We start from the raw sequence: 60,045 nt of genomic DNA on the forward strand, positions 1-60,045 counted from the left end.
TAAAATTGCTTACATAGTTTTTGCCTGTTGCCAAGAATTGCCCCACACATAAATCCCATGTCTGCGTACCAATACAGCGCAAGTCTCAGGGTAATCAACGATAGTTTGATCTAAATCGTCCCTTAAATCCTTCTCAAAAGGAGTGTTTTCTATGATCGGTATTACCAGCTCCTCGTCGTAACGATACGCTCTACCTTCTTTCTGATTCCATATGCCTGCGTAAGTCGAACAGTTTTATGTCGTTATCAATTTAAAATCATCTGTAAATGGACTTGAAGAGATGATTTAAATGTATATGCGTACCTTTTATCATCTCGAGATGAGTGAGCTTGACTTCTTTCCCAGGCCATAGCAGTGTTGCCATCACAGCGAACTTCGAATGGGTGTGAATCACAGCATCTGCGTGCCTTCTTAAATAGGCACACATAAATAGCGGAGTGCATTGCGACTTCTTCAGTTTCTTTTCTGGCGAAGGCAATTCCAAGTCTGTTCCATTGATATCTTGCACGAACATGTCGTTGGGCATCATACGCTCCTTTTGTACACCAGAAGGAGCTATGTAGATTTTATCTCTGTAGGACAGAAATTTTTGTGAATATCTATACTTTAATAACAGTTTTGCACATATGACAATCAAGCTTTCAAAACAAGTATTAGGGCCGTGACACATAGAAAAACCTAAGCAGTAAGGAAATCAACGGTATGGATTCGCTACTGTTTATATCCGTGCCTTAAGTTCTTGACTGTGATTAGCTGATTAATTTGCTTACTGCTCAAGTTTTCCTATGTGCCACCCTTACTGTAGATATTAACTCATGTTTTATGGAGATACCGCCACCAGTACCAGTCACCCATCCGAGATGATAAAACTGCCGACACAGTTCTGGAATAAGATTTCTTGGGTGTTCCTGTATAAAAATGATAGATATATTATGAAACCAAATCTATACACGCATAAAATTTAGAATTGAAATTTTGTAAGACTTGATTACACAACGTCCATTAATTACACGCATATGTAAACAGTGTGAAAATTTTAGAACAGGCTGCTATAAGAGAATCGCAATTAAACATATTCGTTGATTAAGCAAAGAAATTCCTTGAGTGTAAATCCCGACTCCAATATTTACAAATACTACTTATGCATAATACCTTGTCGTAGTCGGCATCGTAAGCTTCTGACATCTTGACTCCCGAAATGACCAGAGGAGAAGAGACCGGAGCAACGTATTATCTATCAAAATAAGGTCATTATCAGACGTGTCACGCGCAAGATAACAGGATGTGTTGATAACAGAAAATGTGCATATACTTACAATCACAATACTTTCAAATATCAATCCGTACTATATATAATGTTCATCACATACGATTTGCAAGTTGAATTACAAGTAAACTTCTGTGTCAGCGTATAAAAATTGTTATTGTTACTGCGTTTGTCGTTGTATCAAGAGCAATCAAGAGCTACTTTTATTAGTGGTAATTTGGACAGACGCACGTGTAAATTGACGATGGCAAGAGCCATCTACCGTGCAACCGTGCAAGTGCTATAGAACTGTCGCTGTTGTTTGTATACATAAAGCTTCTGTCCTGCTGATATGCAATTGCATTTATTTGCAATTGCATTTTTTCCATTTTATTCACACAATTTATATTTTTCCATTTAAGTAATACGTGTAAATATAACTTTTTCTGGTAAATCTGAAGGAGAGCTCCCTCCTCACCGATTTCGCTGAATTTAGGCTTAATCAACGCGTTTTTGCACAAAACGAACGAATCTGGCAGAAAAAAGCCCCGCTCTGCCCCGCGAAGCGAGATATTAACTGTTAAAGTTGACGACTATGAGACCTGTCATACCGACGCGATGTAGCGACTGGTAGCGATAAAATCAATTTAGATAATGACGCATGAAAGAGTGAATGATGTTCTAAAGACAATTTTTAAAATGCGTCTAAAAAATTATAAGATCTTTTATCAATATTTCTCACAATTTGAATTTTTGCGTCGCTGGGTTGAATGAAAAGAAACTATGGAGTGTAGAAATTTAGATAGTAGTTTATCACGAACCTAGTATTAGGATCTTTCTTCCATATTGGAACAAATACTAATATTTCAGTTTGAGTATTATTGTTTAATCCATTTAACGTGAAACAACTTGCTATTATATTTGTAATGTTCGTGCACGAGTGAAATGACGCTATATCTAAATTTCGTTATGACACTCGCAATAACTTCTAGCGTGAGAGGATCAACGAATATGAGAGACAGAGATTCAGGATTCGCTGGGTAGCAGAGTGATTCTTGCAGAAATGATTAAAAGCAGTAGAGACGTAGATAGGATGCACGTGCTACGACAAAAAGGAGAGGGCCCGCCGCTTTTATTTCGTCATTTTGCAGCGGCAATCGGCGGGCCCGTCCTGATCCGTCACTCACAATAATGATACGGTGTGTCGTGTGTCAGCAGGATTAGTGGGAACGTGTTTAGAGGGGACACTACACGGATATAAAGTACGTACTGGAATGAATATTAATGGCGCATACCTGTGAGCTCCTCCACGACAACTAGCAAAAGGACGAAATAAAAGGTCGATTAAGAATCCACCACGCTGAATTTTCACATTGATATCGTCAGTTTATATTTACACAATTCGATTATGACGGGGCAACCGCGGTGCCCCCTTTGCAGTCATAAATAACGGCCCGCTATAAATACGTTACGTCTGTTACGTAATTCGAGTTGCATAATGCATAATTTTAATCGCTAGTCGCTATAAAGGTGTACCTGAAGACACGGGACACTCTGCTTACATACATGAGGGAGGACACGTGTTTGGCTAACGTATGTATATATATATATATATATATATATATATATATGCTCGTTATATACAGTGTTTACAGTGTGGCATAACGCGTACGTCGGTGTACCTTTGGCGCTGAGAATAGGGTATAATCGCGGGATTAAGGGATGCGCAATTTCGCGGCAGCTGCATTGAGTCGCATACTCGATAGATTCTTGAATATTTTGTTAGTTAATTGCTTCCCTCTCCGATATCCTCGATTTATTTATTGCGTTGCGGAATATAGAAGTCGTGACCTAATTTCTATGGCAGCGATAGATTAAATTGCGATTTAATTATTGAATCAATTATTAATCTGATAAATCTTCCATTAAGGATTTTGTAAAAAGTATAAAATGTTTCCGAAAAGAAATAAAATATACAAACGTTTCCGTAACATCTTTCTTCGCTTTTCAATGTATGAATAACAAGCTTAAATTTTAAATACTCATTTTTATGACGAAGTATGGACAAACTTGTTCTCTTTTACGTATATATCCTTTTCTCAGCGCGGCAGATTGTCTGGCAATCTGATTGGACTATATAAAGACGAAAACAAGGTGTACAAGTAGATGATTAAATACAAGGAGGAAATGTTTCCGCGATCTGTACCATTTTTCTATAATTATGGATAATACGGCTGCAAGGCTTAGGCTCGTACTCCATCAGTCTTTTTCTCTTTTACCTTGCGAACGGTTTTCTGACACTGATTCAATTTGTTCGGTTATTCGCACGTTCAAGTGTCTCGCGCTCGACAGACCGGGCACAACGATAATTACTCGATTATTCCAGAGTCTATTGTACAATCAGATCTTTTTGTTCGATTACTCCTTTGCTCGCATTTCAGGGTCTGTGCGATCGAAATCGAGATCCATTAGGAATCATCTGAATCTCAGCGAAGCCTTGCCTCGGGAACAGAGTTGATCAATTAACCGCGTTAATCGGAAATTAAAGTCAGCCTTGCTCACGAGCAACGAAAGAGACGCAGGACACGCAGGACGCTTGATTTCGATGAAAATCGAAAGGAGAGCTCGCCTTGCTCCACGGTCTCGCAGAACGGTGAGTCATCGTGATAACGCAATCGTTATGTCTGTCCGCGCGACACGTGTATCTCGAAAATTTATAAATTTTCCCATAACGCGTGTCTCACGTACTTGTTCGACATTTTATTTATTTTCTGTATAGGCAGAGCGAGTCTAATAATGGTTGTTTTTTTTTTTTAGATTATACTTCTCGCATGGGTCATCTTTTCTCTTTTTCTTTCCAACGTGAAAGGAAAAAGAAGAAAGATGAACCGTGCAAGAAGTTAAGCTAAAAAAACAGGCCTAAAGAGCTTTTTCTGTTGTTTACATACGTTTGGAATTTTACTTCAGCTGCAATACAGAATGCGTGTGAAATCGTGGTACAAGCGATTAACGAGAATAAAGATTGTATTAAGATAGGTCGAAATTATAGAAAAATACTTTTTTTCGTACGAAATAATTTGTTTTTAAAATAAACGATTTTAAAAATTTATCGAGTACACACACATTTGTGTATGTCTCGATAACGGATCTTGTTGTAGACTACTATTTCTGTTCGTGTTTATTTTTGTGGACATCGGCAATGTCATGATTTATTTCCTGTCAGTTCTATTATCTCGAACACATGCATGTATCGATAAAATATTTATAAAAATTACTCCATTGAATAAACAGTTTTTTTTTCATTCCGCTCGATGTTACAGATGACCCTAAAACAAAATTATTACAGTGGAGAGCCGAGCGGAAAAAAAAGGAGACCCAGGTATCACAAAAGAAGCCTCCGTTCATAGTTGGGATTGTTCGGCATCATATAGGCGCCTCAGTCGCGCTGAAACAGTTGCTCAAGTGCACACCAATTACGTTATTAAAATAAAGGGAATTACGAAAGCCACCGAAAAGCGACTGCTAGCCAAAGCAGCAAAAGATGAATTGAAAAAAAAATCGCTTGCAATTTCGGTCTTCACAAAAAAATCTTCTGCAGTAAAAACTTCTTCAAACGATAAAGTCGAATCTGATCACAATAGACGGGACTCATTTGCTCCATCTAATCATAAATTTAATCCGCCTGCCGGATTGCCTAAGATATTACTTGGAGAAGAAAAAATAGTAGACGGCCCCTCAAATGAAAATAATATTTTCATACACGATAAATTAACGGAGACCACTGACCAAGAACCGTTTCGTTGTAATTCTAATTCTATAGAAGCGATTACGTTAAAAATGTCGTCAGATGAGCAGGAAACTTCAGAGTCCTCGCGAGAAAAGCAAGCAAATTTGATGGTAGAGACAATATCAAATGACAACAATGTTCATGAGACATTATTAACCGCAGTAGAAAAAGAAAATTGTTCAAAAGGTCTAACATCTTTTCCGAAATGTCCAAAAAATACTGAAGATAATATCAAGACAAATGAACAGGACAATTCTGATCTTTGCCAGGTTTCAGATCTGACTGATAAGCTTGCAATAAAAGGCGCTATAATGAAGAATCCCGATGTGCCAATGGAAAAGAAATATTATACTGTCGAATACTTTGAACGCGTGTGGAAGGAACAAAAACATAAGCTTCGGAAACTTTGCGAGGAATGGACGAAAATTCAATCGCAGGACGGCACAAAGGAAGATAGTCGATGTCAAATTAATCAAGCAGTAGGACAAACGACTATGTTATATATGTATATGTTGTGCCCATCCTCAGTCCTATTACTCGTGTCCGAGCGTGGTGACTTCTCTTCATATACATGTGTTGCGCACGTAGATTATACACATTGTACATGGAACCTACAGTTTAACGCCGATTTCGAACGGCAATTTTTTAGAGAAGTTTTCATGGCAAGACATACTCTCGGTGGTTTGCCATTGCCTGCCGAGAGGAGAACGAGCGAATAAAATTTTCTAGCTCTACCGGGAATCGAACCCGGGACCTTTGGGTCAGTAGACCAGTGCGCTGTCTACTAGGCCACGCTCGTCTCGATATGTCATATATAATATGTCATTGAGGTTGAGCGCTCAAGTACATCACGTGACCACGGGACATGCGCGCATGTGGTCGCGGAGCATGTCCGTAGTCGCTACATCGCGTCGGTATGACAGGTCTCATAACCTGATAGTCGTCAACTTTAACAGTTAATATCTCGTTTCGCGGGGCAGAGCGGGGCTTTTTTCTGCCAGATTCGTTCGTTTTGTGCAAAAACGCGTCGATTAAGCCTAAATTCAGCGAAATCGGTGAGGAGGGAGCTCTCCTTCAGATTTACCCTTTTTCTTGTGTCAAAGCTGTTGTTTTAAACTCTTCCAAAGATGTTTCGGCCGCTTTTCTCCAAGCCGGGTAAGGTTATGTTTTTCAATCTTATATTTATTCCGATTTTTTAAATCAAGCTGCTTCAACTTTTATACTGTGAATTATTGGGATACGTTAATGAATAACAATTATCTAATTGCCATTTCGGACGACAGGCAGTTTGCAATTCGAACTCAGTCTAACCTGTACGGTTTAATTTTTAAAAGATGCATGAAAGTCCCATTTGATTCGCAATTCAAAAGCTGTGAGATGTCAGTCACTAATCGAGTAACTTTATTAATTAGGAGATAGCATGTGGCAGGAGGATAAGCCGGATATTGATGCCCACTCGTCTACACAATTTGTTTACAATGCGCATCATTCACTCGCGCTCGACATGCAACGTCAACGACTGCCTATATTCAAAAACAAGGATCATATTATTTATTTGTTGGAGAAGTACCAGACTTTGGTTTTGGTTGGTGAAACAGGTTGTGGCAAAAGTACACAAGTTCCTCAGGTAAGATTTGAATGCATAGCACATTGGTCAAAGATAATGAGGAGCCTATAGAGCACTGGTATTACATTTTCATTACATCCACATAAATGTCTTAATTTCTATGACTATGGATATCAGTGACTACGCTTACACAGCGGCTTATAATCCGGTTTAATAATTACTGTATGCTATCCAATCCAAAATTTTTCTAGTTTTAATCATAATGATTATTTAAATAGGAGCTTCTTTTGATACTTTTGATACTAAACTACAACTTCTAGTATATTACATATATATATATATATATATATATATATGTATCAAAAGAAATTGATTTATCTCGTGATTTATATGCTTGGAGTATGAAATAGGCTTTTATTTAAAAATCATTATGATAAGAAAAAGAAAGGTTTTGGATTAGATAGTATACGGTAGTTATAAAACAAGATTATAATCCACTGTGTAACGTAGTCAATAATCGCCCGTGTCAATGTTTGATCACAACATGAGTTAATGTAAGTTAGAAGGCTTAATATCTTGTTACAAGAGATAGTGGCAAGAGATAATAATAATTTCTTTATTTATATTATAAAATTATTTTTCAGTTATCTGTATTTTCAAAAAATGTACAAAAAGATACTGAGAAACTCCAGTTGCTCAATAGCATGTCTCAAATACTGACACATCCTAGATACTCGACATTATAGTTATGTTCTGTATGCGTGCTAATTGCAATTAAATATAATGAGTATGCTAAAAATACTTAAGTCTAGACAGCACGTACTGTTGGAAATTATTTAACGACAGGACGATTTGCATCGAATACGTAATATGCAAGAATACGTAATATATTGAAGAGCGTACAACATCTATTGCATTGACTTTGAGCGCGGAAAAACCAGTTTTTATTCTCATGAATTATTCACGCGTCGTCAAATTAAAAATTCTTATTTTCTTCTCGGGGCTTGCATTCAGTTTCTTAATACGGCAAACATTGATACTAGCATTTTCCATTACATATTCGACCTTCACATCTGCTGACTAACGAAATTTAACACCGCGCAGGCAGATATAAATAGAATTCTGCGCAGGAGAGTACGGTCTGCTAGAATTTGACTATAAACGTGAGAAAGAGTTTCAACATTTAGCCGTAGGAAAATGCTCTTCAGGGAGTCGTAAGGAAGTAAGAAAGCGCGAGAGAAAAGACGCTTCTTCTCTCTCATTATTATCGTGTTTGTTTTATCGCCGGGCAATATATATGCCCGGCTTCCCTATGAGCATTACAGTCTAACGCGATCCGTGTCAACGTCCGGAAGGCGCGCGAGCTCCATCGGACTGGAGATAATCGCGGATCAAGCTCCGATATTGACCTATATTATTCAACGGAGTGAAATCTGTGATCGGTGAAGGTAAAACGCGACGGGCCACCTGTCTCCGCCGTTAGTGTGACCCGCGACTTCGTCGATCGGCGTTCGCGCGGGGAAAGAAAGACCGTCGGAAGCGGCGGGACACGTGTGCGTGTCCGGTCGTCTCGCTCCTATCGGAAATAGACCGAAAATAACATGGGGTCTTAATCTGATACAAGGAAGATAGGCGACGAGCCGATAATAGCCCAGTTTTGGCTTGAGATGCAACGTATTACAAAATATTTCAGAATACGCGCGTCAACGACACGGTAGAGCGGAGTGGGATTTGTCTCTGTATCCCCCGCGGCAGAAGTGTGTGTATCCAGTTTTGACGACAAATCAACGACGTAATTTGTGTTACAAGGCGTTACCAGTTATTACAAAAGTGCGCGGTCAGTACGATGAAAAAGGCAGTTTTCCTGAAGCTACTCTAACGTTTTGTCGCGTGGAAAGTTAGTAGCGGTTGAAGAAAATCGAATCGCATACTTTGGAGAAGAGAAAGGATGAAAAGGACCACTGAAAAGAATGTCATCTTAGTCATCATTGAGGTCGATCAACGAGGTTGATCAACGAGGCGACGCGACATAAAAACATATGCCTTGACAAAGTTTTTGTGACACGTAAACATGTGACGTACATTGAATTTGTAGCACACCGGTAACGCTTGACTAATACAAATAATAATAATCGACTCTCGCGACGGAGTGTGTAAGCTTTTTTTAATTAGATGAGAGATATTAGAAAATAATAAGACATTGGTTAAACAAATTATTATAACAACTGACTTAGACAAATAAACAAAAGTATTACAAAGGGAAAAACTAAACGATACGACGGACGTAGAGTGAAACGATTAGACTTTGGATCTTGGAAGATGTGCTCGTCGACGTTCATCAGTAAGACATGTCTGGCATTTTCATTCCTGCTGTACTTCGTCGGAATGGATTTGCTACTCTATTTCCGAGTGCAGGACTACGATGTGCGTCCGTCTACGAACGACTCGCAAGCTTCGCCGTATCATTCGCCAATTTTGTGCGACCTGAATCCGATTTGCACGGTGACGGTGAAGGCCATGACGTTGGACCACCCTAATCACTACATTCTGAGTCCCCTGGCGTCCCTGACGGATTATTTGCTGGGCATCAGTCGTTCCTGGACGTGGCTGACGCCGAATGCCATCAGTTTTTCTCACGTAGTTGTGGCTGTGATCGGCGCCCGGTACGTCACACGGAGTTCCCTGTTTCACAGACGAGTGGGCGTCGTCCTGTTCCAAGTCAGAGCCTGGCTGGACAATCTGGACGGCCACGTGGCCAGGACGAGGCTCAACGTCAAGGGCGAGAGATCGGACGTTGGCTCTATCGGTTACCTCGTGGATGGCGTCTGCGACGGTCTCGGCTGCATCGCTCTCACGGTCGCGGTATTCATTTTCCTGAAGCGCAACACTAATCACCGCGGTGGTTACGAGCGACTGCCCATTCGGACAATATCGTCGTCGTCACTGTCACCCCACAGTACCGTTTCTTCTACCTCGTTCTGGAGATCGCCCCTGTACAACATTCTAATGATGGGCCTCCACTTTTGCCTGACGAGCATCGCTTGGAACCGGTACATATCCGTGTACCAGGACCTCCTGGAGTCCGACGTCCCTTCGATGATCAGCCGAAAGGATCTCTACGATAGGCAGACCATCGTTTTCCGAAGTTCCTCTTTCTGGACTATCGCTCTCGCGTGGAAGATCTTCAACTTTCACGCGATGATGGACTATATGCTTCTGGCAATATTTTTGGATCGCATTTGGGAATACGTCAGATTCGCATGGTTGCAGCTACCTACAGTTTTGTTTCTGCTTATTCTTATCAGCGAGTTTCACTACACGTACACTTACGAGAAAATATTATCGGTGAACGATAGCCTGCGGTACTCCTCGTACACGCTTACTTATCCATAACAGTCGGTTTCTTCTTAACGTTATTCGTTTCCCATTAGCACATATTTTTGCATATATTATTGTGTAATAATGTATGGTCGGTAGAAGAACTTATTTTTTTTGGACGATTTTAAATATATATTTTTTTTAGATTTTTAGAAGATGATTATTATATTAATGATCATATATTATTACATGAATTTTAATTGAAAATAAAAATTAAAATGTAATACAGTAAATTAGAAACTATTTTAAAATGGCATATCGCAAATTATCATTTTTTATTTGAATTGTTCGATATGTAATAATGGACTTAAAAAGAGCAACACGTATATGTTATAAAAATATATTTTATATATATGTATATATAAATATATATTTTATATTTATAATTAAGATAAATTTTTTTTATGTATATTTGAACTTAAACTTTTTTATGTAAGTATATGTAATATATAGAAAATATTATATTATTACAAGTTGCTTGTATTCTTAAATCTTAAATAATAAAACTTTTAGATATATAATTTTGTCTTGACAAAATAGTACGAAAAATATTTTAAAGTCAAAATCCGTAAAATAGTTATACGCGACGCGTTTCAAATTTTTTTTTCCTTATCGCTGCGACACAAGACAACTTACGTTATATCTACGCGTCGAAGTGGGTCAGTTATTGACTGCAGTTAGACATTTTTATCTAATCCAGTCCCAAGAATGTTACTTAACTGCAACACGAACATAACGAACATATTACAAAAACCTATTATGTGCACGTAAGATGAAAAACCGTAAGCCTCCTAATCCTTTAGATAACATGCGATCAATGCCAATAGTTGCGTTCATCAAATTTTATATCGCCGTAGCCTTGTATTATTTTTATAACGAAAATGTGTAATAAAATATTTTTACGAAAATGATTTATTTCTGAGATACTTATTCACCTGTATCGCTTCACTCAAAAAAAAATAAATCCTACAGTGTAACAATATTTTTCAGAATTATACAAATGAATTTTTCCCGTACACGTTATCTAATAATAATAAATATTAATTTATTCACACACATGTTAATAGATAATATTAATTTATTAACAAATAAATATTCTTTTTTGCGCATGATGACTTGTCACTGAACTGAATTTTTTATATTGTAACAGGGAGTTCAGAATAAAATCTAATATGTCTTGAAGCGAATTAATATCGTATTATAAATCATATCTTTCATTTTTCAGTATCTTCTCGAAGCAGGATGGTGTGCGGATGGAAAAAAGATCGGTATAACGGAGCCTAGGAGAGTCGCCGCCACCTCGCTGGCGAATCGCGTGGCCGACGAACGCAATTGCATTCTAGGAACTACCGTGGGTTATTGTATACGCTTCGATGATTACACCGATGAAACGACTAAGATTAAGGTACGACACGACGTGAGCGCAAGACAAATGTAATAACAAACGCATTTTACGAAATAATTCCAATTTAACGGCATCATTATATATATATATATTGCACTTTTTTGTTATATCATGATAAATATTAGAAATATCAGCGTTTTTCTAATGCATTTTTTATAATAAAATATACTTATCTATATGTGCGTATTACTTCGTTACGAAGCTAATGTAAATTGCTTTTGCAGTATATGACAGAGGGTATTCTTCTACGGGAATTAATGAGCGATCCCTTATTAACAAGCTACTCGGTCATTATCCTGGACGAAGTGCACGAGAGAACGCTCTTGACTGATATCATAATGGGACTGCTAAAAAAAATAATCAGGGTAAATTCATTGATGTGTTTATCGGCAAACGTAGCTTTCCTCGCGCGGCACACGATAAATTGACATTATCTGACGAATGTTGCAGAAACGGAAGAGTCTGAGAATTATCGTATCGTCGGCGACGGTTGACGCAGAGGAGCTGCGAGATTTCTTTAACGTAAATACGACGAAGGACTCGAGTAAAGATAGCGCCGTTATCATGAGCGTCGAGGGGCGGTTGTATCCGGTGGATGTATTCTTTCTAAAAGGTATACACGCCACATCCGTGCACAGAGCCACATCCGTGACTGAAGTTATAATTTTTGATCGTTTAATTAAGGTTGTAACGCGTTGCAGAGCCGGTGGCGAATTATGTCAATGGCGTAGTAGACACCGTTCTAAAAATACATGAGACGGAAGAATCGGGTGATATCCTGGCGTTTCTCACAGGACTCGACGAAGTCGATCAAGCAGTCTCTCTCTTATCGGAACACGCGAAGCTTATAAAAGACGACAAACGTGAGTAAGACTTATTTTTTTCAATAATATGCATTTTAAATTAATTCTCTGTTGTTTCAATCGTTCCCATTGTTCATTATAAAGGCGATAAGGAATTTGAAAACTTAAAATTGATCCACATGATAATTGAGGAAGAAAACTTTAATACATTTAATATTTGGTAAAAAATTTAACACTTTATGAATATTTTATTTCTAGAGAAGCTGCTTCCATTGCCGATGTACGGGTCGCTTCCGAACACGGAGCAGCTTAAGGTGTTCTGGAGGGCTGCTAAAGACACTCGCAAAGTTATCGTAGCGACCAACATCGCGGAAACGTCTATTACTATTCCAAATATCGTTTACGGTACATTAGTCACGGTATATTAGTGCGCTTTTTATTCTTCTCACTTAACTCAACAACATTATATAACCGGTACCTTCTAATGTGCAGTAATCGATTGCGGTTTCGTCAAGATACCTTGGTTCGAAGCGGAAACGCAGACGAACAGCCTCGTTATCGTCCCCGTATCAAAAGCTTCCGCCAACCAACGAGCCGGCCGCGCAGGTCGCGTGCGTACCGGAAAAGCATTTAGGTAAACGAAGCAAGAAATTAATTATATGTTTCAATAATTTTAGAGATATAGGTAGCGATGTATTGTTTTCTATATTAATTCTGAATATAGAAATTATCGCGCGGACTGATAAAATATTTTGTAATCTTATAATAGACTGTACACAGAAGAGGCTTACGCTGAATTGTTCGAGGCTACCCCACCGGAAATGCAACGGTCAGATTTGGCGCCGGCGATACTGCAACTCAAGGCCCTTGGTATCGATAATGTGTTGCGATTCAATTTTCCATCCGCGCCGCCTAGCAAGAATCTAGTCACGGGATTGGAATTACTTTATGCGTTAGGTGCGATCGACAGTAATGGAGATTTAACGACACCGTTAGGTTTAACGATGGCGGAGATGCCTTTGGAGCCGGTGCTAGCGAAATCCTTAATCGCATCTGGTAATGAGGGCAGATAACGTTAATGATGCAAAATCATACACAGTTGTGGCAAAAAATTCATAAGTTTTTTTTATCGATAGGTGAGATGGGATGTTCCGAGGAAATCACCACAATACTCGCCATGCTACAAGTTCAGAACATTTTTGTGCAACCCGGTGGAGGGCAAGCGGCTTTAAAAGCGAGAATAGCACGTCGCAAATTCGAAGTGGAAGAGGGAGATCTTCTCACCTTGCTGAACGTCTACACAGCTTATGAACAGAATAAAGCGCCCGCCTGGTGCCAGAAGCATTTCCTTAATCAGAAAGCTTTGCGGAGAGCTACGGAAATTCGCGTGCAAATGCATAAAATGCTGAAGCGCTTAGACATTCCATTAGTATCCTGCAATGGTAAAAATCTTATCTAAAAATTGAATTAAAAATGTAATTATATTTTTTCTTAAATTCTAGTTTTAAAAAATGGATTTTTTTTATCTTTCAGGGAGTGTTCAACAAATTCTCAAGTGTTTGGCCGCTGGTCTCTTTCCTAAAGCGGCATATCTGCATTACACAGGCATGTATAGAACGGTTCGAGGCAACAAGGATTTGTACATTCATCCAAATAGTTGTTTATATACTCTACAGCAGCCGCAATGGTATGGCAGAAATTCTATTAAATTATTCTACTAAATATTTAGAAGTTTTATTTATTTCATATTGATTTCATATTTTTATATTACTTTATTTCAGGTTACTATTTTGCGAAATTTTGCAAACGAATAAAACTTACATGAAGGACCTGACTGTCATTCAGCCAGAAATGTTATTGGACGCGGCACCACATTTCTACGAGAGAACGTCTATTGAATCTGTTTAATATATGTATAGTTAAAAAATAAAACTTATTCTATTTTCTACCTCGTTTCTCATTATATATATTTTTTACTTTATAAGCTTTTAAGTTTTAATTTTTCGATACATGTAGCGCGTGCATATTAAAAATTCTAAAATTTTTGTCGAAGTTTAGAAATTGCATTCTCAAAAATCAACAGACTATCAGGAAAACAATCACGTAGAAAGTATGTATTACTAATCATGATCAAAATTCTAACAATTATAATTTTAAATAGTCTGGAAATTTAAGTCTAAAAGTACAAGCTGTAAAAATTTAAATTCTTAAAAACAGATAAGTAAAAACATATAATGTCAAGAGAATATAACCACATCTTTTATTTTCTATATACAAAAATATATATACAAAGAAATTGAACAAAAGTGTTTTATATTTTGAAATAATTTGTCGGTAATGTTAAAATTATATACATACCAGAGAGAAAGATGAGAGTGGTCATGCCCACGTTTTGGCTGTACCCGTATCCTGTCGGTATGTGCACGTTTTTGTGGTTCCTTCCGTGCTATGTCCACGATTTTTTTATTCTCTTTGGAAATAAAACTAAAAAATCGTGAATCTAACGGAAGAGAACCAAAAAATCGTGAACATAACATGAAAAAAACTCCAAAATCGTTGACATTTTACTACAAAATAGTGGACATAGCACGGAAGAGAACCACAAAAACGTGCACATACCGACAGGACACGGGTACAGCCAAAACGCGGGCATGACCACTCTCATCTTTCTCTCTGTACATACATACACCTACATTTGATGTGTAGTTGTTGCCACCAGAGGCGTTGTATTTTTTTCTCTTTACGTTAAATAGAGGTTAGGTCGCAAGTCGCAAGTCTTGCTGGAGTCTGGAGTGTCTGGACATAACAGTCGAATTTTCCGCAATTTGGAACGACTGTTATCGTGTATCACATTTTATACAGTATTAAGTCCACGCGTAAGCGATTATGGCGTACGTATTTTTTACAAAAATTTTGATAACATTACCAGTAAAATTGAGTATACAACAAAAGATGTCGATACGATAAAACCATATGTTTTGTCAGTTCGAGTACAATGTTCTACAATATTGATGCAAAATTTAATGTGTGTTACAGGACCAAAGTCACGTTCAAAATAACTCTCACGTCCGATCCCAATCTGCCATATAAAGTGTAAGTGGCTGCTTAAAATAAAAACGGTGTCTTAGTCGTAGAATAACAATGCAGGCCGCCAGCTCTGACATTTTTAAGACCATCGACGCGTTCCTCGCGCTGCTGCAGAGCCCAACTGTTAGCGAACAAATTACTGTAGAAAATGCGACGCAAGCTTTCAACTGTGCTCACTTCGTCGAGCTCACCGTTGCCAAGGTGCAGGCCGAGGACAAAAAGTTGCCTTTTGAGAACTGCTTACGTCGGAAGCTAGAGCGAAAGTTATCTCCGCAGAATCGGGACGTTACGTGCTCCGATCTGGAAAAAGCTTGCGACAAATTGTTAGAATGTTATTTGAAGGACAGTCTTATTTCCACAGAGATAGTAGACGAGTATCTAAAACTGTACACCCAACATCTTGGACAAGACAGATTAAATGCTTTCCTGAACGAAACGATAGGCAGCTCCATGGCCACAAACATAGTTATAGAATGTTTAGGAGAGTTAGGAGTACCGTTGTCTTGCATGGAAGACGAGGCGTTAATTATGACATGGCAAATGGCGATAGCTAATGGCGATGAGGATGAAGTAGCGGAATGCATAGATAAGATGTTCAATGACGGTCACGTTTCGAGATTGGTACACTTAACGGTTGAGTCGCACGATGACACAATTAAGAAATTAGTTGTACAAGCTTTCAGCACGAAACTAACTGACTACGATCCTGAGATATGCGTAGCTTTAGCAGATACCGAAAAGAAACCACTTTTGAAATTACTTCAGGACAGCACCCAGTTTTATGTAGATTTCCTTGACGCGATATTCTACTTTGGCCGAAACATGCATCTTGTAGATGGAAAGTGGTGCTCAAATTTTAAATTCGAGTACAAACATCTCTGTCAGATAGTGAAAATTTTATTTAACGGTCCTCGCATGATTCGCGAGCAAGCATACAATAGAATGTCCACTGTTAAAACTCAACCAGGCAGTGAGATATGGAGTAACGTTGAAGCGGATATCTTGAATTGATTTTCCAGATTTGATATGTTTTATAATATAAATTATACTTTGTATCGTTCTGTAATGTGATTTTTGCAAAAAAAGAAAAAGAATAAAAATTGTTTATCGCATGTAAATCTGTTTTGTTAACGAAATAATCACCAATCCCATATTAAAAAGATATTTAAAAGTCTAAAAAATCTAAAAAACATAAGAAATATGTATTCACTTTTATACGGCGATATTTCTCTTAGCGTTATACAATTTTGCCAGCTTCCTCTGAAATAAGAAACACATGTATTATTTTATTAATTGCAGACTTAGTGTACCGGAAAATACTCCGTTTACTGCCGTGTTAAAATTTGCTGCTGAGGAATTTAGAGTGCCACCAGCTACCTCGGCGATAATTACAGACGATGGCATAGGAATTAATCCTCAACAAACTGCAGGTAAATCTTATAATTATATTGCATATATTGCGCAATATCTTTATTTTAAATATACGAGTATCGATCGTACAATCTATGCTTTCAGGAAATGTATTTCTTAAACACGGTGCGGAACTCAGATTGATCCCCAGAGATCGCGTTGGATGTACTAGATGATTTATTTAATACTATGTATTTTTATTTTTATTGTATCTTTGCATATTACGTAAAAAAATGACAAAAAAATTATTGCTGGCGGAATATTATAAAAGTGCATATATACACATAGATCATTATATAAAGTTATTATAAAAAGTTACTTATTCACAATAAAAACATTCCACATGCTTTCTGAACTAATTGAATCATAGCAATATAGTTATGGTAAGATTCTAATACAAAATATATTAAAAAATCTTTCATTTTACATATATTTAAGAAACAATACTTATACGATTATACTTATTAGATGGAGGATACGTAAGAATCAAACGTGATTAGAATTTTTGATAAAAAGGTTTTATAGCTGAAATACATGAACGTTATAAGATTGAGATATAAAGGTACATTACTATATGATAAAATTATTTAGACAGCAATGATTTACAGAGCACGAGATCTCGAATGTCATGAAACGTTCAGTCTCGTATATATATTTTTTTTTTTTATTATGCATCTTCATCTCAAATCTCGTGCTGTAAAAGATCGCGCTTTATTATTCATGATCTGGTCGTAAACGGATAGAGCTTGCTTGAAAACTGCAAAACGGTTACAAATATGGATTGTAATTTTGTGCAATATATAACATATACGAATAATCGAATAAAAAAAAAAAATTACATTAAGATATGCAACACTATCACACCTCCTTTCAATATAATGCAATATAAAGTCAGTAGTACGGACAAGACATAAATGGCAGCGACAAATCAAATTTCGTCTTATTCTTTACCTTTGACACGTATAGAAAATTTCTTAATACTTTCGAATGTTTCGGGACATCTTACAGGTCTAAAATGTGCAAGATACAAAAAATACTATTGATAATGGATTTTTGGCACTATGTTGATCAAATGCATTTGCGTGCCGAAATGCAAAGAAAAATAAGAAAAAGTTTATATATACATATAATATTCATAATTAAATTTTTCGCAAAGAAAAATTAGCGTTTTATCGTCAATTACAAAACTTGTTTTTGGAGGACATAGTACCATCATTTTTTTTATAACGACTAGTTTGTAAAAACCATTATTATGAAAAGCGAGATAAAATATTCTGATCTGAATATTCGTATGAAAAGATTATCGTTTAATAAATCGGCATTACATTCAGTATTTTGATAAGAAAAGATCGTAAAAAAGATCAGTCATTTTTTTTTTAGATTAATATTGTTTGAATCTTGCAGAGTGCTCAATGCTCATCGATCAAGACGTAAATTGAAGTATACTTCGCCATACAATTAAATTACTGGCTTACGATTACTTATTTACGCGTCGTATCTATCAGTTATTTTGTATAATGTCTTTTTGTATGTGCGTACAAGGATACCGTAAAAAACCTCTGCCCCACAATTCTGCGACGAGACTGTCATTTGCTCTATTATCACACATATACGATGATAGATTATATTATGACATATACATTGAGACCATTATTGACACTTGGCATTGCCGAAACGGAGATAAGTCTGGCACTGGTGTGGCAGTTAAATAAGGAATGTCAACTTCGACAAACTTCACGAAATAAATTACTTTTAAAGACCTAATAATATTGGTCGTAATACTGTTTTTTCTTTTTCTTATGAACGACAGATTGGCTGTCATTGTCTGTCGTTTCACAAATGGCACATATTGCAAATTTTGTTTTTCTTGTTTACAACGGGAACTTAATATTTAGAGCGAATAATTAAATACTCGTCAATAATTGTCTCTGACACAATTGATATCGTTCACACTCGGTACTGAAAAGCGTAATAAATATACTAGTATATTTGCTCTATGAAGAATTACTCATCCAATAAACTTCCAAACTGATATTCATTAAATAGATGAATGAAACTATTGTCAAATCGTATTATAAGTTTCTCAATTCTCTTGACAATAATTAAGCATATCCCTACTTCTAATATAATCTCTACAGTGATATACTATAGAATACTATAGAATTATTTGTAGCTAGAAATATATACGTGAAACAAATCAGCGATTAAAGAAAAATGATCTGGGACTAGAGCTATAATCACGCATTTTGGTTTTATAAGAACAGTGTTATCATATCGACACTGCGCTATATCAAATATTGTATTGATTTACGCCAGATTAAAAAATCTCTTGTGCCATTTACTTCGTTTATCTTTTCACTTTAAATTAATGTGGTTTAACAAGGCCTGAACTCTTATTTCTATGTATTGAAAAATGCGTTTACAAAATCTTAAGCTAGATTTATGAAAAAATGAGTATTAGTTGTTGTAAATTGATATAAAACACTGTACTTATCTCTCACTTCCTCCGCAAAAGAAAATCGTTGGAAGTATATCTCTCTCAGATACAACTGCCTCTCACTCTATACACAGTAACACTGCGATATTCTTGCCATTCGCGCGATATATAATTCTAACTTATAAATAATTTACGCGGCTCGAACAATATTACGTTTAGATTTTTACCTTACCGGTTTGCATCTATCCACAAGTCTTCAATTTTCACTCGTCCTAAAATAAAAATAAAGTTTTGATTTATCATCATATTTCTTGTAAAAAAACGTTTTAAACAAATGTTTTCTCGACTTCGAAATTTATTGCTTCTTACTGCCATTTTTATTAAAATGCAAAAAAAGATAATGCGGCACAAAAGATATTGTACACTCACATATAGTACAGCTACTGAATGCAAATTTATTAAGCTACTATGCGGTAAATAAATAACTACTTAAAAACCCGAACTTAACACGACAAATGAAACCTACCCATTCGTGTTCCTCGACACCTTCCATGTGATCTTGTTCTAGTGAACACTGGATGACATCTCCCACAAAATGGCTCATAGTTTTCTGGATCTGATGCACACATACCACACAATATGCTCAAACATAATATGAAACATGATATCATGATATCCCATAGAGAAGCAAGAATACCCCGTAAATACAATATGAATTTTAATAGCATGTAAGAAAATTGTTTTCTAGATGGTTTCAAGACATTTTTTCAAATAATGCATTTTGTATTAAATAATATAAGTCAAGCTTGTCACACTTTACAATGTTGCAAGTCATTAGAAAACTACATATTAAATTCGAAGCTTATACATGCAGCTATCCAATCGTGATTTTATCCCTCAATGAAGTCTGATGTTACAGATATGTGATTATATCTTGTAAAAGAAATAATTTTTACACCAATATCAATTTATAAGGTACATGCAAAATGCGTAAATTTAATTGCCATCTCACCTCTTCTTGTTTTGCCTTAATGTCCGGATTCCATCCTAATCTACTAAAGGGTTGTGTAGTGATACCAAAAGGAGTCGGTGATGGTTTGGTTGGAATTTGGGGAAGTGTAACTGCACTTTGGGATTGATTCTCAGTTACTGTGAATAAAAACTCGCATGTAACGGATATTTCCTTCCATTTTAAGAGTATAGCATTTCTTACTTACAATTATCCATACCAGGTGGTTTAAGACTCATTCTAGACGGCTGTTTATTGCCACCGTTAAACCACTCTGACGCGGATAAAGTCGGTTTCCAGATAACTTTGGTTGGGGGAAAGAGATCGTCTTGGAATAATTCGCTCTAATTGAAACGAATGAACACATCAGCGCTTTCACGTCAGTGATTTCATATTATATATATTGTGCGAATAGTATGTACCTTTATACGGGGCACGGTAAAGCTTAAAGGCTCTATTGTGTTATTTGTTAGTCTCAAGGCAGAGGCAAACTCCACGCTAGCCACGTCACATTTATTTTTCGGAAGGAATGACAAGCCCTGGTGCAAGCTGCTGCATCTATGGTGACTCAATGGACAGCAATATGGGGCTTCCTCGGTTACTTCAAATGCATATATTGTAGAATCGCCCTAAAAATAATGTTCCAAACAAAAAAAGAGTAAGATTACCAGGTAAACTTCTCGTGTAATTAAGCTTGAGTATAAAAAAAAGAATCTTACACGTCCAGTCAGGAAAAGCGTGGAGCTATCTTCGTCATAATATGGCATTAGTATGGCAGGCGAGACGTCCAATCCAACAGTGTTCAAAGGAGTATTCAAATTGTCCGCTTTAAATACGTAAATCTGTCTTTCAGAAACTCTGGAAGATATAAATATCGATCATTACTTTCTCCAAACATGTTTCTTTTTATTATATGTCAACAAAACATGTGGCGCTTCGTTGTGCTTACTTGTCAAAGCCCATTACAACGAGATATCTGCCTTCGAGCGCCCATACGACTCTCGCCCCTCTCGTTCCGACGGGACCCTTTCCCTCTTTCACGGGAACGTCGCTCGATCGAGGTTTATAGATACGTAGTTTACCGTCTTTGCATGCGCTGGCAAGGTACTGACCGCACGGTGACCATGCCAAACTGAATATCTGATCAGTATGACCGGTCAACGTGATTTTCGCAATTGCCGTCTCGGTAGATGACAAGAGCGATAAATCCCAGATTTTGACGGTCATATCGTACGAAGCGGATGCGAGAACATTTGACGCCAGTGGATGAAATTTGATCAGATAAATCTTGTCAGTATGGGCTTCTATGATGTGTTTCGGTTCGTTTGTCGGTTCCGCCAGACCAGACTCAGGTATTTCCCACAAGCGAATTATTCCATCGTCACAAGCTAGGACAAATAAATTCTATTATTCTCAAATCTGGGTGGAATAGCGTGTTTCTTTTTTGTTGTAATTTTCAACTTCTATACTTTACCAACTGCTAGTCGTTGATTATCGAACGGATCCCACTGAAAGTCCATTACAGCCGCGCCGTGAACCAATGCTGGCATAACTCCATCAGGTAGTCTTCCAGTTTTCTTCAATTCCAATACTGCTATCTTTCCACCTGGGCCACTCAAAGGTACAGCCACTCGATCGGGATTAGCTACAAATTTAGGAAATAAAACAGCCATGTTTATAACATTTAAAAATCTCCTTCAAATCTAGTATTATTGGGATAAACATACCATGAAAGCCATCGCACTCGCCGGATATTTGGCGACTGATATTGCGTACATTCTCAATGTGTGTAGATTTGTGTCCCGGAGTACCCTTCAAGTGGCGAAACTTGGACACTCTTCCTGTATAACAATCAAGGAATTTGCGTTGAACATCGCATCAAGAAAACAACTTTCAAAGTTGTGCGCAACCCTTACCGAAAACTGTCGACGTCCTTTTCGAAGCTGGCGTCACAACGGGCTCCACCTTTTCCAATTTAGGATCCATGCTCTGCTGTCGCAACATGGGAATGCTCTTCTTCGTTTCGTCTTCTTTAATCACCTCGCTCTTTGCCTTGAAGGAATCTCTTCGTCTCAGCATGGTCGGCGAGCCCATTGCCTTTTCCGCCAAATTCCCATCGGTGACAGACACGGATCGACTTTCGTAAAGGCGCCGCCTTTCGGCGATTGAATTTCTATTCGTGCCGCGTTCGAAATTCCCAACATCCTCGTTCTCGGGCGATTCGTCCTTTACTTTCGTCTCGAACACTTTGCGTCTTTCCGCGGTGCTCGGTGTCTTCGGCTTGTAACCGGAGTCACTGGAATTAGCGTCTTCCTCGATAGAACTCGAATCACTCTTGCCATTTTCCGTATCTTTTGTGCGCTCATTAGGTGTTAAGGTCGGCGATTTATCTGCCTCTGTATTATGCTCTACAGTGTTATTAATTTCATTCTGATAACCATTGGTATTGCTGTCATTATTCGGTGCAAGTGGTACAGAGAAGACCTTGTCAAATGAAAACTCCTGGCTGCTGGACTTTGCTTGGAATGGTTTAGGACCAAGTCGGGGCTAAAATTAAAAAAAACAAATGAGAAAATTTTTATTTGCCTCTAGCTATCTTTTGAAAATTGTTATCAACTGTTAGTAATGGTATGACAATGATGATATGAATGTGATGTTATATATATAGGAAGAAACTGGGTCTCGCATGCAAAAGTGTCACGCGTTGTCACAGAAATCAAATACCCGGCCTCTATGTATACATTAATTTCTTTTTTAAGTTAATTATAACCTTATATCCGCCGATTGCATTAGGATTCACTGATGTAACTACTGATCCGGGATTTGGCGATGTACGAGGACGCGCTACTGGTTTTGGTTCCTCCTCGGAGATACTGTTGGTTCTTGATGCTCTCGGCAAAGGTTTCGGTGGAACGGTTTGTCCTCCATTCTGTATCTTGGTCTTTTCTTCTTCTGCCTCGGATGGCTTTTTCGAATCTTCGATCTTCTCGTTATCGTTCTCCATATTGGTGTCATTTTCGTTTACGTTCACGTTCACGTTCACGTTAACGCTCTGCGGTTTTGAGAATCCTTTCGGCCCAGTAATGACCAAGGGTTTCGGTGGCCGGTTCGTTTGTTCTACTTTAATTTCGCGCTGATTGTCTTTGAGTGCCGCTAAGTTCCCTTTGTGTACCTGGAGGTACGGTAAATTCCTTAATGACCGCAAACCGCATGCAAAACCAATCTACACTGCCCGATACTTTGCACTTTTGATATACATTTCTGCACAATCGATGCGATAATTTAATAATAGTCAACAATTTAGCTACATTCACATTATTTTTACACATATATGTACACACGTGACTTGCATTTTTGTACAGAATAGACAGCAATATACAAAGAAAGATACGAATAAGCTCCAATCGCTTATCATAAAGCTTATCTTGTGATTGAAAGCGAATTTGTAGAAAGAAATTAATCTCATGGCCATATAGACAATATACAAATGTTTTTTACATTTCGTACTATTACTTACACTGTAGAATAAGCTACAACATCAATTGCCACTTATATTACACGTGCCAGGAATAATAGTTTGAATGGTGCTAATGTATAAATTATAAAACATATATTGGATATCTGAAACGTGAAAAAAATATACACAGAATATGGAGAAAGAAACTAAATAGCGCAAAATAAATATATATATAATTAGTAATAAAATAATTTAATAAATATGAATTCCTGTAAAGTTATACCTATATAGAGATATAAAATATTATATAATAAAATTATTTCTTAAATTATATTCATCCCTTACATTTATAATACATAATATTATACCAGAAACCACTGAAAAATTTAGCACTTATATAGCATAAAAAGTACATTGTAAATATTTATTATATAAAAGTTCGTATGTATTCAGCAAGCAATTTTTAAATAAAGTTACAGTGTAATACTTCTACAAACAAAATAACTGCTTTGTATAAAATAAGTGACATCATCAAATTTATTACTTTTTAAAATTTTAGAATACATGTATAACATAATTTACTTAAAAATATATATTAAAATAAATATTGTAGTAAATACATGAATAAATTGATATTATAAAACTCTATATTTATTCTCAAAATCCAATTATTTTAGAGAGTAAATGAGATGATAATGCGAGAAAACATTATGATGATGAAAAGCATGCAGTGATTGATGATTTGAATTTAAAGCAATCATATAACTGATATTTACAAATAAGCAAACAAATTTCTTTTAACGATCAAAGCTACTTCAAATGTGTGCCACGTTAAGAGAGATGTTGGAACTTTCACAACATTTATTAAAATGTTTACTCACAGTAATCGGATCTTCGCCTTTGTTTCTTTTAGCAGGATCTAACGATATCTTTGGCACAGGTGCATTATGACCCTTAACCCACGATGTTGCATTATTTTGAGCAACGGGACCAGCTGTGTCCGGATAAATGTCTGCATGAAAGTCTCTGTATGTCTGAAATTTAATGTTTATTAAAAAGTTTAGATATATGTATGTTGTATGTGGAAATTCACATATATAGACAGTATTTAATATAACTTACTTTTCGTGGAACTTGATACATGATAGGAATCACCATATTGGAGGTGAGTTGTAACAGCCTGTTAACTTCAGCCTGCATTACATTTAATGCTCGTTTAGGAACCAGGCACACTCCTTTAGTTTGCTCACCGCTGTGACGAATTCCTTCCACGAGATAAGGATCTCTGTCTGTGACTTCCATGTACATAATAGTGGTGTCTCCTTTGCCAGCGAGGAAGAGCATATTTGTGTCGGAATCGAAAAGCGGCATCAAAATACTATAAAATATAAATACAAATAATTATCTTGGTAATTATACTTAGCGTTACTAATTAAATAAATCTCGAGTTTTTCCAGGTAGGTTGAAAATCGAATTCAACTCATATTTACCCAGTACTACAATCTAATTCCAATGTTTTCACTGGCTCATTTAAATGCCTCAAGTCCCTAATGTAAACTTGACGCAGTCTTGCTGCATCAAATCCTGTGGTGAGTATTCGGTCGCTGTTTAACCAGACTATTCTGGAATCTTTAATACTTTGATGGCTCGAGCATGAATTGACGATACACGGCGATGCGCGCGGATCTATAATCCTCAGTTGTTTGTCCTTGCAGCATGTCGCTAAAACAGTACCGTCCTCCTTCCAACTTACAGACTGAATTACTTCGGTGTGGTCGCTATTGTTAGCTGTAACAACGTGAATTTCATAAATGAGAGAATAAAACAGTGAGTGTTAGTAAATAAAGTTACAAAATATTTACAAAATAGTTCCTGTTGCGAGAGAACATCCCAGAGCGAGAGATTGGTGAATGATGCAGTGGTCAGAAGATGTTCGGCAGAAGGATGCCAGCATACCGCTTCCACTCTTCGCTGACGGTGCGAGAACGTGCATTCTGGATTGCACAAGGATTCTTCTAAGCCACTTTCTGGGATGTGCCATAATTTTACCTAATTTTATACAAACAGAATTAATTTAATCTCTAGAAAAATGTTTGAAAATAGTACTTTACATTTATTCATATTATGCTCGCCAAAAATAAAGCACGAAGATGCTTACGAGACAATCCTGAGACCCAGTTGCGAGCAAGCCGTCATGAAATGGAGAAAAATCCATATCCGTCACGGTATCTGCGTGTGCATGAAGCAATGGCATAGTCTTGCTCTTTCTGCCACAGTCCTCCAGCGGTAATACTGCCAGACTGGATCCTTTGGACGATAAGAAGTTTTTTTTAGAATAATTTGTGAATAAAAATTCAAGTTTAGAAGATAAGAAGATTGCAGATAAAGAGTGTACCGTTATGATCAACATTGAATGCCATGAATGCTGCGGATGCTGTTATATTATTCCCATAAGTTTGATAGGATCCCACGGAGATATCCCGAATACAAGCCTCCGGCTTGGGAACGATCGGCGCTGCATTTTTGTATTTGGACGCTTTGAAACGCCAAGCCATTTTGACACTGCTGACTCAGTTTAAATGTCCAGGCAATCCTCCCTTAAATCATGTAATCTGGAGGAAATAAAACCACCGGGTTACATCATTGGAATTTCATTAACAATAAATTTCGAAAGATTGGATGTAATCGTATATTATGTTTGCTCTATCTTAGCACTCTTAAAAATGTGCAATTATTGAAAAGTGTGAGATAATTCCCGAGCATATGTGGGAAACATTACAATTTTTTAAAAGACCTACAGGCACAATTTGGGCGCAGGACAAAGGCGAGCGTCCGCGGAAATCTTTTACGGAGACAATTCTCGCGAGAAAACTCAATCGGGATTTCGCGCAGGGACACTCAAACACATGCGAATAATTCGCTGGGCGTTGCTCTCGCGGCGCGGATAATGGTAGGGAGAAATCGACGCCGGAGTCTCTTTCTCTCCCGAGGCTGGGCATCAACCGCGTCGGTGACAACAAGCGAACGACGCCGACGCGATTCGCTCGGAGCCGCCTGAGCAAAGCTGTGCGTGACTAATAATTTGGGGGTGGAGAACCACCCTACCCTTCGTGCGACGTGTGGGGGCCGTAGGAGTAGATCGCCGCTTGGCGTTGCCGCAATGACGCTGTCAGCGGCGACGCGTAAATCGGCAGACGAGGAGACACCAGACAGGACGGAGGGATACTCACGAATTTCGCAAATCGAAGCGCGTGTCGAAACACGCCTCTCGTTTCACCGACTCGCGCTTTCGCGGCGAGTATCCGGGAATGCAAGCCGGCAACGAACACGAGAGAACGACGAGAGCCAGGCGTCACCGCTCTACGTTACTCTACCGAGCTCTGAGACCAAGCTCTCTTGACAGCCGGAAGCAGGAAAGTCCCCCTCCACCCTCCTACGGAGCGCCGCACTTTATCCCTTCTCCACGATACATTGTTTGAAGTCTCTTATAGATATATCGGCGATTACTTTGCTCACATTGCTGTTACTCAATATACATTTATCAAAGTTGTACGTGTCTACGTTTATCTTTATTTATGTTCGTTTGCTCAATACGCGACGTATATAATTTTTCCACATCGATATATTTTCCCGAATAAAATTGCGGAATAAGATATGCGAGATCAAAGGGAGTGATACGAAACTAAAAAATAAAAAAAAAAACAAATTTTATGATAATTTCGCGTGTAGTAAAAGTGTAGTAAAAGATATTATTCTTTTAAAAGAGCCAGCTGCAGCAAAGGCATTACTTTTAATGAGGATAAGTCTGCTAACACAGCCTGAAAATAGAAAAAAATATATATTAGATAGTAAATATATAAAAATCTATACAACTGCATATAATTTACGATGGTGTCATTTCTGTACCTCTACATTCTGTTGAGTATTAACTTGCAGTAAATTTTCTTTTCGAAAACTCAATATTGTCACCGCTAATAATGGGATAATTTCCAAAGAGTCATAACCGAGAATTAAATCCCAAAGATACAATAGCTGTTCAGGCGGTAAATGGCCACTGAAGCCCCTCATGAGCCATTTGAAAACTATTTTTATGCTGAAAATGTATAAGCGTTAAATTGACGGTCCGCACGAATAACGTCATAGTAAGAGAAAGTGATATAAACTCACGGTTGAATGTGTATATTTTTGAAATGGGCCCACAACTGCGGTTCATGGCATTGCAGTAATCGTTCAAAAAGCAAGCAGAGGGCAACTATACCTTGCTCGTGGCTCGATACAGTGTGCAAACGAAACCAGTATCTCAAGTAGAACGCACGGAAAGTACAATACATGGCGCAGGGATCATCATATAAATAACAAAATGGCGTGGCTGGCATAAAAATATTGACAATTAATTAATTAGACGCAAACAGTATGTGTATATGTTACATATTTCTTTTGCAACTCCTTACCGTACATTGTAAATCCGTGAAACGGAATAACGCCGCTTGGTGGAAAGACCAGGGTATTTTCCAGCGTCGCTGGTTTGCCTTGCAAAACCGCGTGGATCACCTGACCCCCAGCACTTCTGTCGGTTGTGACCGGCGCGAGTATCTCGGAATCTCTTGAGAAGCACAACATTGTCTTATACAAAACGTCTTCGAATACAAAGTACTGATCGTCGTTTCTCGCCGTCAATTGTACGTCCTACAAGATTATATCCACATACAGGGTGTTTCACGTTATGTCTTTTATTTAAAAAAGGGGCTAACGTAATTTTAAAATATAAATTACCATTATTATCAGCTTGTCTACTACGATATCATATTGCAAAACCATATTTTTCAATTCCTCATAATATTCTACATCCTAAAAGAAAAAAATTATCTATACTTAGTAACCAGAGACATCAATCTTCAGCTCAGCAACGTACGACAAAGATATCAATCATACGTTATCTTTGATAACAGATCCGAGAACGAGTGACCAGATACGGCCGCGTAACGCACGAGGAGATCCTCTTTTGAGAAACTCTTGAGCAATCGGGGCGTGATTCGAGTTCAATACTTTTTCGCCAATGTGCGTTCGCTCGGCTTCTAAATTTGGAAAGTTTTCCGTGGCCAGCATATCGGGATTTACTCCCAGTAATGGCATTCCCTGCGCTAATTCTGAATACATACGCCTCTACACAAAGAAAATTTCTATACATACATACAAATACACAAATTATAAATTACAGAAGCGATTGGACAAAATTCGTACCAATTGCGCGAGCGTTTTTACACTAATTTGTATGTGACTGAAATCCCAATTTAATTCGTCTCTGAAATGTTTCAAATAAAAACTCGATATACATTTTTATTCCAATAATGCTGGTTTGATTTCTACACAAATCTATAATTACACACGGTTGCTTTTTGAACGATGGATCACGTATGGAGAACAATACATCCAGGAAGTCCTTCGGCGCGTACAACGGTCGGTATTGCGACAGATCTGAAAATCATACGTCGTAAATAATCCCCCAAGCAGAGCTTTTACAATAAATCTTTAAATTTGCCGTAACATTTACCGATGTCGTAAGTGCTCAACTCATTCCACTTTTCGGCCAGCTCGTCCCTATCCGCAGTAGGCCTTATACGAGCCAGTGGAATATTCAATTCGCTGCACGTCGAGTTCAACGATTTCTGTATGCGCCGTTCCCATTGAATCTGAGTCTTCTTCAAGTAGCTCAGGTCAGCTGTCTGTATGTGCGAAACTGATCGAGAATGTAACGAACCCTATAAAAAAAGAAAAAAAGAGAGAGATCCATGTATGTCAATTTCTATCAATGCAGATATTAACTTTAATCTCTAGTTTAACTTACGTTTTATCTTCCGCCAGTTCTAAGAACTAGAAGAAGCTAAAGAGTAAGTTATAAACCGAGATTAAAGTTAATCTACATTGGCAGAAATGGACATTAGGCGGATATCTTATAATCAAATTAAGGAATTCATTGTGGGGGAGAGTACCCGCGATCGCGCCCAGTGAAACACCGTGTTTCGGATCTCCGTTTCCAGACCGTTATCCTTGAGTGCCGTGATCAGCGAGTGCTTGAAATCGTTTCTGTCCACTGCGGGCGACGCGACGAGCCTCTGCGAAAGGACAGAATGGAAAATGCAATGCCTGTCAAGAACAACCGTCGAACACGACGAACACGTGTACCTGTATCTCGCTGTAAAGCGCCCTGTAATTCGCCATGCTCTGTATGTCGTCGGCGAGCTTCCGCGCCGTCTTGTCGAGCGAACTCGCGCCCGCCGCGGTCCCCTCGTTCATTTTTCGTCGCGAAGTCGTCCCCGGCCGTCCCGCGAGCACGTTGACAGCGAAATCGAAAACATGCGCCATTTTTAAACGGACCCGGTTTCCGGGGCAACGCACGCAGGGCGTCGCAGGGCCGAATTCGGTCTACGGCGGGCCCCGGGTCTACGGGGGACAGATGGATTGTGGAAAGAAATTTAACATCGTTATACTACGTATCGGACAACAATGCGAGATAACTTGAATTGTCGTCGTTAAGAGCTAATTATTCGTGTCGATTATCTCGCGCTGCGATAATAAATATTTGTCAAAACCTAATGCAGTGCGTCTGGTGTGGTCTTTTTGAGGAGCAATTCTGCCAATCGCGCGATTGGCCGATGCAGCCATATTGAACTTCCGGGATGACTTCGGTCTTCGACCAAACTTCGATTAACTTGAGCGGCATTCATCATATATGTTTCATTTAACTTTAATCTCGGTTTAATTTACTTTTTATCTTTTTCTAATTCTTAAAATTAAAAAAGGATAAAAAAGGTTAGTTTTAAGCCGAGATTAAATAAGTTAATCGGCATTGGTGCAGAAATGGGCATTAGATGCTATTCGATTATCTCATTGGCTGAATGGAATCTTAAGGCCACCTATGAGATCAGATTTAAGACAATCTTTTGATAAAAGATAAAATCTATAAATATCATGATCGCGATTGACCGGCGATTAACCTGTCGAATAATAACCTGCGAGATATTCCGTTAATTCCCATTATAATTTTTTTTATTGCTTAGAAATTCACTACATTTACGCGAATGTTACTTCTGTAGTAACTTTACGATATCACTCATTTACGCGAAGGAATAATTATCGTAAAAGTTACTACAAAAGTAAACGCTCGCGTAAATAACGTAGTAATGGAAAGAAAAATTATAACTTGTCGAAAAGTATATAATGTATTTGTTTCGTTAACATAAACGAAATTACAAGTTTTTTGTTATTCAACTTTAACACGTGGAAAAAAAGATAAAAGATTAGAATAAATTAAAGTTAAGCGATAAATTAAATCAGAAACTAATTATTCTTGTACTATTTCGTTAAAACACGGGCAGAATTATTGTTTGCTGTTTGATATGTGAAAAGATTAGATCGGAAATTATACGGTTAAAAATTTTGTCGTAACCAATTTATCGGTTGAACTATCTGCCGATTAATTTAATCGGAGTTTGGTCAAGGTAAAAAAAATCATGAAAGTTCGAACGAAAACAACTCTACCGCTTTTTTTCTTTCTTTCTCTCTCTCTCTCTCTCTCTCTCTTTCTCTCTTTCGATGTGCCATTTCGAATTGGAATTTCTCTTCCGGCAGAGCGCGAGAAAAATATCGTTTCCCGATCCCCGCAGCTTCGAAATGCGACCCACCTCCGGCTCTGTCGGCCCCGTCTGTCGATTCGCGGCCGTGGCCGGCTACGCTCTCCCGTAGGAAAATGGCGGCGCAGTCTGACCCGGTGTTGTTTTGAAAGGTGCGTTTTCGATGACGAGCGAGCGACTGCGAGGCCGCGATCCGAGCACCATGGATATCTCGAGCATGCTCGAGGTACAGGTGAAGGTGGAGGCGGACATCAAGGAGAACGGTGAGCAGGGCGTTTAGGGGTCGAGCGACGGTGACGCGCGGCACTCGCCACCCGTAGAGTGATTTTTTACTGGAACGACCGCTCTAACCTACCTATCTACCCTCGCGGGTTTTTTTTTCTTTTTTCAGTGACACCAGGAAAGGAGAAGGCGCCCAGCACGACCGGCACGACCACCACATCGGTCTCCCAGGAGGAGAGCAATTACTACAAGCTCATGTTCGGCAACGGTCAGCTCTCTAGACTGTCTAGACAAGAATCCACTGAATGCCTTGGCTTGTAACGAGTAGTTCTTAATTTAGTTTATAGTTTAGTCTCGCTTTTTAATTGCGCTCTAGAGCCCGAGGTTTGTCACGAAGGATACGAATTACACGGGAGGCCAAGACGCTTCTCCCAAAGCCACGAGAATTGTACGTCGTAGTGTAAATTTTGTGTCTAATTTTGCTTCCAGATATCGCAGCCGTACGATTCCGTAGAATTCACTGCACAGCCTGCGACGTGCACATCGGTTCCGCCCCGGCTCAGGCTCATAACATGTTCGAGCATCCTGTGCTCCGTACATTATTGTGCGCGAGTTGTCGTGAGTTTTATGGAGATGGCAGTTTTGAACAGGGTATTGATTGTGTATTACATGCTGCATTTGTGTGTGTGTGTGTGTATCTAGATAATCATGATAATTCATATTCTTTTTTTGCATTTTCAGGTGATGACGCTACAGATATGTTTTGTAGATGGTGCGCGAACGGTGGCAATTTATACTGTTGCTCGTATTGCAGCAACACATTCTGTTATAAATGTATAAGGAGAAATTTTCCACCTCTGGTGAGAAAGAAGATCGAAGCGGACGAGAAATGGAAGTGCTTTGTATGCAATCCGAGTGATTTGTATAGTGGGAGAGCTGTGTGTTGGGCTCTACTTCAACACGTGCAAACTGTGACAAGGTACTGCAAAGATATGAATATTACAAGAACGTATCAATTATCATTGAATTATATCACTTATGAAAATCATGAACCTTTGTTATATATTGATATTCATATTTGATCCAATAAAGTGATTTAACACTGCGCGGACACCATGGGCCTTTTAAGGCACAGTCGATTTTTCATTTATAATTTCCATGAAAATGGGGGAAAAAAAATTTGCTACAGTTCCGGCTTATGTAAGTACAGAAATCACTCTTTGAAACCTTAAAGATGAGACGTGAATTTCTATAGATTTTTTGTACCAGAAATGTTTTTTCAAAAACTCTTTAGTCTTAAAAGTCCTAGGGTTTTGGGGTAAGTGCTCCAAAAATATGGTGTCCGCGAAGTGTTAAAATTGGCAATGAGAGTGCAACACGGTTGTTGGTGCATAAAGTATAAGAAAATTAATATTAATTTAAAATTAACGGTACCGTATACTTACAATGTGTTGTACCATTGAACGTACAATGCAAATGCTGGTAACAAGAAATTTATTATACTGATAGGAGTACAACGTTGAGCGCGATGCGCACCGGTCGCGCGTATTACAAACGGAGGGCAATTGTCAAAATAGAATAATTGTTATATAGTTTATGCGCTTCGGATTTCAATCTTTTTCGGAGGCACTCCACGTTCAATATATAATATGCGAACAAATACGAAGTAAGCGTCAGTACTGTGCGAACTCACAATCAGAGCAATCGATCTATATGAGTCAGCGTTGTTCGAGCGACTGTGTTCGGCGCAATCTCGGATACCGCAGATTCGGCGATCTCTCCCCGGTTCGACAATTCGTGCACGATGCCCACGCGTGATCGGGCCGTACGGCCTCAGCCGTTACAAAAGTCTATAATATATACAATACATGTGTCTTTATTTTAAAATCTGAAGATGGTTCAAAGTGGAGTCGAAATACTCGTATTTATTATTACTAGGCTTTGTTATTTTTAAATAAAATAATATTAATTTTCTGACAATTTACGCACTAACAATCGCGTTGCATTTTCATTGTTCATTTTAAATCAATTTATTGGTTCATTATCGAGAGTTCTTTTATTCAATTTTTTACTACATTTGATACGGTGTATTTTAGGATTCTTGCGCACGACAAGAAGATGACCGCTCAGGAAGTCGAGGAGAAGATGAATTTTGATGAAACAACGTGTTGTCCGCGCAGAAATAAACGTAAGCGTCGAAGACTTGAATCCAATTCCGAGGAGGAAGACGAAACGTACACGCCTAAAGTCAATGGGGCACCTGCGTACATAAAACGTAAACCACTAAAAAGACAAAGATTGAGCAGCCAATCCACTACGAACGGCATTGTTACGAAAGAAGTGCAGTTTTACAGACCGCCGATTCCCATTAGACCGCGACCGGCATCGTTTCTGAGCGGCCGATCTCTTGATACTGAATCGAATTCTACGATCAGTCACGAAAATTCAGTCACGAATGAATGGACTGAATTGAAGGCGAAACGTATCGTCCTTTCATCGCCTAGCATAATAAAATCGAATACCTCGTTACCATCGCGATTCGATCCTAATGCGTTGCAGCGACAGCCTCCCTTGTATCACGCGTCTTTCATGAACACTAAGGGATCTGCCGCTTACATTCATACGCCTGTGAACGCCACGGTGAATCCGACGAGAATCATTCTTCCGCCACGGCCGCAGCAACAGTCGACGTCGTATCAATCTCAGCAGGCGAGCTCGTATCAGTCGTTGCAGCCGCTTCAATCTTCGCCAAACACGATGGTGTCGATACCTAATCCAGTGGACAAGCACGGAAGACCTGTATTACTGCTTTCAAAGCCGGAAGAATTGAATATAACTCCTAATATAATCGAGCTCGACAGCGACTCCGATGACGAAAAGGTCACGCGGCAAGAAAACTTGACGACCGCTGAGAGCACTCGTATGAACGTTAATACTTTTTCCAAGAAAGTTGTACCTGTTGCTCTCACCTGGGAGAATAGTGATGACGATGTCGTGAGGGAAGAACAGCCCTTGAGAGAGCTCCGCGCGATTATAGAAAAGGAACTTTCCTTCAGTGAAATAATGTTGCCACATAGCCGAGAACTCGACAAAGTTTTAACTAGAGCGAAGGGAAAAATGTATAATTTATTTGACGTGAACAAGGGAGGCGAGAACGTTGAAGCGGAGGCCGAACAAAGAATCAGGCATTTCTCCTGCAAAATGCGTGACACACTCTTTCAGTTAGTGGACATTAACGATAGAATAATACGCCAATACGCTGATTGGAGGAGATCTCGGAAAACAGAAACGTCTTCGATCAACGAAAATACATTAGTATCCCAAGAAAATGTAGATATTCCTTTAGATATGGTTTGCGTCAATGATTCTGATCCCGAACCCGAGAGCGAGAATCAGAATTATCTGATCAGGGAACCAACTGATGCAGTTAAAAACAGTAATGTTATTAAAGATTTGTTAACTGTAACTAAGAAGAGTGTAGTGCATCGTGGTGTTGGTGATGACAGTGCGCACTCTGCGGACAAAGCGATTCAGGTGTATGGCACTGTGTATGACATCTTGAAGGATTATGAGAAAGTTATCGGCTATTCTGTATGTACGAGACCCGATCAAAATCCGAAGGACGACAGTGTTTCGAATCTACCGGCCGAATCTGACAAGAATTTCGGCAAATATGAGGAAAAGTATATCTTCTTTTTGCAGAACATCGAGGATAACGGCATTGAAACGGAAGATATGGAAGAAGCAGGCTTAGATGAAATGTCACTTCAAGAAGCGGTAGAAACGAGTCCATTTATTTCGCATTTGTTGCAAGATACCGATTTACCTGTTGTATCTACTGATCAATCGGAAAATTGCCAAGAAGAAAATGAACCAAATTCGAGTGATAGCATTATTAATTCAGTGACCAAAGATGACGAAAGTGACACACTGGATGAGAAAACTGATAACGAAATTGTTAATAATTCCACTACCAACACAGAAGGGACGGATATGCAATTAGACGACAAATTGCAACAAACGGAACAACAAACACAAGAGACTTCTCTAGATACGACTGATGGAGAAGCGATAATGTCAGATAATAAAGAAGCAAACTCAAATAAAAACGATAATGTAATAAACATGGAAGCAGTTGCTCCCACGGGAAATGAGGAGGATTGTACTATTATTAATTAATGAAAGGGATTGTTTGTTAACGTACTGTTTTTGGTTAAATACTCTTATGATCTAATTGTAATTGATGATTAATAGAAATGCATTTTGATTTGGAATTTTGATATTTTTCAAAAAAGTGCGATACCTCAGAAATAATTTGTATTGTATAAAACTTGTACATTTCATTCATAGATTTGAAAGAAGTCCGAAATAAAATAGAATTCTGAAATAGAAAAGATTTGTTTTCAAAAAAAAAAAACTTTTTTGAGTTTATTTTTAAAACATACAATACATATTTTTAATATATTCTGAACATATAGACAACTTTGTCAAGAATTCGCTTCGACAAATATCTTAGGAAATAACATCTCTAAATTGTATCTAGCCAGAGAACTAGCAATAAATACGATTTTTCTTGGAACTTTATGATTAGATTTAATGATGTGCACAGATTTTTCTAATTTTCTACATATTTTCATTATTTAGTGACAAAATAAATTTAATAGGTTTTCTTGACGGTTTAGGTTTCTATTCATGAATAAAAATTTTTCTCAGTAACATAAATTAAAATGTCATATACATTTTTTCTTTGATATTTCTGTATGTTATAATTTTCATTTTAAAAAAGGCAACTATCAATTATTTGTATTTTTCAATATTTAGCGGGACTTGAAGGAATCTTTCTATCTAAAACTTTTCATATTAACTATTCTCATAATTATTACTGTTAGTATATTAATTTAATAATTAACTTTTAATATTATTATTATATATGTTAATAGTAATATATATTATACATATGATGATATATATTAGTAATTAATATATATAATTATTAATAATATTACTATTATCCCTATGACGATTAATATGCGAAATATTTTGTATGAGTAATATTGATATATCGATTTTATAACAATAATCTCGATATAGACATAGATATGCTATTTTTCCATGAGTCAGTCAAACATGTCGAATTCATTTCTTCTCATATTACATTCACGAAAAATATACAACATGAAGTCATAAAAGATAATTAATTATTAATTATTGTTTTACTTTAATCCCCAAATAGCAAAGTTTGAAGTAAAATTAATTCTAAAATATCATTTTATCTCTGTTGAAATGAGAAAATATCTTTATTTATTTTAATAAACAGCAAGAATGGAAAAACTGACGTTGTTTAAATATGTAGTTTGAATTACGCAATTATGCAATTCATATGAACTTGTACATAAGAGTATCGAGCTCTATGTAAAAAAAATATATATATATAAAATGTCGCGCTTTTTCTTATAGTATGTTATTCTGATGAATTACATTGTAAATGGATATTCGTCGAATATTTCTTTATTATTTTTGTCATTATAAGCGTACATGCTATGTAGTAAATACGAACACGTCGTATCTCTCATACTTATTCCCACGGCTTATTCCTAAATACTTGTAATTGGAAATTGTGCGCATGTGTATACATTTAAAAGTTTATGAGAGAAAAGGAAGAAAAGTGTACGAAGCAAATAAATTGTTTATACATCACACATATACGCTAGACTACTTTAGATTTAATATAATTTATGAAACATAAGTCTCGCGATTTAGGCCATTGTACATATTTTCTTTCAGCGGCTATAAATATTTCACTTTCGTTGAAAAATTCTGCTTAGCACTGCCTAAATAAACTTAATATAAACAGTCAATAGTCATGTGTAATTGTTTTCTGTAAAATAATAATTATAACGATCGTTTCTCTCCAACGTATTTTTATTTCATTTTTCTTGTATACATATATATATCAACTCACAGAAACGTAACATTTGTCCAGTCAAATAGACATATTATTTTTGTTGATACTTATTCATTTTATATTACATGTGAAGACGCATGTAAGTCTCGCTATAATAATTTCACTAAATAAAATTGTCCATCTTTTAATTGTGTATACCTCAAGAGTTTTACGAACATAGCGATTATATAAAGAAACTGAATTTGATAGAAAATTAAAGAAGTATTAGATACTTATAGCTTTTCATGGACGTTTTGTACATAAAAAAAGGCTTTCCTATCTCTCTTTTTATTACTGCCATACACGAAGGATTCGCATTATGTTGCTGTCGTTGGTACTTACACTTTTATGTTACAAATATAGAAACTGATGATATAGCTCGTAGAACGTACTTGAGCAAGTAGTCTTTGTGATAATGATTCGTTTAAATAATAATGTTAAGAAACAAAAACGATAATGTCGAGTCGGTTTAAATTAACAAATTAATGATAAATGCGATGCAACGCAAAATACACGAGAGCACACATCGTCGGCACTTCGTCGCTGATGACACATATACGTTGCATTGTGGAATCATTGTTGCAGTGTTGTTCCTAGAACTCTTCATTCGTTCGTAGAATGAACAGATAACTTCTCAGTATCGAAATTGACCCTTTTTGCCCATTCCATTATGGTACACTCTCAGCGGCGTGTAATTTCCATTTCCGTTCATCGCTACATTTGCAAAAAAAATTATGAAAACGAATAAAAATTATAAACATAGCGCGCGTTCGGGGAACAACACAGTTCTCCATGATGCATGCAGAAAAGGGAGGAATCTCTCGAGGAAATGCGCAGAACTGATCTTTTCAGATCTTTATCGATTTTAGTTTATCGTAAAAACCAGAAAAGCCAGTTCTGAAGATTTCCGCGTATATAAGACATTATTAGATAACACGTAAATTACATATGCTTCGAAGAACCTGAAATAGAAAATCTCGAACGTGTTCGATCACTTACTCAGTTCATAATCTCTTATGGCAGCTTGCAAAATCAAAGTCGACGTTAGAGATAGTGAGAGAACTTGATATGCGCGTGTTAAAAGTACCGCTTACCTTGCACGATTGTGGGGGGTTGACGGGGACCCTGGATGGTGTGTGCATGACATCTCGGCTTCAGTAGACCATGATACAATACGAAATACAGGCCGGCAACGATGGCCGCCGCTACCGCCATACAACGATAGACAAACCTCAGCGACTGTACGAGATCCTCGTCGCCGAAATTGATGTAAGCACCGATGACGGCTCCGAGACACCGGCCTGCGTGCGTCGGATATAGAAATCAATAATTCAGTCCCACCTATTCAGTTCAGTTATAACGTTCAGTCAACTTGGGAACGTACCGACGCAAAAGTGAGCTATCACAGGCAGCGCTTGGGCAGTCACAGTTAAATGACGCGGTACCAAGTGTCTCAGGTAGAGAATGGCAGTAACCCACATTATTCCTAAGGTGAAGACTTCTAAAGCTCCCGAGATTAGAGACCACCAAGGGTCAGATACGAGACTCAGTCCGGTGAACCTGGTCAAATATATCAATCTCGCATCAATTTTTGATATTTCTTTAAAACGCACGAAAATGGCTAACGAAAACTTAGCGATAAGATCTTCTTTCAGTTAGACCGACAGCTATCACGCGATTATCAAATTAGAAAAACTTACCTACCTGATTATGTACACCGTGAAGGCAGTGATGAGAAGATTACTGTGTCCACAGTAATCTACAAGATGCTCGGACTTCCAGAGGAACAGGGACGCAGCTACCGCTTTGATCGTCATAGCGATACCGATGGAAAGTTCATCACCCCCTAGTTTTTGCAGATGCCTATGTAAAAAAAAAAAGAATATAAGAATTCCTAAACGAATGCGTTATCGCGATTAAATTATTTCTATAATAACCCGAGACAGACTATTTTAATTAACTCTTACAAAGGTAGGTAGCTGTCTATCACACTCCAAAAGGTTCCCATGACTAGCAGGACGAAGACCAGAGCGGCGGTCTCGCTGCCGTACCTCTTGACAGCGCTCATCGGCAGCGCTAGCATGCCGCTTCTCGTGTGCCACCACCATTCTGGTGGACTGAGCGGCATGCCGTTCGCCGACAGAGCAACGACAGCCGCGAGGATCATCAATGCGGCATGTAGGACGAGCGGCAACCAATAAGCCGGTCCGATGTCGCACGTCAGGGTGCTCAGATAGCCGGACAGTGGTCCTAGCAGGGCGAAACCAAGGGAGCCGAAAGCCAATTGGCGTCCTACGTCGCCGCGTCCGCACGACGTCTCCCTGGTCGCGATCACCACCGCCGCGTCGATCAGGGCAACGGCGGTCGTCGGGAAAATATCCGCGACCGAGCGCACGAACAGATACATCCAGAACGCCGCTTCCGTCCAATCTCCGGTACGTTGACATTGGCTTTTCACCAGTACGTTGCCTGAAACGCCGGCATTATCATCATATTATCGTATACCGGCATAAAGGAAGATGTTTCTCCACTATCAGCGTGTGGATAAAATCGGATGGAGCGAATAAAGGCGATATATGGCGTTTAGAGTTTTCCAAGTTTTTATCTCAACAGCTATTGCAGCAAAAGCTGCCTATCGCAGTCATGTAAAAGTTTTAGAACGTGATTATCACAGAGGAATCGATTTTAAGAATATTTTTAAATACGTATACTACGTTTTTTTAATCACTCAATCCTTAATTTTAATTTGGAGATTTCACGTGAAATTTGATATTTAATTCTATATAGGTCTTTACCCGGGAGAGTATATGGATCGACCAGGTCGCATTCTATGGAGCAACTCTGATTGAACTCAGCCATCTTAACTTCCAGATCGGGTGGTATGCGACAGGCGAAGTACTCGGCCACGGGATACGCGCACCATTCAGCCTCGTTTTCGGGATTCAATGCCTGTCCGAGGCTACCGTTCACTGGTAGCGTGCCGGAATACTCTGTGTAAACGTGACAGACGACATTGTCGCCCTCGTCCTTGTAGCACAGATGTGGCGGTTCATTCTCGATCATGACGTAACGACGAGCTTTTTTCGTCTCGTCACGATTTTCCTACAGAGATAATAACTTGTGTCATTACATACGTACTTAACAAACTAACAATCTATCGCTGACATATTAAACTTCTAGTTATTACAAAAATATTTGTTTGAAATTACTAAACAAAATGAAATTATAATTAAGACATGCTAGCCTGATTTATTACTTTAATATTAATCAGCTCAAGATAATACGTGACAAATAGCGAGAATGCATAATTGATCGTTCGCTTTACCTTGGTTTTATTGTAAGTTTCTCGATCTTTGTATCTCTTTATATATATACATACACATACAATATTTGCAGTTAAATGTTACTTATGACTGGACTTTTATTAATTTATATGATAATATTAAATTTAGGATATAAATTAATTGTTAAATTATTATGTCTGCTATATCGCAGTTTTACCTGCGCATAGAGTTCATTGACCAATGGTGCGACGGTGGTCTCTCCACTGCCGTCGAAGAGGTCGACTTCGACGTCGGCGTTATTTCGGAACGTCGTCGTGCGTGTTAGTTCTGAATGCCATCGTCGCCAACCGGTCGGGTAGCAGGCGTAGTTGCAGTTTTCCAGCAGCATGGCACCCACACCGCTGTCATCATCGGCCCAGCGATGACAACCAAAACGATCCTCGCATCTCTCTTGCCGCACCTGATACAAGTTGATTTAATTAGAAAAGAGTAGTATTTTAATAGAATTTAAATATGCTATTGATTCTATATCTAATATTATCAAAATTGAATCGCACAATTAAAATATTCTTCAGATATTTTTTTTGTTTATATCTCTCAATCTTTCTTTTCTTAACAGTAAACGCACTACAGCTCCGCGCCGATCGCAGTTGAATTTGAGGCCTGGGCCCTTCCCGGCCGGTAACGCGCAGTCCACCGTGGGCACCAGCATCAGCAGCGAGTAGAAGAGCGCCGAGAAGATGCAGGCGACGGCGATCATCACGCGAAGGTAACGACCGGTCGACGATTTATCATTGTTGCTCTGGCGGCCGGCGAGCTTGTCGGCGATCGGTCCCGCTATTAGCGGCCCCAGTATCGCTATCGCCGGCGAAACCATCGACACAAACCTCACGTTCTCGATGCTCAGTCCCACTTTCGTCATGTGCAGCGGAAGAAACGGGAAGAGACAGCCGATACCTGAAGAGAGACAATCATATGTAGATCGTGAATCATTAGAGATCGCTTGAACTGAAGCGACTGTCCGGATATACCGATCGACGCTTACCTCCGAAAAAGATGAACAGAAGAAACTTGAGCGATATCAGATTCGTGTTGATGCACTTCTTCTTCGGCAAGTCCTTGTCCAGGTCCATCTTCTCCGTTGACGCCGTCGTGGCCATCGCGGACAAGCAGCCGGTTTTCTCTTACTCGGGGATGAACGTGCTCGGTCGATCGGGACGACCTGGAGTCGTCTACTACGCTGACTGGTCACCTATCTCCATCGCGGTGCGTCCATCCTGCGGATGCGCTTAAGATTACGTCAAAGGAACAATTACGGATAATAGAGCTATTTATAAAATGTTTATGAACAAACACGATGGGGTGAAGAGCGAGCTACTCGTGCCAGCTTAACGAAAAGTGGCATTTCGACAATTAATTATATTAAAACAGAGATCCAGTTTCTACACAGAGAGAATTTTCTCTTAGAATTTATCCTGAAAGTCATGGTAGTTGTGAGACAACATGTATTACGAAGAATTTTATGTGAGCTGTTCTGATAATTAATACCTACCATAATAAAAAAATATTAATATATATCTATTACAATAAAATATAATTTTTCAAAAATTACCAATCTGCTTGGTAATTTTTATTATATTATTTGTAAAATGTCTTTTGTACCTATATATTTCAAAAATTCCTTGGTTACCAAGTTGTCCCAAGTTTGTAACCAACGGTAAGATATAACGAAAAATTCTCTCCGTGTACAAACGCTATGAATTAGAAATAAAAGAATTTAGACGCAAAGCAGTTAAATATAAAATCGAATTTATCCCATTGCTATATGATTGAGACTTAATTGCTCATCCGACACGTTGGCATTTCGGTGACGACCGAGAGGGAGGTCGTCATGCGAATCGGCCACGTTTAATCGGACAGGAAGACCGTCGCACCTGCACGCGCGTGCGGGACATCAAAGGCAATTCGCGGATGTGATGTATCGACGCCACGTGGTGATCGTAGCGCGACGACAATGGAATCGCTGTATACTATATTTGCACCTCGTTGGTGCCGCGGTGAACGTGCTTCAGAGGCGAAATGTTCAGTCTAATGCCGAATCGATCCCCTGGTGCGAGGATGCAAGCTTGTAAAAAAAAAACCTTTCTCCTGCCTTCTTTATTTTGCACATAAAATTCTAATAAATATTTTCCGAAATGTACAAATGGAAAAACTTGTTAAAAATGAACATCCAGATAAGACGAAAATGCGATTACGATACGAAAATAGTAAAATTGATGAAATGTCCGTTGAAACGCATTCCGATTCGTCCTTCGACGAGAACTCGCGCTTATTATTAGATATCATATTGGAAAAATCCTTCGTTTTAATTAATGAAGGTGGTAATTCAGTCGGCGACGAGAAAGATAGTAGGTCGGCAATTAATATTCCACACACGCGATGTTTTCTCTCCTCACAACGTTCGCGATGAAATCGTTTAAAATACACGCGATAACAAAATTCAACGTTCACATCCGTAAGGGAAAGGGACATTCGGGACAGAGACATTCGTTCCTATCGTGAAGTTCCACGTATTGCGAACGTGATGTTTATCCATGAATGAACGCGTATAGGTATATATACCCTGCGCGTCGAGAATTTATGCCAAGGCAAACGGCGCTCGTACGATTACGTGGATGCGCCTCTTCTCAAGTATTGCCATATCAATCTTCCGATCCAGATGCAACGGATTCGGGGCATTCGACGCGCATATATGTGTAGCTCGTGTGTCTGCCTGTGAGCGTGCGTGCGTACCTGGCGTGACGATCGATTTTCACCGAGAGCTCTCTCGCGCGATATACTAATTATATTATAACTGCTCTGTTTTCCCGCGACCGTGTCACTTTCATTTGAGAGCCGACCTTTACAAAGGCGACGCTCCATTTTTGGAGTTTTCATATAATCAATAGAGTTCTGTCTCGTTCAGTGAATTTTGAGATAACCGTTGAAAAAGGTTGCGGCGATATTCGAGCTCTCCACTGTTAAATTCGTATTGTAATTTTTTTTTTATTTGAGTCGTTTTTAATCGTTTCTATAGGTCGCCACTACTCCTACTCAATATGTCATTAATTTAACTAAAACCATGGAGTTAAAATAATAAATTTTTTTATACACATGGTAGTAAAAAATAACAAAATGTTATTTAACTCAAAGTATTTTGGTTTAAATTTTATATTTTGATATTTAATAATGTCGGATTGAAATTTTCCAAGTGGCCGTGAGTTAAAAATTCTTTGTGGAAATCTAGCATTTTGTTGGGAGTTCTGATTAGCGCCGCAAAGTATTATGACTCGATTCGTTTCTCAGGTTTGTCACTCATTGAATTTCTCTTTCATATTCTCAAGCACTTTCTCCCCGAGATTCTCACATTATTTCTCATTCAATATTACTTCCATTCAACGATCGCGTTGCGCAGAAGCTGCGAAAAGGGGGAGGGGAGCGAGAGCAATCGAGCGGTCGCAATTTATCTTCGTGTACCCCCTTGTCTTTCCGGATTGATTACGTCGCCGTCGTAATTGTCGCCGTTGCGTGTGTAAGCGACAAAACTCGGTTACGTAGTTTAAGCTACGTAAGCTATCGCACCGTTCTTTCAGCACGCGCATTTCTCCTCCTACGCCGATTCACAATTAAACGTCCGCCTCCTTCTTCATTCGGTCGATCGGCACCTTCCGCCCTGCAAAATTCCGCGCGGTCAGCAGCCGCGGAAGCGAAGTAAGTAACACACGGACGAATTTTCAGAGGAACGACCTTCTCGGACTCGTCGTTGGGGGAAATCTCACATCGAATTAGCCGGAGGTTCAATCTCGGAATCGCTATCTTTTGATTTTTCGCGTATATGGTGAAAAAAAATAGTGATTAACGAACGTTGCTTAAAAAACTGGATCTTTACTTGCTTAATTAATTTTCTACTCGTGACATATTTCACGTTCCGTATGGAAGAGGCGGTTCGTTCACACGTATGCGTATAAACGTGTGTCTCGACGCGCAAACGGCAGCATTTTTCCCCGCTCAATCCTGCGAGTTATGCGGACAATTGATTGCAATTGCGACGACATTAATTGTTGCGCTCTTATCTAAGGGAATCAGTTCGTCGGTCTTGGAACGATTGCGAAACGGGCTAAAAGCGGGCGAGTGCGTGCGTGCGTGCGTGTTGCTGGAACGGCGACGTTCCTAACTGGGTTAACGACAGGTTACGGAAGCCTCGGATGGTTTTTGCCGGGTTTTAAAAAGGCAACTCCGTCGTGCGCTCGCCCATCGTAAACGTGATTCCGACGACACGAAAATCCACGCGCTCCGTTTCTGCAAACATAGCGGCGCGTTATAAAACGGAAACCTGAATTCTAATGTCATGTGCGTGACACGCATTAAGCTCCCTTCCGAGAAGTCCACCAGAGGCATATGTTTATCAACATATGTATACCCGTATATCGATTACTTGATCTAATCTCATCAACTGGTAGCAGAAACTCCGTCCGTTTCGCTTCAACGCCGAGTGGTTTTGATCCTCGGCGCAATTTACGAAGCAATTTGCCGCTAAGAAAAGCTATGCATAAAGATTTCCACGCGTTTTCCATACGCGTGATGACTGCCCGGCTATAAATAACTGACTATATTATAAATGACTAGGCGAGATTCATCTGATCTAACTTTGCACTCAATCCCGCGCTGTAATAAACGGAAGTTATCAAGTACGCATCAAAACGCAATAATAAAATACGTTCGTTATACGTTCTTTTCCCACTTAAGCGTTCTAGTATTACGTTATTATGAGAAATAAACCTTGAATGTGTTTGTTTGATTAATTTTTATCAATCTCTTCTAATATGTAAACAATTTAATTAACGTTTCAATTTTACAAATTGAGACAATCGCTTATCGTTAGAGAAACAGATCTGTTTGGAATTGATGTTCATCGAACAGGACACGTTTGGTGCGATCGCGATATATCCTGCGCGAACGTAACACGTCGATTTCGGACATGAGTAAGGTGTTCTTCTTTTTTTTACGGCATCTAGGTGTCCTCCGCAAGACTGACACGTTACGTCACCGAGAACAGGTCTCCGGTTACGTCAATATTCAGCCTCCGTAACGTCGCGAGCCATCGAATATCCCCCTTGGACATATCTATACGGACGATCTACGGTGCACACGATTTTGAAGGCGCTCCTTCTAAATATAGTTCTTACGCGTCTGAAAAAGCCAACGGTGTACCTCGTCAATCAAATTAAAATTCTGATTGTTTCCTGGAAATGCGAACGCGATGCATGGGCGATCGTGAAAATTGCCATTCTAAAAAACCGCGCGTATATACCCGCGGAGAATTTTCCTCGGTTCTTCCTTCGTTGAACACAAAGGATATTTAGCGTCTGTAACAGTACCGTAAGTTTTATATTTATTAAAGTGCACTTATATCGAAAGGACGTCGATAACGAGAGCCGACAATTGCGCATTTTGCTTCACGGATTGGACGTGGACGGATGTAATTTGGACGAACGGCTTCTCGCGGCTGCATCGACTGTCCAAAATCGAGAAGTATTTTCTCCGATGGGAAGTGAAAGATGCCCTCTTCCCTTTCGAGCGAGAAAGAGCAGTCGTCTGCTTCTCAGCGGGCTATATTATCCAGTCTCACGCGAGAGTCTGGACAATAGATATTCGCGCGATCGTTCCTTCCTCATTTTCTTGATTTCGATAATGGAACGGTCTTGCTCGACGTATAGAAAAAAAAGGAGAAAAAAAAATCGTAATTCGCTCTTCTCGTAGGCGGGAACGAGAGTTTCCTCTTCAACGGCCTGAGCGGCGATTAAACCTTTCCAAAAGCATGCAGTTCGCGTGTGCATACGAGATCGGGCATGCTTCGATTCTCTAAATATAGCCTGTTTTATTACGGCCCACGGTTCAATTATGCGCACGTGCTGCGCGACTAAATGAGGCGTGAGAAATTGACGCGTAACACCGTTGTTCGGTAACGTATCAAAAGAATACAGCGAGTATTTTGTAGATATAACAAGTATTACAAGCGTCAATATTCTGTTTGGGTTTTTGGTAGATAAAACGTATCGGAAACCTATAAGGTAAATTTGAATTTCTTTTATGTCTATTTCTACCAACGTAGATTAACTTTAGTCTCGATTTAACTTATTTCTCATCTTTTTCTTACGGTTCTAGATTGGAGGATTGGAAAAAGATAAAAAGTAAGTTATATACGTGATTAAATCGAGATTAAAATTAAATTGATGGAAATGAACATTAAAGTTACAAAGACAAAGCGGAGTGACTAGTTCGCCAAATTCGGGTATCTCGAGGTACCAGCGACGCCCGCATGAGAAATCGATCGGCCCTCGTCACGAGATAAGGCATACGAGCGGGTGTTCTCTGAAGGCGATCTTAAACAACAATATTATTTCCTGTCGTGGCTATCGTCGTTTATCGTGCATCGCGTTACAAAACAATTCGCCGCCGTCTTGCGCGCGTTCTCGGGTCGCCGCGCGGCACGCAACCGCGTCCGCACGGCTATTATCCTTATTATTACGGCGGGAACGCGCCGTGTCATCGTGCGCGTGCAGTGTATGGCCTCTCACCATTCTCGCGGATTAATCTAACGTGCGACTCACGAAATTGGGTTAATGAAATCGTGGAGGGAGGAAGGGAACTACCGGCGTGAGCTCACCCGACAACGACCGCCCTTTCCGCGAACGTTTCGCGAAATCGCCCGCGTAGTCGGCGAATCGATCTCGCGCGGCAATCACTACGGGTAATTTACGTCGACACCGCGATTTTTCTCTTTTCTTTTGTATTTCTTTGATAACTTTATGAGCCTCCTCCGCGCCTCGGCGTTCCATATGAGGGACGTGACACTTTTCGGGAAGGGCGCGGAAGAGAAGACGGATCACGGAAGACCGTTTGTTTTTTTTTCCTTTCTTCACGAGTCGATAATGGAAAACTCACATTAGCGACCGGAATGAGGCGCGTATATTTGCGACGACGTACGTGCGTTTGTGTGTGTGTACATGCGTGTGTTTGCGTTGGGACGTACGCAGGAAACGCGTCAGTGTAACGGAAACCTCTACGGAAAAACGGAGGTGGATCTCTTTCGCTCGTCTGGAAAGAGATGAAAGGCCAGCAGTCGACCCGGAGGATTTTAATATCTGTTATTGACATAGATGGGATTAATAACTTTGCGATTGATGCGGAATAGACTTTATATAGGATGAGGATACTTCACAGGAAAGATGAGGGAAGCTGGCGTTAGCGTGAAGAAGGGGAGTTTCTTTTATATCATTCATTTAAATGTCACCCGCACGTTCTTGGAAAAAAACCATCTTTGCGTTGCATCTTTATCTTACAAATCTTTAGGTCCGCCGTGACGTAACGTTGACAACCAGAGTACAGATCGATGTCGTATTCAAGGTTGCATCTATACCAGACGATGACGTTAGGTCGCCCCGAGACCTTTTTTTCTGATTGAATTGCTGATTTCAAGAAAGCAAGCTCGCCTTTAGCTCACGTGAGAGAAACGCAAAAAAAAGCGTAAATTACATTCAAATCTCCTCAACAAATTCTGCAATTTTTACACATACAAATTACTTTTAACCGCCATACGAAAACATCGAAAGAGGATGAATAATTATATAAATCGTAATTGATATTATAAAAAAAAAAAAAAATGCATTTTTTAATCTCAGGGAAATAAAAGGAAGCGGAAAAGAGAAGGGATTTAACAAGCTGTACACTGTTAAATTCGTAGTGTCAAATTATAGTCCATTTGAGTCATTTTTAATCATTCCTATAGCCACTGCTCCTATTCAGTGTGTCGTAATTTAACTAAATCAACGAAGTTAAAATAATACTTTTTTGTTAAAATAATAAATTTCGACACACATGATCATCAAAAACAACAAAACGTTATTTGATTCGAGGTATCGGTTTAAATTTTATCCTTTAATATTTAACAGGAGAGTATACACCGGAATTACGTTTTACAGATCTCTCGCACGCGTAAATAGATGGTTTACACAGTCCATAGATACACGGAGACTATTTTTATCCGAACGTGTACATCATTCGCTGATTTATAGTATTTACACAGTTGCCGCATAGACGTAGGAGCATTGTTCCCGGCGCGTACCCGCCAAACGCCCGGCTCTAACTCCAAAAGTGGGGACCTGCACCCCTGCCACCACTACGAGTCAGTGTGATTCAATTGAGAAGCAGCCGTGTGAGACGCGGGGACATGCCGGGATAGATTTCGCGATCGATGAGAATTACTCGTTCAGGCCGTTGCACGAGCGAGCAACTAATTCCGCCCTATCGACCCCCCCCTCCCTCTTATTCCCAATATGCCTTTAGGCTGCGGTGGCTGCACCCCTCGGATGACGGTGCCTCGGATAGGATCAGGCGACAGGGGGAACTTGCTTTCCCCTCAGCGCACACCTCTATAGAAATGGTAAATACGATGCGCCGAATAATCGTCCGATTCTGTGGCGCAATTCCGCTCGCGCGATTTCGACGACGCGCGTTTCGGACCTGTTGTCGTCTTTGAAGCGCTCGTGATCACGTTAAATTAAACCACGAAGCGCGAGAATGGCCCTAATCAGTTTCATTAATTTTAACAATGTTAAAATCTGAACAATATTCAAGTTAACGAGATTAATTTTAATGACGTTAAAATAATTAAACGCGGAAGAACGCGACGCTGTATTAGTAAAGTCGCGATAGAACGCGGCTAGGAAAGTTGGACGCAAGTGCAAGCATCGCCTTTGATCGACCGCGGAGAAGAAGTTTTCAGCATACGAAGAGGAAATTATCTTACAGTCGCTAGTCGGAACTTTTGCGAACGTTGTGTATAGTTGTTTCTCGCGATTATTCGCGGTAAATGCGAAACAACAACGCGGCCAGCCTATTCGGAACGTTTCATCGCGGTCGACGCTCACGTTCCTCCATAAATCCGCACGCGATGCGAGAAATTGCCATCGCGTTGACACGATCGAAGTTTCGATTTGCGAAATAAATGAGGCACTCCCGCAGAATCGTAGTAAGACGGCTATATAGAGACGGCAGTACTTTTCCAATAACTGATTTCACGTTCGTTCCAAAGTTCTAATGGCGTAATATGGCAGTGCCATCGTGGAACGAGACCGCAGTCGCCGACGATATTTTGATCCTTCAGTATCACAAAGACGTCCTCCGAAAACTTGTGTGGAAGCGATCGATCCAGTTAGCAATTCAAACATATTTGGTACGCATCAGAAGTTTCTGATCGCGGGCTTCGACGGAAAAATTACATCGCGCAGATGAAAGAGACACAAACACGATAGATAAAATAAGATATTAAAGAAAACAAGCGTACAGAAAAAATATCCTACTTGTAAAATCACCAATTTTCTCTTCATTATTGATGGTTTAGAATTATAAAAATATATTGTTGAGAGGGAGAAAGAGTTAAATTCCAATAACAGCTCGACCTCAATTATACATTTCGCGATATTTTGTATTGTGGTAAAAAATTGCTGCTGGTTTAAATGCAAAATATACAAATTCTCGATTTCGCTCGTCACTCTGTTTTTCAGCGCTCGATCGCATACACGGTGTCAATAACGCACGGTCGATGCCGCGCGCTGTTTATTTTCTCCGGAGGTAAAGCGTACAGGATGCCCGGCGTGTATTTGCCGCGGATAACGGAACCGCGGCGATGTCGGAGTACAGGCAAAAGAGGAAGAGCGAAAAGAGAAACCGAAGGAAGGAGAGAGAGAGAAAGAGAGAAAGAGGAGGTACGAGCGACGCAAAGAGCCACCGATAGAAAGAAGATACGTGGAAACCTGAAGGAAACGAAGAACTTGTATAGCAAGACTCCGCAATGTCCGATTTTACCGTCGATAAGGGAAATGTGACTTCAATGCTCGCTCTAAATATTGATAAAGATAACAGCGAAGAGTAAATTTGAACGATTCGGTCGAGGATTCGGTACACAGGAACGGAGCCTGCTATTGGTAAAATTCATTTCAGACACGGTTTCACACTTAAAATAGATTTCACAAGCTGCAGACGTAATTTATTTTTAAAAATAACAATTATTTTCTATATTGCTTTCTTTTTTGTTGATTTTTAATCACGCTTGAGCTTCTAATTATTATTATCATATTCTAACCAGATTCTTCGAACTCATCGAGAATTGTGGATGTGTTGAGTAATTTTTCTTTTAGACGAGCAATTATTTGAGAACGTTCCGCGAGGGCTCTATCGCTCGCACGAGCAGATATCTACTTGTCGAAAAGTGGTCACTTTTAAGTCACGGTGAGTGCATTCACCGTGCAACCGGCTACCTAGGCGAGCACTCGGAAGTCGCGAGGCGAACGCTCGCGTTACGCGCGGAGTGACACGAGCGTTACTCTTGCCCGCTGGCACAATGGCACGCCATGGGTGCGTATGTGTTAGACCGGGAAGATCTCGCGTGATAAGGAGAGGCGGCGCATAATAGAAGTCCCTACGAGCCTGGAGCTCACAATAGAGTGCTCGCGTCGCCGGTCGCGACTCGATCGGCTCGATCGAGACTTCTGGAGGAGTGACACATGAATCGGCCGATTCGAGTCGCGAGGCCGACTCGTAATATAATCGACGTCACGCAATTCACGTGCGTTACGCTTCTTGTAAGAGTTACGCGAGAGTCTCCGATTTCAGGAGAGTAAACAAGCGCGCGAACTTGGGGGAGTACCGTGGACGGAATTGATTGATCGTTTTAAAAGGAAAAGAAAAAAAAAGAGAGAGAATAATTTTCGATGGCAAAAGCGCAACGAGTTGTTCCCTCTGTCATCAAGGAAAATGTTAATGATCCTCCAAATGTCCCGCGGACCGCTTTCGTCGACGGGACCGGATGGTACCTGCTCGCCCGATCGATACAAACTCGTCATATCATATTCCTCCATAATCCACTCTCATATCGCGAAGGCTTATATCGCGAGGATCTCCCCAGCGTCGAATGTATACGGTCGAGACAAATTGGATTCTAAAGTCGTCGCTTCCACGCGAGCGATCAAGTTTTCGTATAGCGCTTTTATTTCAGCAACAATAATGCATCGTCGTCGTTATATGGAAGTGGATTCTTTTTTTTTTTATTTTACGATCGCGCGACGGTGATCTGCAATAAAAAATATTTTTATTACTCGCCGGGCACGAAACAATTTCGTTGGGAATCGTTTGGATAACAGAAATCCGCTCGCTGGACGCGGAAGTGATTAACGGCATTAACGCGCGTCTCACGTACGTACAACGACGCATCCACGGGTCACGAATGACGTATGGAACGATGAGAAGAGACCAGGAGGGGAGAAAAATCTGCCGGATAATTCTCTCGGGATCCACAGGGGTGTTCACCCTCCTGACGGGTCTTCGACGTTTATTCGCCAGTGGGCTCTCTCTCGTTCGAGTCAAACAAGGCCGCCTTCTGCAAACAGCGGAGACTGATAAACGAGATGCAAACGAGAGAAACATTACGCTGTCATCCGCGAGGTCCAGATTCAATGGAACGAGGCTTCACGAGGCTTCGATTAATATCCAAGGACTCGGTTCGCCGGAACGAGCTCTGACGCGACGTTAAAATTAAGCGCGTCGATATGTCCCTGTGGTGGGGGACCAAGAGCGATCGCATGCAGCTTTAATATCTTCGTTCTATGAGCGTTGATTAGGCCACGTCGTGTTATTCAGTCTTTCGACAACACGATCTCGGCGAGAAATCAATTGAGAGCAGGAGGAAAACGTCGCGCGTATACGTAACGATCTTGCCGATCGGGACGTAAATTTCCATTCAACGTTAATAGACCTTCGACGAAGGGAAGGCGAAGTGAATTCCCTCGCAATGCCCCGATCGAGAAGTTAATTAACACGGCAGTGATTCCGGAAACCACGGCCGGCCGGGCGAACGGACGGACGGGTCGAAACTGCCGCGGAGGATGCGGGTCCGGTCCGTTAAAAACAATTGGCTGGGACTCGAGTCGAAAAGCGGGTCATCCGCGAGTGGGATGAATGAACGAAGGAGAATGAACGAGAATGAATCGACTACGCTGGTCGATGAACGCTCGCTACCGGGGGTTTGCTTCGATCCGGGGGCTGCCCGATTCGAGAGCAGCCCGTCGTTGGTGAAAACGTGGAAACTAAGTTGCGAAGGGATTTCATCAACGGGAACGTTGTGACCCTCCAAAATTCCAATTTTCCCACGATGAATTGATTCTGTCGCCCCGGCGGCACGAAGCTTCACGCGAAACGCTTCGCGCGAGTCCCTTTTAACGGGAGGTACGATTTAATTCCGTGCCGATTTTAATTTCGCGAGGAACTACCGGCCGACGTTAATGATACCGTAAAAGCGGAACGGCGTAACGAATCTGGAAGCGTGTCGCAAATTGGAATTATGCCAAAGCTTCGCACGTGGTTGGGCAGGAACGCGTTACTCTCGATCCGTACAGCTTCGTCAATTAGGAATCGAGTCAATTAGCGCGGATCGCTCAGCGTCAACCGTCACACTCGCTACGTTTCATATCTGGATGAAAAAGCAGGAAGATCGATTAAACGGGATTTAGGCGCTAACTGTGGCATTAGTGCGACCGGCCCTTCGGATCGGTCACACACATAGTTATAACCAATTGGCGACTGGCGATATTGCTCTCATTCTCCATATCTCGGAGCCTGTACCCGTGCCGTAAATAGAGAAGAGAGTAGATTAGTTAATCGCGGGTGAGCGTTAACCCACATCTCGCGGGATGAGCCCTTTGAGGTCAGTTACACCGATCACCGCGCTCTCGACCACCTTGCCTCCTCTCTCTCATTAAACCCGCCTAGGTTCCCTCGTCCCTTTTCCTTCGGACGACGAGAGCTTCGAAGCTGGACTCTCCGCCGCTTGTCGTCTCACACACACATACATATACCGGACGGAAAACGGACGGGGTAACGAAGTCGGGTGTGTAACGGTAACCCACATCGCACAGTGCAACCAACCCTCAACCGGGTCAGAGGTGCAACCCGGGAGGTAGCCGCGCGCGCGATGCATCACATATCGCGCATCGCGTCGCATCCCTCGCATCGAATCTCCGTCCCGGCAGCCGAGAAAGAGAGAGAGATGCGCGTTAATTAGATGATTTACGGTTACTTACGATCCGGAAGCGACGACGGGGTGTGCGTGAGCGCGTACGGGAAGTACCAAGGGTCCTGCCGACTCTCACACGACGAAGGGGGTAGGGGGAGGGCAAGAAAGCGAGGAGGCGGACAGGCGGACGTGAGGGAAGAGCGACGACGATATGCACGGCGGGCGATCACGAGACCGTACCACTGGACGCGTACGCGTGCACCGCGGCGCGCATGCCGCGAACAACGTTTTACCAGCGCGAAGTCCGGCGAGCGACTGTTGCTCCGTGCTCGCCGCGTCCCGGCGACTCGCCGCTTGCCGCCCCGCGCGGCGCGGTGCGACGCCGACGCGCACGCCGCGCGCCGTCGGCTCTCTCGCTCGTCAATGCGAAATCGCGAGGTGGCTCGTGGCTCCGCGCGTACGTACGCACGTACGTACACGTAGGTACGTGTGCACGCCGCCTCCGCCGTCTTCTTCGCGCGCACCTTCCCCGCTACGATTCTGGATTCTGGATTCCGGGCTCGAGCGCGCTCCGAGGCGCCGCTATTGCATACCTCCGTGTATCAACCCCTGTCCTCCACCTTCTCTTCCTCCTCTTCTTCTTCTTCCTCCCACGGCGTCCTCAATTATGCGCATCTTTCTTGATTTACGATGTACGACCGGGCGTCTTGGAGTGCTCGGTCTGGATGCTGACGTGATTTACGGAGGTGTTCCAAGACTCGGGCACTCGGAACCAATTTCGCAAACGTCGATTATTCAGTTCGTTTAATTGGCCACCGTTTATCCTCCAGAGATTGTTGACTTTCATCTATTAACAATTTCATTAATTAGAATCAGCGTCAATCAGCGTCGATTTCTCGAGAATCGAGTTACGACAAATACGCATAAAAAAATGAATCGCGACACAGTGGAAGAGGTATTTGCTGACAAAAAAAAAACAGGAAGGTAAAAATAGAAATTGGCAAATGCGAAAAGTTGCAATTTATACTCCGCCTGTGCCTCGCGAGCGGAAGTGAGAGTGAGAAGTAACGCGCGTGTGTTTACACTTCAAGCCGTCGATTAATCTTCTACCGCGCCGTCTCCGGTATTAATCAGCGTGTGTATCTATTAAGCTGTTCCTTAATCTCTCCCCTCTTCCCCGCCCGCGTCCTCTACGTCCTATCGATCGATATAAATTACAATTACGGCGTAAACGACCGAGATTGTGCGAGAGGCGCGGTGAGAAAGCGCGACGCGGACGCGCGCGTGCAATGTGCATCTCGCCGACGGCGACGGCACGCGGAAAAAAGTATAACGTTATTTTTACACCGTCGATCGGGTTTTCCCCGCGCCCGGCGACAACGCCGGGCGGCGGGGGTGAGGGTGGCGGGGGGGGAGGAGAGGAGAACGCTCGTTAACCCCTTCGGCATACTTACGTTGACACGGTGGGAACCTGATACGTGCGAGCGGTCGCGGTCGCGGAGAGGATCAACTGTTAACTTCCCTTTTTCCTTAGTTCACATATGTAGGAAGGGGGAGGGAGGGAAGAGTTATTTGCGCGCGAATATAGGTCGCAATATCCTCGGTCCTCGGTCCTCCAGATTACCTTGGCTCCTGGAGGAAACTCGCGCGCGCGTTTTTTTAGAGAAATGATACTCTCCCCCTCTTGTCTTCATCCTTGAACCGTCGTCGTTCGGAAAGACTGTCGAAACGTCCTGCAAATTTAAATATATTGGATATGAATTATATAGTTGCAAATTGAAATCTAGGCACGTATTACGGAACTTTTTGAAATTCTGATCGGAATTATTCTGTTTTCTCTATAGAAACCGTAATAGAAATTTAGAAAATAATTAAATAACAATTCCGATCGAGATCCATTCCGAAAAGTTCCGTAACACGTACTTTGATGGAACAGGTTGAGGGGGATTAGAGATCCGAGGTAAATTTAATTGTAAGTTAGATAAGTACGCGGAATTAGATGTATGTTCGGCCCAATTAATCGTAAATTAGAAGCAGGTGGTTGCGGAAGCGAAAGTTCTTATAACGTGCTCGTCTAGGAAAATCAATATAAGGACCATACTACATCTATAACAAATATATATATATATCCCTATTCGCTCCAACCAGCCCTTTCGTGTCCCCGCGAGTTTCTAATCCTCGCGAATTAATGCTAAAAGTAGTAGCAAATTAATGCTAAAAGTAGTAGCTTTAATTTGCGCTTTGGAACATTAAATTTCGTCAATTCGTTCGTGAGTTATGATGCGAGGATTAAAAAGGCGGAAAAAGGGGTTGGAGTGAATAGGGATATATATGGAGGGGTAAAAAAACCACAGTGGTGTAAGTTAAATTTTTTTAAATTTTTTCTCGCGTGCATAGGTGCAATATGCAATCTATACAATATATAAATTGCAAAAAAATATATAAATATATAAATTGCATAAAAATTTTGACTTACACCACTATGACTCTTTTACCCCTCCATATATAATATAAATCTATATAAGTAGAGCAAGAGATTCTCAAACATCTGCAGACAATACAAATTTTCGCCTTTCTTGTCCAGCTTCCGCGTCGAGAGAAAACTTGAAGGTTACGAACACAGTTCCGCTTAAAAAGAAAATAAAAGGAAAAAAAAAGGAAGCAAAGAGAAAGCAGATCCGTAAATTCGTGTCACCCTTTCCGCGTTGAAGCAGATATACCAGAGACTCTTCCGCGAGAGGAAAGGGGTAAGAGAGGAAAATTTTCGGTGTACAGAAGACGTCGAAGACGCAGAAGTAAGCGGATACACGGCCAATGACGTGGTGCAGCGTGTTCGGACTGGGTACATATTCTTGAAATGGTTCGTTACGAAACGTATTCGTTTATGAATAAAAAGGTGGGAATTTCCTAGTTGAACGCCAATGGGGACCCAGTTAACACGCACCTTTTCGTTCATAAGCGAATTCGTTTCATAACAAACGATTTCAAGAACAAGGTACCCTGTTCTGTGTGTTCAGCGGCACATTTCGACCCGGCTTGGCCGACCAATGGCGAGCGTGCGCAGGACGCTGCGCCGAGAGGATCGGCGCGCCGCGTTGCGTCGCGAGTGATACACTTCTTGGTTTGCTCTTCTGCGACACGCACGGCCGCGGCCGCCACGGGTCCGATCCGATTGCGGGTTTGCTGGAGCTGGAGGAGTTTCCGGATCGACAACGGAACGCAGCAGCGGGACAGTTGAGCGTTTCACGCGCCATTATGGACTCGCTGGCGAATTACGCCAGCGACGGCGACAACAGCAACAACTCGGACGACGCGAAGGTGAGCGATCGCGAAGACCCGTTTTGCCGTCGTCGTCATCGTCGACGTCGTCGACGCCGCTCGACATGGCTTCGCTACGCGTACTGTCCAACGCCGCGATTTATACGACTCTAGAGATGTTTGGATTGTTCGGAAACGCGATCGCGATCCCTCCCTTTCACGATCATCTGCGAAACGCAGCGGCGTACTTGGATCTTGGACGTGAATTGATTGAACGATGTTGTTTTTCTAGACGCCACCTCGGGTACAGGAAGAGGCGAGCAGGAGGGCGAGCGACGCCAACTACGACCCGGTACAAATGGACATGAGTGAGGTATAGTGAGGCCACACGCCGACAATTCTTAATTCTTAGCTGTTAAGTACGAAACATTCGGACAATGCCTAGAAGATACCGCAGTGACTTTATGGGTGCTGTATGTACATACAAAGTCTTAGGCCTGATACGTAAAGAGGATAGTGTGTCCGGTTTTGCAAGGTCATGTCGTCGAATCGATCAGTTAATGCTATTTGTGACAAAACGAAATGCAAAATGTACGTGATAACTGAAGTCAATGTTCTTGTATTGACGGAATAGTTCCGATGGGATTATGATTCAGTAGAAGCTGCACTATCTGTTACGAAAGTTGGGAAAAATCTCAAGCGTTTAGCGCTCGTGTAGTCTAAATACAAATAAGACAGGACCTTGAAACCTTACTGAAAGCAGGACAATCAGGCTATCATTCGCATAATTAAAATTTAAATGATAAGTAAATGGGAATAGTGCCATTTCGTGAGACAATATTAACACGTAGCTCTGTTGGTAATACATGATACAATATCTACGCATCTCGGCAAGGTCTATGCTGTGTGAGGGTCTTTCAAGACTACCCCCAAGTCCCTATTCGGAAGACAGAGGTGAGTAGAGGAAGCTGGCAGAAGGTAACACTAACATCAATCATCAAAAAGAAATCACGTGTACAAGTATACTCGGGTGATAACTAACTGCAGAGGCAGATTGATATGAAGGGCCCTCATATTCCTCTCTCTATCTCTCCTTTTTGTGACATGGTTGTTTCATTGGTTCTCTATTTTTTACCTGTCGGCACGTAGCGCATACAGATTTATATATTTGTCGAGTAGAGTGACACGCGGAAATCCGCTGAGTGTCGCCCAAACTTTTGTATCAAGTACAACCAAGAAGAACTGACGCGAGATAAACCAAATTTCCGCTTTTTATAGAGAGAAATTCTTCCAAGTTTACGTTACTTTTTTATCCTCACTGTGTATGAGCATTTTCTCTCTTTATAAAGTGTAGGTTTCTCTATATACATATTACTCGCTGTCAGTTGAATCCAACTTGGCGTGTATCGAAATTACGCATTCTAAAATAGCTTTTGTGGTAGGAATTAAGAGCTATTTCTTACTTAGTGGAATATGTAAGAGAGATCCGTACTAAAATTGATAATTTTTATTTTCTCTAGGAGAGCAACAACAACAATTCGTCCAGGGAGTCCAGTAGCGAACGCGCCAACAGTCCTACCACGGCTCAGTCTACCTTTGGCTCGAGAACAGAATCCTCTCGGGCTTTGCCTTCTCCATCAGACCAGAGGTAGGCTGGTTTGCTAATTTCATATAGTACAGGTGCTAGCGATATTTCATGAATATCAACTTTGATATGTAAAAAAAAAAGAACAGTAATGTTGATATATGTATCTCACTAAAAATATATCAAAAATTATACACCTGTCACATGTCCAGAATAATAATACGCATCTGTGTGGTATACCCCTGCAGAACGTAATCGTTTTACAGGCGAGCTGATCATGAAAATCATACGAGTTCAAAAGATGATCATAGACGGGGGGACCGTAGCGATCGGAGTCGTCGTTCGTCCGACAAAAGTCGCCGGTATGACGATCGAAAACAACGTGATAGTAGCAGTAGTCACAGAGACCGGAGCAGGGACCAGAGGAGTCGGGATGACGACAAGCGCAAAGCGTCTCTCGGATCGTCCAAGGACGAGAAGAGTGACGACAGAGAGAGAAGCGACAAGGATCATCATTATAGGGACGACCGGAGGGATCGTAATCGCGATAGGAACGACAGGGACAGGCGCAGAGATCGCGGTGAACGGGACCGGCGACACTCCAGGGATGATCGGTCGAAGGATCGGTATCGGGACGAGCGTTCGAGCTACCACAAAGAGAGGGATCGCACGCGATCGAGATCGCGATCGAGGGACCGCGCGCCACCGTTGCCGTTCAGGACGATGAGTTATCGGGAGGAGAAAGGACGGAACAAACTGGCCCAGCTGGAAAAGCTGGGTATAGAGCTGAAGCCGCCGGAGGGCGGCGACATCATGACGCCCGGTGGCATCCCGGGCGAACAAAATTACTACAATCCGTTGGCGACGGCGTCTCAGGGCAAGTACGCGGAGCAGATCCAGAAGAGGAAGCTGCTGTGGGCGAACAAGGTGATGATTATCTGGCGATAACAATTCTTGGATGTCCGACACGCAAACTCGTTCTACAATCACGTTTATCTCTTTGCAGTCGAAGCAAGACGACGGTAACAGCACATCGGCCACGGCTTCCACCGCCAACACGTGGATGGGGACGACTTTCACGCACGATCAGGACGGCAAGGTGACGGCCAAGTTCAAGCGACTGATGGGTATCAAGGGTGATCTACCTGGCACGCCGGCGGTAGGAGCCAAGCCGGATATTCTGAAAAAGCAGGAGGAGATGTTCAACAATATGGAGCAACAATACGAAGTTGCACGTGCTACCACGCACACGCAACGTGGCGTAGGCCTGGGTTACGCAACCGGTGGCTACCAATTTCCACGATAAAATGCGCTGCAATCTCACGCCCGTTGTTTAATTACATTTAATATTGGTAGATATTGGCTGCGTTCTGCCGATACTCCGCTAGCCTAGCAATCGTGAGCAGTCGCTCGTTTCCTCTCCTTTG

General features: G+C 40.6%; 9 protein-coding genes across 15 annotated transcripts; 5 read left to right on the plus strand and 4 right to left on the minus strand.

Annotated features, from left to right (window-relative positions):
• Positions 1-9: 9 nt before the first annotated feature.
• On the minus strand, positions 10-1,523 carry LOC112466633 (probable methylthioribulose-1-phosphate dehydratase). The gene is made up of 5 exons (XM_025034832.1): positions 1,317-1,523; positions 1,153-1,234; positions 814-908; positions 304-572; positions 10-215 (listed from the first exon to the last, which is right to left on the minus strand). Exons 2-5 carry the CDS (start codon positions 1,183-1,185, stop codon positions 10-12), a joined length of 603 nt encoding a protein of 200 aa, XP_024890600.1. The 5' UTR covers positions 1,186-1,234; positions 1,317-1,523.
• Positions 1,524-6,160: 4,637 nt separating this feature from the next.
• LOC112466629 (probable ATP-dependent RNA helicase DHX35) lies at positions 6,161-14,134 on the plus strand. The gene is made up of 12 exons (XM_025034825.1): positions 6,161-6,188; positions 6,446-6,660; positions 11,204-11,383; positions 11,608-11,748; positions 11,834-11,996; positions 12,085-12,246; positions 12,445-12,591; positions 12,679-12,820; positions 12,956-13,242; positions 13,323-13,628; positions 13,720-13,873; positions 13,968-14,134. The coding sequence occupies exons 1-12, from the start codon at positions 6,161-6,163 to the stop codon at positions 14,092-14,094; spliced, it is 2,052 nt and encodes a 683-aa protein (XP_024890593.1). The 3' UTR covers positions 14,095-14,134.
• Positions 7,835-10,146, plus strand: LOC112466630 (ceramide phosphoethanolamine synthase-like). The gene has a single exon (XM_025034826.1). It carries the CDS (start codon positions 8,920-8,922, stop codon positions 9,991-9,993), a length of 1,074 nt encoding a protein of 357 aa, XP_024890594.1. The 5' UTR covers positions 7,835-8,919; the 3' UTR covers positions 9,994-10,146.
• Positions 14,135-14,942: 808 nt separating the features above from the next.
• LOC112466606 (ubiquitin-fold modifier 1) lies at positions 14,943-16,932 on the plus strand. Of its 2 annotated transcripts, XM_025034782.1 has the most exons (4): positions 14,943-15,077; positions 15,223-15,279; positions 16,573-16,703; positions 16,789-16,932. In XM_025034782.1, the coding sequence occupies exons 1-4, from the start codon at positions 15,073-15,075 to the stop codon at positions 16,857-16,859; spliced, it is 264 nt and encodes an 87-aa protein (XP_024890550.1). In that variant the 5' UTR covers positions 14,943-15,072; the 3' UTR covers positions 16,860-16,932. The 2 variants fall into 2 exon arrangements, with proteins under 2 accessions (XP_024890550.1, XP_024890549.1); XM_025034781.1 differs by lacking the exons at positions 16,573-16,703; positions 16,789-16,932 and having other exon boundaries at positions 15,223-16,549.
• Positions 16,933-17,185: 253 nt separating this feature from the next.
• LOC112466602 (coronin-7) lies at positions 17,186-26,962 on the minus strand. 4 transcript variants are annotated; one of them, XM_025034774.1, is made up of 18 exons: positions 26,817-26,962; positions 25,982-26,198; positions 25,745-25,893; positions 25,449-25,635; positions 25,077-25,374; positions 24,709-24,964; positions 24,468-24,620; positions 22,900-23,301; positions 22,046-22,676; positions 21,857-21,970; positions 21,604-21,774; positions 21,079-21,517; positions 20,849-20,987; positions 20,552-20,758; positions 20,338-20,473; positions 20,133-20,269; positions 19,647-19,736; positions 17,186-19,392 (listed from the first exon to the last, which is right to left on the minus strand). In XM_025034774.1, the coding sequence occupies exons 2-18, from the start codon at positions 26,139-26,141 to the stop codon at positions 19,384-19,386; spliced, it is 3,678 nt and encodes a 1,225-aa protein (XP_024890542.1). In that variant the 5' UTR covers positions 26,142-26,198; positions 26,817-26,962; the 3' UTR covers positions 17,186-19,383. The 4 variants fall into 4 exon arrangements, with proteins under 4 accessions (XP_024890542.1, XP_024890543.1, XP_024890545.1 ...); XM_025034775.1 differs by lacking the exon at positions 26,817-26,962 and adding an exon at positions 26,385-26,801; XM_025034777.1 differs by lacking the exons at positions 22,900-23,301; positions 26,817-26,962 and having other exon boundaries at positions 25,982-26,141.
• A 253-nt stretch (positions 26,963-27,215) lies between these two features.
• Positions 27,216-31,357, minus strand: LOC112466605 (TBC1 domain family member 19). Its single transcript, XM_025034780.1, has 12 exons — positions 31,269-31,357; positions 29,770-30,027; positions 29,577-29,699; positions 29,138-29,345; positions 28,974-29,061; positions 28,828-28,888; positions 28,519-28,749; positions 28,360-28,434; positions 28,038-28,272; positions 27,754-27,955; positions 27,493-27,679; positions 27,216-27,404 (listed from the first exon to the last, which is right to left on the minus strand). Exons 2-12 carry the CDS (start codon positions 29,947-29,949, stop codon positions 27,336-27,338), a joined length of 1,659 nt encoding a protein of 552 aa, XP_024890548.1. The 5' UTR covers positions 29,950-30,027; positions 31,269-31,357; the 3' UTR covers positions 27,216-27,335.
• On the plus strand, positions 31,297-36,018 carry LOC112466604 (transcriptional regulator ATRX). Its single transcript, XM_025034778.1, has 5 exons — positions 31,297-31,480; positions 31,609-31,707; positions 31,929-32,090; positions 32,181-32,418; positions 33,536-36,018. Exons 1-5 carry the CDS (start codon positions 31,381-31,383, stop codon positions 35,616-35,618), a joined length of 2,682 nt encoding a protein of 893 aa, XP_024890546.1. The 5' UTR covers positions 31,297-31,380; the 3' UTR covers positions 35,619-36,018.
• A 911-nt stretch (positions 36,019-36,929) lies between these two features.
• On the minus strand, positions 36,930-54,110 carry LOC112466632. Of its 3 annotated transcripts, none has more exons than XM_025034829.1 (11): positions 53,843-54,110; positions 41,713-41,944; positions 41,296-41,624; positions 40,885-41,127; positions 40,179-40,485; positions 39,351-39,852; positions 39,088-39,246; positions 38,768-38,943; positions 38,478-38,684; positions 38,383-38,406; positions 36,930-38,097 (listed from the first exon to the last, which is right to left on the minus strand). In XM_025034829.1, the coding sequence occupies exons 2-11, from the start codon at positions 41,825-41,827 to the stop codon at positions 38,018-38,020; spliced, it is 2,142 nt and encodes a 713-aa protein (XP_024890597.1). In that variant the 5' UTR covers positions 41,828-41,944; positions 53,843-54,110; the 3' UTR covers positions 36,930-38,017. The 3 variants fall into 3 exon arrangements, with proteins under 3 accessions (XP_024890597.1, XP_024890598.1, XP_024890599.1); XM_025034830.1 differs by having other exon boundaries at positions 41,713-41,955; XM_025034831.1 differs by lacking the exon at positions 38,383-38,406.
• A 2,756-nt stretch (positions 54,111-56,866) lies between these two features.
• On the plus strand, positions 56,867-60,037 carry LOC112466639 (arginine/serine-rich coiled-coil protein 2). Its single transcript, XM_025034843.1, has 5 exons — positions 56,867-57,093; positions 57,326-57,406; positions 58,554-58,681; positions 58,885-59,545; positions 59,625-60,037. The coding sequence occupies exons 1-5, from the start codon at positions 57,031-57,033 to the stop codon at positions 59,922-59,924; spliced, it is 1,233 nt and encodes a 410-aa protein (XP_024890611.1). The 5' UTR covers positions 56,867-57,030; the 3' UTR covers positions 59,925-60,037.
• The last annotated feature ends 8 nt before the right edge of the window (positions 60,038-60,045 follow it).

The sequence above is a fragment of the Temnothorax curvispinosus genome, unplaced genomic scaffold (assembly GCF_003070985.1).
Source record: "Temnothorax curvispinosus isolate PA1 unplaced genomic scaffold, ASM307098v1 QBEX01016430.1, whole genome shotgun sequence".
Taxonomy (NCBI): Eukaryota; Metazoa; Arthropoda; class Insecta; order Hymenoptera; family Formicidae; genus Temnothorax; species Temnothorax curvispinosus.

Bases quoted from the DNA above. Each gene is read 5' to 3' on its own strand.
- LOC112466639 (XM_025034843.1), top strand. From the start codon at position 57,031: ATGGACTCGCTGGCGAATTACGCCAGCGACGGCGACAACAGCAACAAC. The intron at 57,094-57,325 runs GTGAGCGATCGC...TTGTTTTTCTAG, and splicing joins ACAACTCGGACGACGCGAAG to ACGCCACCTCGGGTACAGGA. The intron at 59,546-59,624 runs GTGATGATTATC...ATCTCTTTGCAG, and splicing joins AGCTGCTGTGGGCGAACAAG to TCGAAGCAAGACGACGGTAA.
- LOC112466633 (XM_025034832.1), bottom strand. From the start codon at position 1,185: ATGTCAGAAGCTTACGATGCCGACTACGACAAG. The intron at 909-1,152 runs GTATTATGCATA...ATTTTTATACAG, and splicing joins ACGATGCCGACTACGACAAG to GAACACCCAAGAAATCTTAT. The intron at 573-813 runs GTTAATATCTAC...TCTGTCCTACAG, and splicing joins GGTATCTCCATAAAACATGA to AGATAAAATCTACATAGCTC.
- LOC112466632 (XM_025034829.1), bottom strand. From the start codon at position 41,827: ATGGCCACGACGGCGTCAACGGAGAAGATGGACCTGGACAAGGACTTG. The intron at 41,625-41,712 runs GTAAGCGTCGAT...GTCTCTCTTCAG, and splicing joins TCTGTTCATCTTTTTCGGAG to GTATCGGCTGTCTCTTCCCG. The intron at 38,685-38,767 runs GTACGTTCCCAA...CGACGCACGCAG, and splicing joins GATAGCTCACTTTTGCGTCG to GCCGGTGTCTCGGAGCCGTC.
- LOC112466630 (XM_025034826.1), top strand. From the start codon at position 8,920: ATGTGCTCGTCGACGTTCATCAGTAAGACATGTCTGGCATTTTCATTC.
- LOC112466602 (XM_025034774.1), bottom strand. From the start codon at position 26,141: ATGGCTTGGCGTTTCAAAGCGTCCAAATACAAAAATGCAGCGCCGATC. The intron at 20,988-21,078 runs GTAAGCACAACG...TATATCTTCCAG, and splicing joins GTTGTAATGGGCTTTGACAA to AGTTTCTGAAAGACAGATTT. The intron at 19,737-20,132 runs GTGAGATGGCAA...TGTGTGCATCAG, and splicing joins TTAAGGCAAAACAAGAAGAG to ATCCAGAAAACTATGAGCCA.
- LOC112466606 (XM_025034781.1), top strand. From the start codon at position 15,328: ATGCAGGCCGCCAGCTCTGACATTTTTAAGACCATCGACGCGTTCCTC.
- LOC112466605 (XM_025034780.1), bottom strand. From the start codon at position 29,949: ATGGCGCATGTTTTCGATTTCGCTGTCAACGTGCTCGCGGGACGGCCG. The intron at 28,435-28,518 runs GTATGATTGATA...TTTTTCTTTTAG, and splicing joins GATCTGTTATCAAAGATAAC to GATGTAGAATATTATGAGGA. The intron at 27,680-27,753 runs GTGAGTTTATAT...ATACATTTTCAG, and splicing joins AAAAATATACACATTCAACC to CATAAAAATAGTTTTCAAAT.
- LOC112466629 (XM_025034825.1), top strand. From the start codon at position 6,161: ATGTTTCGGCCGCTTTTCTCCAAGCCGG. The intron at 6,661-11,203 runs GTAAGATTTGAA...TTCATTTTTCAG, and splicing joins AAAGTACACAAGTTCCTCAG to TATCTTCTCGAAGCAGGATG. The intron at 11,384-11,607 runs GTACGACACGAC...TTGCTTTTGCAG, and splicing joins ATGAAACGACTAAGATTAAG to TATATGACAGAGGGTATTCT.
- LOC112466604 (XM_025034778.1), top strand. From the start codon at position 31,381: ATGACGAGCGAGCGACTGCGAGGCCGCGATCCGAGCACCATGGATATC. The intron at 31,481-31,608 runs GTGAGCAGGGCG...TTCTTTTTTCAG, and splicing joins GGCGGACATCAAGGAGAACG to TGACACCAGGAAAGGAGAAG. The intron at 32,091-32,180 runs GTATTGATTGTG...TTGCATTTTCAG, and splicing joins AGATGGCAGTTTTGAACAGG to GTGATGACGCTACAGATATG.